The sequence below is a fragment of the Thamnophis sirtalis genome, unplaced genomic scaffold (genome assembly GCF_051295495.1).
Source record: "Thamnophis sirtalis isolate CommonGarterSnake01/CBP01778 unplaced genomic scaffold, rThaSir2_p1.2 scaffold_7, whole genome shotgun sequence".
NCBI classification, from domain to species: domain Eukaryota; kingdom Metazoa; phylum Chordata; class Lepidosauria; order Squamata; family Natricidae; genus Thamnophis; species Thamnophis sirtalis.
In genome coordinates, this window is record NW_028261387.1 from 14,219,063 (window position 1) to 14,291,151 (window position 72,089).

Sequence of the window (72,089 nt, forward strand, 5' to 3'; positions counted from 1 at the left end):
CCCCGTGGAGATTCGTACCCTCACCACCGTCCAGACCTTCCGCATAGCCCTCAAGACCTGGCTAGCCCGCCAGGCCTGGGGATAAAGATAACCTGTCCCCACCCGAATGATGAATGAATGTTGCTTACTATTTTATCTTTATGTACTATTTTGTGTCTATTGTTTGTATCCCCCCTTCCCAATTTTATGTAAGCCGCCCTGAGTCAGCTCAGGGAAAAGGGCGGCCTATAAATGTTAATAAACATAAACAACATAAACATGTTTGGAATGGCCAGGGTTTTGTCCGCTCCACAGTCCGCTCACTCCGTGCCATGGGAGAAATTGCTGGAAAGATTGAAGGCGCATTATGTGCCGGGGCCCTCCCGTTTCACCAGAAGATATTCCTTCAGGCAGGTAATACAAAAGGAGGGTCAGTCAGTAAACCATTATCTGGCTTCTCTCAGGTCTGCCACTTTGTACTGTGACTTCCCTATTTAGATGACTCCCTCCTGGAACAGTTAGTCTGTGGGGTCCGAGATCTGCGGCTCCAATGCTGTCTACTGGCTCACCTTGATTTCACCCTTCAGTCGGCTATTGGCGAGGCTCAGGCGGCTGAAATGTCAGACCATTCCGCAGCAGAAATTCAGAAATTCCATGCTGCAAGGGCACCTGTCAAGTCAGAGAACGTCTACCATGAGGACATGGAGGGGGACTCCTTGTCTGAGACTGAGGAAGATGACGTATGCCACCTCAGGTCTACTATGCCCTCTTCTAGAAGAGCCAAAAAGAAGTCCTCTTTGAGCCCTCGTGCTGGGTGCGGTGGCAACCACGCTCGTGCATTCTGCTGTTTTAGATCTGCCGTCTGCCGCAAGCGTGGCAAGAAAGGCCATCTGGCCAAGGTTTGCCGGGCTCCTTCTCCCTCAAGAAACCGTCGGGCCAATCATATTCATACCACAGACATTCCGCTAGGGCACCCTGAGCAAGGGAAGATTGTTTCGCAATCAGCTGCGACCAGCCGCAACTTTCCATAGCTGTCAACCAAGCCAATGCGGCGTCAGGGAAACAAGATTTACTTCAGTGTCCACCTTGAAGGCACTCCCTGCAGCATGGAGGTGGACAGCGGCTCTGCCAAATCAATTGGGTCCTGGGCCACAATTAAACACCTGATGCCTACTATCTCCAAGAAGTGCCTGTTACTGTGTTTCATCCAGTTACGGGACTATCAGGGCAATGTCATTCCAATTGTCAGCAGTGACAAGTTCCGAGTGGCCACTCCTAATTTTAACGGCCGCCTTCCTCTAATTGTAGTTCAGGGAAACCTTTTACTGGGTTTAGACTGGTTCGACACTTTAGGCCTCGGTGTTTCCTGCATCAATTCCACCATTGCTGATGACCTGGGCAGCTGGCTGAAGAATTCGCCACCGTTTTTGATGGGCAGCTAGGTAAATATACGGGGGCTCCTATTAGTTTTAATTTGGATCCCAAGGTCCCTCCAATACGCCTTAAATCTAGATGGGTGCCTCTGGCTCTTCGTTCAAAGTTAGACGCCGAGCTGGACAAATTGATTGCTCAGGGCATCCTAGAGCCAATAGATTACTCTGTGGGAGACACCCATCGTAATTCCTTTGAAGTCAGATGGATCTATCAGATTGTGTGCTGACTTTAAGGTCATGATAAATAGAGGGTTGCAGACTAATCCGTACTCTGGCCTCGTGGTGCAACATCTGCTCCACACTTTGGGACAAGGGTCCATTTTCGCCAAATTGGACCTCGTGCAAGCATACCAACAGCTCCCAGTGGACGATGCCACTGCGGAAGCGCAGACCATTGTTACACACCGGGGAGCCTTTTGCTGCCACCAACTTCAATTTGGCGTAAGTGTAGCCCTGGCGATTTTCCAGCGTCTTATGGAGCGACTGGTCTATGGGATCTCTGGAGTTGTTCCTTCAACTTGAGATTAAACCGTCAAGGTACACCATGTCATAAGCTGGAATCAAGTCAATAAAAGCCATGGAGGTTTTTAGTCCCTTTTGGAAACCAGGTTCAATAAATGAAATAAGAGCCAGAACTTGCTTGCAGCGCCTTCTCTTGGTGCAGAACCCAGCCTGGAAAGAAGGGACAACCCAGACAATATGTTAGTATATTCTGTTATAAAGTAATTATCCCAGAACTTTATAGCAAGTGCTCAGGGGAGCTATAGAATGGTAGCTTGCTGGTTCATTGTGTGGTTTTCCGGGTTTTAGGATGGCAAATCTTTGGGATATCTTGAACTGATTGGAGATCTTTCCAGTGTTCAAAGCATCTGTATAAAATTGTTGTAGCCATCTTCTAGCATATGATGCTAAATCTATAAATATATAAAAGCCAAATACCACTCTCATCACAAAATCTCCAGAACCGTAAAGCCTACAAATTTGAAATTTGTCACATTTGTCCTCTTGGCTTCTAAGTGTTCGCTAAGAAATGATTTTTTGAAATGACCATCAGATCATTAGTATTTCTTATACAATAATTAACATGCTCTGATGCTGAGGCATTCTACTCCCCCTTCCCACCTGAAAAAAACTCTGTTCCAACTGCCAGTTGCCTCACATTCCATTATCTCTGTTCAAACTGGCAGACATTCCACTCCTTCACTCAGGAGCGATCTGGTGCTCCTTACAGTACTAAATATTGGTACCTCACCAAAATGTCTATGCCTTCCACCTATGAAACTGTTTCCGGACTCAAGGCAGTGAAAGCGATATTCCCTTATGTGTTTCAATCACCAACCACCACTGAGCCAATGGATTGAACTGGAGTGAAGCAGATTTCTCCTGCATTGCCCGATCACATAGTTTCATCACGAAACACGGTTTTCCAGCTAGTGTTTAATAAATATTTAAACTAACTGGTCCATGGTTCATATTTAGTTCATTTAGCTTCCTAAGAATTTTAAGACTATGGTTAAGCTACAGAAGGAGGTAGAAAGGGAAATATTGCATGTACCAAACCGTCTGGCACAGCCAAGTATTATCAAAGCTTCCCCACAAATAATATTTCTGTTTTGCTTCAGTCTAGGTAGCTTAATTTATGATCACTGTACTAAATTCAATCGGCTATGATTGAAAAGTACAATCTGGCGAAGCATTAGAGCATACTGAGAATACCTAAATGTGATTTGGGACTGATGCCTTTTAATAAAAGTTTAAAAATTAAGAGAACCTTCTTTTCTCCTTAACAGCGCTGGCTGAGAATGGCAGTTGCAGATCACAACACTGAGGAAGGCTAACCTAACAAATTGTGCAAATTGGAAGAAGAGTTTCCAACTCCATCTCCTTGAGTACAGGTTCCCCACAGGGATGTGTCTTGAGTCTGCTACTGTTCACTTTGATGACCTATGACTGCTGTGCCAAATCTGCCACGAATCATATTGCAAAGTATGCGGATGACATGGCAGTGGTAGATCTTATACGGGACGACAATGAAGATGCTTATAATTGGAATTGGAATTTATTGCATTTATATGCCGCCCTTTTCCCCGAAGGGGATTCAGGGCGGCTCACAATCCAAGTCAGGGAAGGGGGTACAGACAAGGGATTAAAAAAACCGAACATAACAATACACAATTTAAAAGCACACGACAACCATACCATTCGAGGGGGGGGGGCAAAAGCTCTTTAGCCCCAGGCCTGTCGGAACAGCCAGGTTTTAAGGGCTTTGCGGAAGGCCTGGAGGGTGGTGAGGGTTTGAATCTCCATGGGGAGCTCGTTCCAGAGGGTCGGAGCAGCCACAGAGAAGGCTCTCCTCCGGATAGTCGCCAGTCGGCATTGGCCGGCGGATGGAATTTGGAGGAGGCCTAATCTGTGGGATCTGATCGGTCTATTGGAGGTAATTGGCAGCAGGCGGTCTCTCAAGTGAAGGGAAGAGATGAAGGCTCTGTGGACTGGTGCAACAAAAATAACCTAGTTCTGCATGTTAATAAAAACAAAAGTTACCGATTGGTCTCCGGATACGCTTCAAGGTGCTAGTCGTCACTTATAAAGCCCTTCATGGTATTGGACCTGGGTACTTGAGAGACCGCCTGCTGCCAATTACCTCCCAAAGACCCATTAGATCACACAGATTAGGCCTCCTCCGGGTTCCGTCTACTAGCCAATGTCATCTGGCTATTACCCGGGGGAGGGCCTTCTCTGTGGCAGCTCTGGCCCTTTGGAACGAGCTCCCCGCAGAGATTCGGACCCTCACCTCTCTCCAGGCCTTCCGAAAAGCTGTTAAAACCTGGCTGTGTCGGCAGGCCTGGGGTCGATGAGTTCCCTTCCCCTCTCGAATCGTGTGGCTGTTGGTTGTTTTAAATTCCCTGTACTTTTTGTTGTAGTTCTTATGTTTCCCTTCCCCTCCTTTGGATTTGTGCGCCGCCCTGAGTCCTGCCGGGAATAGGGTGGCATATAAATAAAATGAACCTTGAACCTTGAACCTTGAAAAGAGATAATTGTAGATTTTAGAAAGAGACGGCATAGTCATACTACTCAGTATCAAGGATGCAGCTATAGAGGTGATCAACAGTATTAACTATCTGTGGGTGCAGATAACTAACAATCTGAATTGGTCTCTCCAGATGTCATTCTTAGTGAAGTATGCAAACCAGCATCTGCACTTCCTGTGTTGGATGAAGGCAGGCACATATTTCTCCTTCTGTCCTGGCCGCTTTTTACAGAGCCACGATTGAGAGTATTTTAACAAACTGCAACAAACTGGTTTGATAGTAGCAGTGCAGAGGTGGGTTCGCACCTATTCGGTAGAACCGGTTTTTCAAATCTACCGAACCAGTTAGAAGAGGTTCCACCAGTGGACCCGGAAAGCAGGCCACACCTACAGAAGAGGTTCCAAAAAATTTTGAAACCCCCCACTGTTCCCCCCCCCACACACAAACAGAGAGACAGACAGACTGACACAGAGAGAGAAAGAGAAAGAAAGGAAGAAATAAATAAATAAATAAAAGAAAAAAAGAAAAAGAGTGAGAGATGAAAGAAAAAAAGAAAAAAGGGACAGAGAGACAAAAGGAAGGAAAGAGAGAGGGAGGGAGAGAGAGAGAGAGAGAGAGAGAGAGAGAAAGAAAACACATGGCCGGCAAGCCACTCCCACCAGGTCACATGGCTGGCAAGCCACTCCCACAAAGGAGGCCACACCCACAGAGTAGGTTCCAAAATGTTTTGAAACCCACTACTGTAGCAGTGCTTCCAATAGAAGGTCCATACAGAGAGTGGTATGGACAGCCAAGAAGATAATAGGAAACTCACTTTCCGTTATTCAGGATACTGCGTATAACCGCTATTTACGCTGGGGCTCAAAGCATTGTTAGGGGCCCCACACACCCACTTTAAAGTCTGTTTCTCCCCTCTGGGAGGAGGTTTCAAAGTATTTCTAGCAGGGCTACCAGATTCTGTAACAGTTTTGTTCCCTATGCCATCCGCCTGGTAAACTTGCAAGATTCATTTTTCTCACCATGTACATATATACACCTGAACTAGATTGTTGTTTCTCTGACATATATGTGGGCATATGCATAGGTTTTTATTTTTTTATTTGTCATGTTTAATGTAGTGTATATTGGAAGTAGTGACCCTTTGAGAACTGTATGCAACAAAAATTCATTTTAATGTACACCAATTACTGTACATTTAAAGTAACAATAAAGTTATTCTAAGCTCTAAGTATCACTTTGAAATGAGAAGTAGCATACTTTTACTTGAAAGGTTTTTGCTTCAGTGGAATTTACTCCCAAACTCATTTACTTATAGTCAAGGTCTATGTTCAATCAATCAAGATTTTTTATTTATTTACTTACTTAGAAAATGTATTTATTTAGAAAAATGTATATGGCTCCCCTCTCACTCTTAGAGACTGGGCAGCTTACAAAAAAAGTAAGATATATACAACTTTCTGCTGGAAGTGAAGGGAGAGAAAGATTTTTAATTTTTCTTGTGTGTTTTAAATATGCATAATCTGTTTGGGGCATTAACTTTAGATCATATGTGTACCTGAATTCCATTTAGTTGTGATTAGGGATAACAGGAGTTCTTTTAAAGAGGCTTTAACATGTTAGGATATGAGGATATATTATTGTCATTCAAGTCCAGGGCCCGCAGTCCGTTTTACCAACGCATACGTGTCCCCAGGGGAGTTAAAACAAGCAATGTTCCCCTACCCCCTTTCTCTCCAGCAAGGCACTCACAGTGCCTCCAAATATGGTAATAACTTTATACATCACAGGTTGAACTTGCAAAAAAAAAAAGAAAAATCAGTTCCAGCTTGTCTTTCTTCTTCGTTATGCTTGTGATGAGATCACGGTGCTCCACTGAGAGCTCAAATTCTTTAACTTGACAAAAGACATAGGTGAACATGTCACAGTTTTACAGTTATGCAGAGCTCAGATGCTGTAAAGATAACAAGAACTGTTCTGTGCTTGCCCATGCTCTGAAATGTGTGTTAATCTAAAATGGCTGCTCTGTAATACTTTAATTGCAGTTTCATGGCAACAAATTGCCACTTAACTGTAATAAATTTTCTTACAGCTAAGCCAGACTAACAATGCATGCGTGCACCCGAAAGGAAAGAGGACAATAGAAGTCCGGGGACTTTCTGTTCAATGACATCAAGACACAGAGGAGCAAATAATGATCTAAACCAAGATAGTCACATACTGAAGCCTTTTGCATAAAGAAATCTTATACACACCATAATCTCATTCCTCATCTTTATTAAACGAGTGCTGTTTGAAACACATTTCTCAGGCACTGGAATCTTGCAAACTTTTGAATCATTATGATAAATCTAATTGGCAGTAAATTATAAAGCTTTCTTTGTGAAGAATTTTAGTCTTTTAAACCCAAACAGTAAATGTTTAACAACGATAGCCAATCTTCCATTGCCTTGTTATTAACATTTTAAAGGCGAGGCAGAGAACTTTTTCCTATTAAGAGCCGTTGGCACATAGGAAAAATTGATCTGGCAATGTAAGGGCATAATCATTGATAGATGGAACCAAAACTACAAAGTCGCTACAATTTGAAAAATTACCTACCTTTCTTGCCCAACTTCCTCTTTTTGCCACTTCTTAAGAAGATTAAGACCAAAGTTCCAAAATAGTTTGTAACTGCTCTACCTTACTTTTAAAGGCAATGCTTGTTTCCTTTCTTTTTGGTGTGAACGATTGCTTTTATAATAGAACCTAATTAAAGAATTTTGAAGCACAGGAAAAGGAGCCTTTCATTAGATACAGAATTTAGCTTGGAGAAGTTTAAATGTTTCCATGCCTGTGGAATACCGGTATATGCAGAAATCAACAGAACACTGGCTATGTAAAATTTGCTGGAGAGCAGTCCTTTTGCAAAATTAGTTCATTAAAGAGAGTTAACAATAGCCTCACTATTTCTGCATAAAACTAATATGACAATTGTACCTATTTACAGGAAAGCTTTCACAGTGGTGCAATTTATTCTGAAGTTTTTTTGTGTCAGTGCCAACTATTTTTAATGCAATACATCCTGCTGAATTAACTACATGTTTGTAGGCCTATGGATGAATCCATCCATTATACGTACATAACAGATTCAAGAGAGAGGCTGTGACAAATGCACTTTTCCAAGTTAATGCTCTCCAACTGCGATGGAGACCTATTCTTATACATCCACCCATGGCTATACTACACGATAATGATGAGAGCAGCAGTTCAAGCCTAAGCAACACTAAGTTAGGAAGAAATGATGAATAAAGAACAAGTATGTTAAAATTACCTTTCCCGCTGCAAATCAGAGGACCAAATTTTCAAACTGTCTTGCCTAATACCAAATTGCGCTAGAACCTTCCCTCACCGTGAAGACCTGTTTTTATTGTTTCGTAGGTCTGTGTTTTCTGTCATGCTTTATCCCAATCTAGTTAAAGATGTTCCATCATATATATATTCATAGCCCCAAGAATCCTTCTCCAATTTAGCACATCAAAGCACACTTTATCACTTGCATGTGGATTATGCTAACAGAAGAGACATTTGTAATCGTATAAGGTCTGCAATTTAAGACAGCATTTTAAGCTTTCTATTATATAGGTAGCAGTGCTTTAAGAACCAGGCACATAAAAAGCTTATTTGAAGTCTTTAACGAACTTCAGTCTCTTCCTTGCTTAATGCCACACTAAGGTTTATTGAAAGTTATTAGTCATCCTCTAGTACGTCTAGATTATATCACACAATAGTTTAAAAAAAAAAAAACAATCCTAGCATGTTTTAAATCCAACAGCAGAAATGATAAATGCTTATATACAGAGGGGAAAAAAGTGTTTTAAAAGAAGCATCTTCCCCAGCTGGAATACAGATTATGCTGTCCCAAAATAACTTTTTAACAGTCTTCTACTAATTCCAACATTTTAGGGAAATGTATTTGGGATTTGCTTTGGGATGTAAAATACCTTTGCAAGCTATTACTTGGCCTCAGGATTTCAACCAGAACTATTTTCATATATTAAGAGAGGTGTGTGTGTGTGTGTGTGTGTGTGTGTGTGTATTTGTTTGTTTGTGATAGAAAAGACAGCATGGTAATTTCCAGATAGGACAAAGTTGCTTAGCTTGAAAATACAGTCTGTTTGGCAACATATGTAAGGAGTCAAAGGATCACTTTCCATCTCCACCTCCCACATTCAAATTTCCTTAACTGGCTCATTTGGAAATCAAGGAGAGTGAAGGGGAGAATACCCCAAATTCAGATATGTAGTACAAAATCATGGTTGGCCATTGCAACTGAACTAGGCCACTGTTTCGGTGGACTCTGCAGGAAGTGAAATAAATTTAACTATTGCTCTGATCAAAATTAAAATACATTAAAATCCTTTACTTTTAATGAATTTGAAGTTAGCTTTTTCTATTTTTAGAGTTTCACCCTGGAGTCTCAAGTGCATGTATCTTCTTAGCCAGAAATAAAATGATGCAATACTTCACTCCAGAGAACATTAATATTTACCAGGAATGCATTTGGAATTCAAAATTGATGTCCTTCCTTAGTTTGCATGGATCATGATTACACAAAACCATCTTACAGACAAAACAACATCAAGCACCACCATAAATTTAGACTATAAATTACTCATGGACTACATTGTTATTTTGGGACAACCCATCTTATCCTTGAATTGTTTTGTGGTGGTGGTGATGAAGAAGGTATGCAAAATTTAATGAAAAGCCAGAACTCTGCATGTTAAATCTCCTAGTTAACACTCAAGAGTTATTAGCCATTTATTTATTTAAAAAAAACTCTACCAAACTTATGTAGTGTGGTTATGTTTTAGGTAATAAATTCTCTCTGTATGAAATTAAGATATGTGCCCACGAAATCACTAAAATGAAATTCAACTTGAAGAACACTTTTTATCTATAATTATAAAGAATATTTCAGACCACATTTGGCAACTTTTCAGCTGTGGCAAGAATCTTTCATTCCTATCTATATAAAAATTAGTATGTTGTTGTTCAAAGGAAACATTTACAGGACTACAGACAAAATATGCCCACTTATGCCATCTGAAATGTTATTTCATTATATTTCTTCACACAAAAGACAAATTTCAGGACATTGGATAACCACTATTTCCCAACCACGGCAAATTTCTAGGTATGTGGCAAATTTCTAGGTATGTGGACTTCAGCTCCTAGAATTCCACACTCCTGAAAACTGATTGGGAAATGCCAATTAAAGCCAATTTATTAGCCATTTCATTAACTCTATAAACCAGCAACGTAGTTGAAGTATTATTTCCCTTTTGGGGACTGTAAGGGGAACATACAAGACTTTAATTACAAGCAGCTTTTGTACACTTGCCTTGAATTTGCTATGTTGCTCTATGGTCTTGGGTATATATGGATTACATACAGTGTATCTCTGTATGCTTCAAGGTGATTGTCAGGTTCAAGGAGTATAAAAAAAAATAGTTTTGCATCTTGGAAAAGCAGTGAAAAAAAGTTTGCACTCATGCAGCATCAAAACAGTACTCATAATTGGGGAGAAGGGGGATACTTCAAGGCAGAAAAATAAGGAAGGTATCATTCTTTTCTCAGATGATTTTGCTACAGAATGAGACATTTTAAACAGAATGTTCACAACCAGGACACTTTTGAGTAACATGGCATCTTAGAAAACCACCCCAATTCCTAGATGTGCTTTTGAATTCACATACATATTACTATTAGTAAGTTAATGATGATAGGATAGACCTATGTTTCCTATCATTCATGAAAATTGAATGTCTTAAGTGAAGGGAGCACAAAATTCTTTAGTTAAATCTGCCTGCCATTAAACATTACAGTCACAGAAATAAATCCTTGATACATTAGACATCACTTCTGCATTTGGTAGCACTGCTAAAAGTATCTCTTTGTATAGATTTCAATGCATTCCTTTTTTTTTGCCATGGAGCTACTGGGAAGCAGGAAAACCAGGTTTTAAAAATTAACTTCACTGTGACAAGACTTCATCCCTTGAAATTTGCCCCATTGTACTATAGTCCAAAATCAATTACGGTTCCTTTCATTTTAAGTTTTTTATTATTTAAATACACCATACTAGAGCAAATGTCTCTGAAAATATCACAAATAAAAGATTTTTCTTCTTCATTCAGCGAATTAGGAGTAGATGAAAATTCTACAGTTGCTGCTATGAGCTTGACTTTTTTTTTTTCCTTTTTTCTTTCTGTGTCATGGGAAGTAGCAACATTAGGACAAAACACACTTACATGCATACATACATTTGTATTTTACAGAGATACAATAAAAGTATTCGTGATAGATTATCACAAGAGCCCCATCTTTCCATTAGCTCAGGTTTGAGTTTTGAACATTTCCTACAACACGTAAATTATACAAAGAGCAAAGAGAATGCTGTTAAGGTAAAACACAGGGTACGAATTCTCACCAGTGCCCTGCTAATTGTTAAATGAGGGTAGAAAGCAGACTCGAAAGCTTATCTGGATTAGCTTCATTAGTCGTTTGTCCCCACCCTACCCACCCAAAGTTGTTCTCTCTTCCGGTGGATCTTTTTTTTTTTTTCCCCCTCCATTTTTTTTCTCTACAGTCTCCCATTAGCCCAGATTCATGGAGTTCTTAAATGTTCGTTTTTCAGTCATTTTAATACACCAATAAATGCGAGAAGGGCAATCAAGAGTAAAGAAGGTGCAATGGCATGGAGCTGGCACTGATGCTAGCTACAAAGGTGACTTGTCTACTGGAGACATGGGATCCATCTGTGATGAACAAAGTTTGAGATGAAGGCACGCATTCTGCAGTACTCTGATCTTTTAGCAGACCTGCAAGAAATAAAAAAAAGGGGCATCTTAGCTAAAATGCTTGATTTGAGCCGAACGTGACTGCTTTCGTCTTCTCGCGATTCGCTTATTCTATTAAATTAGATTCCAACTGTGACTCGATTAAAGGTTTTCTGTAATACGCATCCAAGTCCCTAAAGAGTTCAAATGGAGAAACAGACCGCAAAAAATATTTTCTGCAGTTTGACAGCAAGATATACTTTCACCAAAGGGGGGAGGAAAATGCTTCGAGTGAGAAATCCTACAGTCTCTTTTTATTTCTTTTACAAAAGATGCATTTCCCTTGGACTGGGATTAAATGACATGCCTTTCCTTTGAAGAACCAAGTAAAGTGATCTTCTAAATTAGGAAAAAAATTCTGTCAAAGCATATAAGATACCCTCCCCTAGGCAACAGTAGTTAGCATGCTGCATAGCACAAAAACTAAATATAGACATTTTGGAATATTTTCCTTCCATTTAAGATTCCTCATCTGCTACGTTAGTTAATGTTACATAAACTCTGTAATATTCAAAGTCAAACATGTGCCTCCACTGTGATGTGTTAATGAATTGTGATAATTAAAAATGCCTAGCTCGACAGAAATCTAGCTTCCACAGATAAAGTAGAAACGATCGACAGTTTTCAAATGCAATCTGTTTGTAATTATGAAAATGAAATAATATATTAGATTTTTATGGTTTTTAAATGACATTTTGAATTTCCTAAGAAGTTTTTTTTTTACCCTTCCTTGAAGTTACTAAAAGCCTGAGGTCTATTAGTAACTGCAACCCCCCACTTTCAAGCTAATTAAACTGGTGGAAGCTTGGAGGTTTAATTCCCCAGAGTTGATACTCAGTGTGAGAAAGGTAATTTGTCTGTCCAGAACAAAGATTAGGGAGCAGCCAGCAAGCATATTTAATAAATGAGCATCAAGTGTCCTCTACTATGGACACAGACAATACCAATTATGTAAGTACAAGGGAATTGTTGAATGATATGTAAACTAGAAGCTTCTCTGCAAGAGAAAGAATAGCAAAACGTAATCTAACTCATGCTTTATTTAAAACTATAGGAGTTGGATCAAAGGGAATGCTTTGGTCACCACCAATGAAAGGAAAACTTATACCCTGTAAAAAACAGGCTGCGGAGTTGGGAAAGAAGAAAAGAGATGGAGTGAAGTATAACACACAACCAAATAACTTGCCCTTAGAGAAAGTGCCTCAGCTGCAAACGTGACCAAAAATCTACAGTGGGTGGCATAATAATCTTTTAAAAGTTAACTTTAAAATAAAAGTATTTTAATACTTAAAAGTTACTAGTGACTCCTCCTTCACCAATATCCTTTGAATAACCAGAAAGGATACATATTCTAGAAAGTTCTACTTTAAGCTGCATGTTATTGCGTAAAACTCAGGCAAACAAGCTATGTTTGTAGTTTAAAATAATAAATCAGGCCACAGGCGTGATTGCTGATCATTCTGTAATATAGATAACTGCAAGACTGGCAAATCTTAAATGCATGGCTTAAGAGTCAGTAACTGATTCAAGAAAATTCTATATGTTCAATAGAGATGAACATTTTTGCTTCATTTCCTAAGACAGAATTTTTGTTTGGAAATAGAAACATTGAGGGTATTTGACTCAGTGGGCCAATATGAACACCTGACCACGGTGTAGAAGTTATACTAACTAGGGGCAGAATAAGCTGATTGGGCTAAATTCTATTACACTAATTTTAAAAATGGCTTGGCTGGCTTTAGGCGATTAACTTATTTAAAAAACATATTCCGCTCTACCCTTCGTTAAACAGATCTATGTTAGTGATTGTTGGTATTTATTAAAGTAATATACTGAGTTAGGCAGTATTCACAGCGCAGTAGAGAAGCAGTTAGATTCAGCTGTTCGTTTTAGATTACTAGAAGGTCCAATGAAGATTCCACTACAGAAGAATGAGGAAAGGAGGCAGATACTAATCATATACACAGAGTAAATCAGTCTAGGCTCCTCAAACATTAGTTGATTGTACCTACTAGGTAACTGACTACAATTGAAGCATCCAATTCTTCCCTCTGTGTAATGTACAGAGTATTATCCCCAAAATATGTAGCACAGATGGGGGAACAAACTACTTGCTTCCAAAACGTTACATCCTTGATGCTCCTCACCCGATGCTATTTGATAAAATTGTATTAGTTAAATCATTTATTAGTCTAGGATTACCTACTAAGGATGATATGTTCTTGCCCCTATGCACTGCCTCCCACTCTCCCAATCTTTTAATGTACTACATCAACACAATTAATATCCTTCTTTTATTTTACTGTTCCAGATGAGAGATGGGTTCATCTTTGCAATCCTAGTACTGTATGACAATTTGTATCTTCTAATCATAACTACTGAAGCACATAGGGAACATAGGGAAAATGTATAAAGGAATGACCAAACATGTTCAAACATGCTCACAGTAACCAGAAACAAATATAAAAGACCTTGGTTACTTTTAAAAATGGAATTATTTACTATAATCTAGATTATAAACCTCTCGGATACCCAAACAGTACAAAGAGAAATAGTAATCTTAAACCATCTTATTCTGAAACAATTCCTATCAAACTCAAAGATTTCTTTCCAAATAATGTGTATAGGGGTCCTTAACTGCGTCTAGCCTATTTAAGAACAAGACAGGCAGGGTAACTACTAAATAAATGACAATTATTAATTGTCCTACCTATTCAGGGAAGAGCTGATAATTTTTCTGAATTATTTACCCTCTAAAGACACAGAGCATTTATATTCTCTTGGTTGCTGCGGAATTCACAAACTGCCCCAGGAGATGGGTTTAAATTTTTATCTTCAAAACTCTTACTAACAGATAAATGTTATTTTTTTTTGTTATCCTTAGAATAGACATTAATGAAGTTCCTATTGTAAATCCATAAAAAATTACCAAGTGAAGTGTGCACTTTGTTTCAATGTAATAACTCAGTACTGTGCGATTGCCTGGGTTAATGATGAAAAAGTCAAATATACTATCAGAGCTGATGGAAAAATCCATCACCAATTTGAAATTAAAATTCATCTGTGGTCAATAAGATTTAATATCCATGCAAGAGGCGCTGTAAAGAGTAAATGAATCAATGTCATCAATACATAATCAGTATGAAATATGATGCGAATAAAATTATGTGCAAGACTTGTGCATTCAGAGTTTTCTGGACCAGCGAATGAACAGTCCCTTAACTGAAGGTTGACAGTAATTATTATAAATTAGGCATTGCAGTTATCAAAATGCACTCACTTGTATAGCTATGGGACTTATTAGGGAGATTAAAATAGATCTAAAATCTGTACAGTTCCAGAAAAGGTATAATCGAACTGTTGATCATCACAGTTTCTGATTCCACTTACTTGAGAAAAAAAACATGTTAAATTTCAGCACCAGATGTTAAGGAACACATAACCAACATGATCAAAAGGAGCTAAATGAAAGACTGTCTTCTCCCCCATCATCTGCCCAAGATTTGGTTAGGTCAGACTGGTAAACCAAACACAGATCAACTAGATTTCAAATGCTACTACAATGTTTTCATAGACCACTTTAGTAGAATTAGCTTAATAATCCAAGAAGCACTTAAGAAGTTTACATCTAAGGTTTAAAAATCCACATACGAATTGGACCCAGATTCACTGTACTACTTAAAACACCTTCATGTTTAGACATGCATCCCATTAACTGCTTTCAATCATGGGACACTGTTCGAAATGATATATACACAATATTGTTTGAAAAGACATTACTTGTGATTTAGCTGAAATGAGGCCTATTAGCAATTGTTGAAAAGTTACCTTCTGGTCTGGCAGTAGTGGATTGCTCTGAAGTGAATTCAAATGGCCATTGATGAGAGCTGTGGGTCTATCATGTTCACAGAATAAACTGCCATTGATGTAGTGAAACCTGTCTCCAGGGACCAGGCGGTTTCGGCAGGTTGAACAGGTAAAGCACTGGGGTGAACACAAAAGCAAAGGTAAACTTTGGTGTTAGAATTCCAAACAGACTCTGCATGGTGTTGCAGCAAAAGGGATATATGTATATATAGAGAGAGATTTGTCCAAATAAAAGAATATATGACACTTGTTAGGATTCAGCAGCGTTTTCAAATGTAGTGTTGCTCCACAAATCATTGGGGCAACTTGTACATCTAAGAAATCTTTTTCGGTTTACGACCAACCCTTGCTGATGAACTCAGAGGAGAGGCTGATCATCTTCTGAAACAAATCTAAGGGCAGAAATGGCACTTTCCATGGGTAGCATTGGGAAGAAACATTTTCTTACCTTAAGATGATAGACATTTCCTTGTGCCCTCATAACCAGCTCGCTAGCAGGAATTGACTGCCCACAAGCACTGCAAGCGCCACTATTTCCAAATAACCTGAAAACAGAAAGAGGATGCTTGATGTGTTTCTCTGTGAATAAAAGAAGTCAAAACTGAAAGAGCAATTTTCAACTGATAAAAATCCTCTCTTTTTTTTTTACATACTTTGGGATGCAATAAATTTAAAGGACAGAACACAGACCAAACTGATGGAGAATTATCCCTTACTGCTCAAGACTTGGAGGCACAGGATCTAATAAAATGTTGAATTGCATCTAGCAACACAAAGCAATCCTCTACACTTTTTATCAGATTACTGGGTTTGTCATAAAAAAAAAAAAAACCCAGGACAGAATTCATGACTAGAGTTTAAATGTATTGTGTCCTTGAAATTATATGAAGAACTTTTTTGTACTTTAATCATATCTTGAGAGATGAGTCATCAAAAGGGTTAAGAGGATTTGATTGTATATCTAAGGCGACATCATGCTCAGTGTATTGAAACTCCAGTAAACCTCCATCAGGGCAGAGTTTCCATTAGAAACTCTCGGCTATCCAGGTTGATATATAATGTGTATGGGTTAACCTTTTCAATCATGGTGTCAACACTTTAGATTTGCCTCTGCTCATCTCTTTCATCCTAACCTTCTCTCTCTCTCTCTCTCTGTCTCTCTCTCACACTCTCTCTCGATAATGAAATGCTTGCTCCAACTTCCCTCTATCTGCTCCTGAGTCCACAATTTAGATTACTTCATCTCTGCTAGCAACAAACTGAATGAAATTTCGATTTGAGCAGAAAGTAATTTACCGGGATCTGGACCCATTTGTCATCATATCTCTCTGGGTGTTTGCTGTATCACTGCAGTTTTCCTATGCAATCAAATGAGACCACAACATCTGCCATTGGAGTGGGGGGGAGGAGAGGGGGGGGGAGAGAGAGAAGAGAGAGAAAGAGAAGGAGAGAGAGAGAAAGGAAGCAGAATAGAAAAAGCAGAAGGGGGGGAGGAAGACTGTAGAAAAACATACACAATTTTTCTACTGCATTGTGATATCGTTTAATAAATATTGACGATTCCTTCTTTTTGTACATATTTTAACACACATTCCACACAAGCTTTTTCATTTTTTTTCCCTTTTCCCTGCTGCATCAACAACAACCTATAATGATGAATCCTCAACCATCTCACAGCAGAAGAGAAATCCAAACTAGCTGGCAAGCTCACAGCAATTCCCGTTTTTTTTACCACCACCCCACAGCATATGGGGGGGGAGGAAGCATTAAAACTTGCCAAATTAATGCACTGCTGTTGCAAATAAAGACCACTTATTTGCATTGCCTTCCTCCCCCCCTCCCCCATCCCAACAATAAAATTATGAAATTGTATACGAGCATCATTTTGGAGGATGTGTTTTGTTATTATTTTTTTTTTCCAGAAAACACTTTAATCTGAATGTTTGCTGCATACTTCTGTACCAAGGAGAAAGAGAGAGGCAAAAATAATTGCTTTGAGTTTTCCAGAATCAGTGCTTGCAGAGGGAGGCTTGTCATGTTCAAACTACTAATTTGCTGTCGCCACTTTATTGAAAATAGCCTGTAAGTTGTTATTAAATGTATCGACTGAACGACAGGGAGAGTAGTAAAACTGCCCCTTAAGATGGCTTTTAATAGGAAGCCCGAGAAACAAATTTTGCAGCAGCATCGATTTGAAGAGTTCAATCAAAACTCCATTTCAAAACTAATTAGTCTGAGATCCGCAACACACTGACACTTTCTTCCCGAGTTAGAATGGGTACAAAGAAAAGACTGAACTAATACAGTGCCAAGACCTTGAGCCTACGCGCTCTAGAAAACTGAAGGGGTGCTGCTATTCCGCTATCTGCTCAATCAGTAGGACCTGCTTCAAAGTATTTACAAGAACCTCCATCCAAAGCTCCACTACGCGCATGAATATTAGTTTTCACCTTTCCTTGTCCTAGGATCATCAGTTGTAAAGAAGTCATTTAGAAAAGCAAAAGGCGATGCTGCTTTAGGTATATCTGTAGAACTAGGATCCAAGTAGCAATGTTATATTCTAATTATTAGTCCTATGAAAGGTAAACTGAACAATGGCGTGAGGGCTCTTCGCCTTAAAAAACAAAACCACGCACATACCCACACTCTTCCACTTGTGCTAAAGACTGTAAAAACTTTTCACAACGCCTTGTGGAATAAGAGGGGAGCTGGGTACGTGGGCCTGCGGGAATCAAATATAACCCTTCCAATTTCACTGGGCCTCAGCTCTTCCTCAGGACTGTGCTGTATAAATTTTCCCAACTAAAGGCAGCTGTGTGTTTGAAATCTAAACTAAGCAGTTTTTTAATCACCACCAAAGTCAAATTATAATCCTAAAAAAATACCTGCTCATTTACACTCCACGCATAAAGCCTCATCCTAGAACAATTTGTCATTTTTGCAAAAGAACATCTGCAACTGAAAATTATAATTAAAGATGCTCTGCAGATATTTAATATGTAGATTTGGGCTACTAAAAATAAAGTGTTCAGGCTACCTACAACTTTAAAAAAAAAACCTGCAATATGAGGTTGTGTGTGTTTTTTTTAAGAGAATTGCTTTTATAAGATAGAGGCTTACTGGATAGTTTTGGAGGAATTTTATTTCTTTCCCCAGTAGAAAGACAATGACTGTTTTACCTTCTTGGCTGAAAAGTTATTTTTACATGGTTTCTATGAGAAAGGAAAGTTAATTAGCTAATCAGGGAGACTGTCCAGGACAGTATTTAATTTAAAAGGCTGGAGGCTTTAGATACTAAATTAGGAAGCTATCAGTCTCAGAATGGACTTTAATGGCCTCTTTCCCCCCCTTTAACTCCAGCAATGGGGGAGAGATACCCCAGGTCAGGCTAATTAAAGCCAGGGGACTTTTTAATTGCAATGGCAGAAGTGGTTTTGGTTTCCTCTCTTTGGGTCCCGGAGTCTAAGGAGGTTGTTAATATTTCAACGTTTGGACAACAAAATCAATCACCAACATTGCAAAGTTGCGTATATGGATGAAAGAATTCTACAAAAGAATAAGCTACCTCAGCATTAACTCCCCTCTCTTCCCAACCACCATACACAGGGGTGCTGGGACCTTTGAAGCAGGGTAGGTAGGTAGGAATGGATGAGTGGATGAGATCAAGGAGCTTCTTCTAGCTCAGGTGCCCAAACAGGGAGCCGCGTACTTTTCCAAATACATTAACAAAAACTAACACAAAAAAATGGATTTGGGGAAATGTAGAATTCAAGCATCTCTGCACTGATAGTTCATGACCACTTTTGTCCCATGCCCGGAATGGATCAGCAGCACAACTACTCTCAAAAGTTCTCCTCGAAAGACAGAGCCAAAGCTATGGATCCAAGGCATCGGTTTTCCAACTGCATCCAAATTCTGCCTGCCATGTATTGTATGGAACAAAGGTTACCTAGAAAATGATGCCTGGAGCCAAACTGATTAAAGATACTACGGCATAACTATAGTCCCAGCACTTTAAAAGCACCAAAGGCTACAGATACCGAAAAGGGGGAGGAAGGAGGATGTGCAAGTACTGCATTAGTGGGGAGGGGGGGGGGAGAGAAGAAAAAAAAATCAGCCAAATTACGCTTGGTTAATTCAGAGTAACAGATCTGCCCCCAAGTGAATTGGAGGCCTTGAATTAATTCTGTTATGACAAATCAAGATAAACGTTCCCCCTAAATTGCATGCGATTTAATTAATTTTTGAGATCCTGGATTTTTTTTTTTTCCAAGCTAATAGTTCACATGCTCCTGTGCTGTCATTGTGCTTGAGTGGGCAGACTTCAAAGTGATATTAAATAACCAACTATTAGATTTACCTAGCACGTCCTATTGGAAAAATGCCATTTAATTACCTAGCCTGTTCAATTAAAGGGACAGCATTCCCTGAATATAGCAGCTTGCTGTTGATTACCAGAAAAATGAACTCGCTGCCTGGCGGCTCCCTTGCTTTTTTCCCTCCCCTCCTCAAATAGCTCATACTGCGGACAACCACGTGAATGGCAATGAGCAGCGAGGAGAAAATAGGAGTATCTTTTGCCTGTTGAAATAGGGATCGAGTGCATGTCAAATACTCCATGGGCCTTAGCAGGGTTAGGTAGGTGGGAGAAGCTGAATAGTCCATTCCATCCAAGGACAAGTCCATTTGATCTGAACCTTCATTAAAGCAAAATAAAAATAGAGGGGAGGACCAGGCATCTTTTTCCCACTTCAGCCCCCCCCCTTCCCCTCCCCCCCCCCCCAGCAACAGATTCCAAACAGGACGTATTAAACTGTAATAAGGAACAGTGGATGTAGAGATGGCTGCTTAAAGCACTAGCCCTTTAAGAAAAGTCTATTTCGCTTCCCCACCATCACACTTTTCAAATCCACCCTAGCCAATTCTCTTCTCTTGCGCTCTCCAAGGCCAATTTTGTTAATTAAATGTTTTGTTTGCGACACCACTCTCATTCATTTCGGACACGTCATTCCAGGCAGATCTAAGCCAGGGATGAAATCTCATTAGATAAAACCTATCAGAACTAAAAGAAAATGGAGGAGACACTAATTAAAGCTCTTAATTGTGCAGATTCACTGCCACACTGCTGCTGCTGCTTTATCTAAAATCTCATGACTGGGAGGGCTGCCCATTACCGCCTCCTTTCCAGTCCCCCCCCCCACACACCCCATTTACTTAGAGTACTATGGTTGTAAGTTAAGGAGCCAGGAAGAAAAAAAGTCAAGGGACTTCCATCCCTTTGCACATGCACACAAGCATCCTTAAGCTGTTTTGAGCCCAGTTTTGAAAAACTACAGTTCAAAGTCACTGTAAAAGCCCCTTGATTAAAAAAAAAGGAGGGGGGGAGGCAAATCTACTCCTATCACAGTCTTAAAAGCAGTCACAGGCTTTCATTTCAGAACTGAATAATCAATTCTCCTCTCAGCTTTATAATGAAAGCATCCTACTGTAACTCTAATTAAAATCATAGTTGGAATTTCTGGACATAGCCCATAGGACAAAAGAGGACTTTGGAGAACTGTTCTTCTTGCACCTCTTGTTATCCCTTCCGCTATACCCGCCAGATCGAATGCCGATGAAATAGTTGCATCCTATTTCTTGACAGAGTAGGATTTCCACTTACTTGTTTTGGATACCAATGGAAAATCTGGTCTCTTTATATATCTAGATTAGTAGTCTTTGTCTATGGAACAGATTTCCAGACGCCCAGCACATACTTGATGCATTAAAATGTCTTGATCTTCATTTTACCTGGCAAACTATCTAGTTCTATAGAAAAGTCAGGTTGATGGAATAAAACCAGTTCAAATTTACCATCTGATAAAGAGCACTGTTTTAACAACCCAAAACCATACCTGCAATATCTTTTGGCCAGATTAAAAACAAAACAAAACCCTGAAGGACAGATTCCAATAAGCTGGTCTGAACTTGCCTTGGGGATACAGTAGGGAACTTCTCTTTTTAATTAGTAGTGATCATAAGAGGTTTGTTTGACGGTTTTAGTAGAAAGAGACGAAATCTGTACTGTTCATTGAATTTGAACAGTAGTGTCAATTTTTCCACTTCAAACAAACCTCTTTCTCTAACCGTTCTGCTCTATTTAATTAGAATTATGTCTCGCTTATGTAGTTGCTTCAGACAGGGATCAAGAATACATCTGTGCAAGCTTGCATAAACTTGCGCTCTACCATTTATTCTAAAAAAACCTAGATGCTTAGCAAAATTAATATTGGAAGCTGCCTAAAATCTTTTAATGACTTTTTTTCTGCATTCTATTTAACTGGCTGAAAGTGCCTGCAGAAAAAAAAAGGATAAACAATAAATTATAAGCAAGCAAAAATCTCTCAGGTGCATTATTCTCAGATATCACTTAGAGGAGAGCCAAAATTCAGCAGAGTACTACACCTTGTAGTACTACACAGTACTACAGTCCAATAGAAATTCCACCAGTAAAGCATTTAAAATATTAATAGCCAAACACTAACATCTGAGGCAGGAGTATAAGGGAAATATTCAACCATGAAACGGGTTCTTTCACCCTTAAGACACTTTTGTAAATACAATCTAAAAATAAAGACTACTGAGACAACACCCCATATGCTTTCTTTCTTTCTTTTTTTACATTCTTTCCATGCCAAAATGAGGGGGGGATGTTAGTGAGAGAGAGAGAGAGAGAAAAGGAGGCTGTTTAATTACTGGCTGCTGAACTAGATCACCTTCTCAAAGCATTCATGTGCATCAAGTCTATCAAGCCATTTACTCAAATTAAATGTGTAATCCTTCAAAATGCCTCCTTTACAAATTAGTTTGAAAGAGCTTCAAGTTCACCTGAAAAGATCCAAATAGGTATCTGACCTCTTAAAATTCTTTGTTAATTGCATCAAAAAGTAGTTTGCATTAGGAAAAACAAAACTGGTATTGAAAAAGGGAGACGAGTGCTTTTTGTAACAAGAGATATTTAACTGTTTATTCATCTACATCCAGTATTCCTGAGCTACTGAAAAATAAGCCCTCCAGCTATATGAACATAAACATTACTAATGGGCTACAATTTTGGGTGTGTGTCACCACATCAACAGCTGATCAACACTTTTACAACACATATACAAAAAAAACCCTCATCATTTTAAACACCTTTTACTGAAAATACCACAACGAACCATTACTTTATACATTCACAGTCCCAACTAGCTCTTATCCTTTTTTTAAAAAAGTATTTCAGTATTTTTTCAGTATTTTATTAAGATTTATAGGCCGCCCTTTTCCCTGAGGGGACTCAGGGCGGCTTACAAACATTAGGGAGGGGGTGCAATACAAAATAAACAATATATAAACAAAATAAAGTAGTAAAAACACAACATGCATTCATGCACGCATTTAAGGCGCCAAGGAAACCCAATTCTACTTGCGCAAGATAGGTTTTAGCAGCTAACTGTGAGCTGGAATTCTTAAAAGTTCAGGAGCACCTAAAAAGTTCATTTATTCACGTCTCTCCCAACTTTTCTATTGTTATCCGAGAAAAGACAGGCCCTTACAAAATCAGGCTTCTAAGTTCTGAACTGCTACCTACATACAAATGGGGTTATTTCTAGTTCAAACTTTATTTTTGTATCTGCGCGTGTTCTTCTTTCCCTCTCTGCCCAGCTCACCTGATATAGTCATTTCTGCACAGGATCATGCCACTCTTCGTATAACAAGATGTACCGATTTCTCCCAGCTGGGCTTGGCAGCAGGAGCACTTCAGGCACCGACTGTGCCAATAGCTATCCATGGCATAGAGCAAGAAGCGATCAGCAATCTTTCCCCCGCAGCCTGCACATCTTTTCCATGAGAGGGAGCCACTGGTGACAGGGGGCGGTTGCGAGCTGCTGCCTGGGTTCACCATGGTCTGGATAGGGAAAAAAAGGAAGGAAGGGAGGGAGGGAGGGAGAGAGAGAGAGAAGAGCGGGTTAATTTTCAGGCAAACAGTTCAGGAAAACACCCATGCAATTTGCCTGCTTAATGCAGCACTTCCTAGAGGGGGAGAAGGGAGAGAGAGAAAGATGGGGAACAGCCACTTGTTTACTTTTCCAAGTCTTTGTTCTGGGTTAATTAGCCACGTCCCTTCCAAGTTGGCTAGTGGTGCCCAGTGACAGTTTTAGCTCGCAATGCTCCTGTCAAACTTAGAGTGACCTCTGCTTTGTTTGTTGCCAAGAAAGTACACACACCTGGAGTCATACAGTCTACTTGGCCCTCCCAGATATAAATGGTTGGGGCCCACCCCCACTAAAACTAGAAGGGCAGAAAAACCAGCTAGAAGAACACCAATTACAATTCTTGCTAAGAAGAAGCACGGCTGTAACTACTTCTCATATTGGGAAGAGTTCAGGAAATTGTTTAGTTCTAGGTAGGAAAGTAATCTTTTGAAAAAATCTAGAAAGTTGTGAAACTGGTTTTTCAAGGTCTCCTTTTTCTTGCCATTGTTATCTGCAGGGGCTCCCAACCTAATGTATTTGTTCTAAAAAAGATCAAATACAGCGGAGTCCCACCTCCTGAAAAAAATAATAATGGATCACTAAACTTTAAGAAGCCTGTTAACTTCTTATACAAACACAATCTACCTTTGTTTTGCTAATCTGCCCTTGATCAGCAATTTAAATGCTAAACGCTTTGTTGCCCTAAAAAAAGGGGAAAAAACTTTTTGTGGTAACAGCAGAGGTATAGATTGTGTACACATGCTAACACAGAGATGTGTTTGTTGCTTTCTAATAAACACTTCTAAAAGCAGGGCACTGGAGAGATTAATAATAGAACCAATTCATAAAGCTTATTCCAAACAGATTAATTTGCTCCAGTAGCCAAAATAGGAGTGCCCCTTCTGTCATTTCTGTAATAAAATATCAAGTTATTTACTGCCAATTTAACATCCCATTTTGCCTTTGTCCTTTCTAAGCTGTGCTTGCTCAACCTAAGGCATCTATTTATTTAATAAGACCCCCCCCCCTCCGCAAGGGAAAAAGAGTGCAAACTTTCTTGCCACTTGCCTAACTTCACTACAACAGCAGCTTCAGGTTCCTTAAAATAGGCCATTAAAAAAAGAATAAAACAAACAGGATTTCCTTCAAAATAACTCCTGATCATATGTTTCAGATGACCACACAATAAACCAGACTGAGAACTGCACCAATTAAGACTGTAACTAAAAACCCCAAGACTTGGGAAAGAGAACCACTCTAAAAGCCATTAGCATTGCATTTCTCTGAATGCACCATATACCTTTATGTAAATTGATTTCTGATGCATTTAACTCACGGAATGGCCTTTTGTTACTACTTCCAGCAATATGAATCTGCATTTCTTACTTTTATTTAAAACAAACAGATTTCAAATTATAATAAACCCCATGGAGATCATCTGTAGGCAGACAAACACAAACCCCACCAGTTTTCTCTCTCTCTCCCTCTCTCACACACACACTCTCACACACACACAGCCAATCTGCTTTGAAAGGTAAATATTATATATAAAGGAAATGTAACAGGGACAGAAGCGTCCAGTAACCCCATTAAGCTTAAAGCTCTTAAGGACAGGCAATACCTTAATGCCGATTAAATCTAAAAAGAGGCCAAATCAGGAGGGCTGACCAGAAAGTGACTCCTTGATAACTAGGGACAGGTCCTCCTCAAGTTTCATTTGGAATTGGAGGGGTGACAGAGAAAGAGAAGAAAAGCTTTTAAGTTAAATAGGCTTACTCTGGTAATTACACAGCTAAGCAATTTAGGTCCCGGAACAGAGGCAATGAAACAAAACCAAAAAAAAAAGAGAGAGGGGGGGGGAGAGAGAGAGAAAGCTGGCAGCTAGAGGCAAAACACACCCTCCCTCTTTTTAACAACGTCTCTGGTGATTTTAATGGGAGACCGAGGGAGGAACAAACGTAGAAGCTTTGCAATTTGTTGTGCAAAAAAAAAAACCCAACCAAAAAACGGAGATGCTTAATTCACGGCTTTGGTTTTAATTAGGTTGATTCATCAAGATTTCTCGCGAACAAAAAAGAGGAGGGAGAGGAAGAAATAGAGGGAGAACACACAAACACACACACACACACGGCTCACTTCAGAGTCTCCCCCAACCTCTCCCCCCCCCTCCCAGGTCAGACCTGCCACTGTTTCAAAATAACACGGACTACAAAAGAAAGTGGGGGACGATCCCCCTCCCAGCTTCTCGGGACTCGCAGGCGGATTCCAGCAAAGGGGGGAAAGCGTTGCGCGCTCGGGGCAAGGCGATGCTTCCCCCCCACCCTCTTTTTTTTTCTTCCCCTCTCCTGCTACGCCGCCGCGGGGCAGCTCCGGCCACTGCTCCGCTGGCCAGGCAAGCAGCCCTCGGCGGGTCCCGAGCAGAAAAGGGCTGGCGCGATGACTTCCAGTTCCGGATCGGGATGGGGAAGGGAGGAGACGAAGCGGGAGGGGAAAGGGGCCCGATTGGGAAGCGGTCCAAATTAACAGACCGGCTCCAAAAAAAAGGAGGGGGGAGAAGAGGCGCCCCCCCCCCAACCGCCTCCCACGTCTTACCTGTTTTCCCTCTATGGTGCAAGAGGCCGTGGATAACGTGGCGGAGGCGTCGGGAGAGCGCTCGGGAGACGGGAAGACTTTCTCGCCCGAGGAAGGAGGGGTGGAGGGGGGGGATCTGTCGCCGCTTCTTCGGAAAAGCCACCCCAGGAAAGCTTGCGCTGGGCGGAATTCTCAAGCCCGGGAGAATCCCCCGGCCCCGCGGTTAGGAGCAGCAGCAGGGAGAGCGGGGTTGGAAGGGGTGGGGGAAAGGGGGGGCAAATGTCCGGGGAAAGGCTTTGCTTCAGCCCTGCCTTCCCCTCCTTTTTCTCTTCCTTCCTTTGGCTTCGGAGGGAGCTGCAACCAAGAGCTTATTCGCGGCTGCCGAAAGCGAGCGCGGGCACCTTCGCCTGCCGCCGCCGCCGCTGCTGCAATCGCCGGGTTAAGTTTTGGCAGAGGGTTGGCCGCCACTTCGGAGCGCGCGCGCGGCCGCTCTCTCTCTCTCTTTCCCCCACGGCCCCTTTTCCGCCGCCGACACCTCTTCCTCCTCCTCCAGCCCTGCGGGAGGGAGCTCCGGCGGCTTTGCCCCCAAAAAAGCGGCTCTTCGATGCCCACCAACTACGGTCCGGGGGGGGGGGCGGAGGGAAGGAGTCGGAGCCCGGAGTGCAGAGAGAGCGGGGACAACGGCCGGCTGCTGCTGCTGCTGCTTCTTCTTCTATTCCTCCTCCTGCTGCTGCTGCTGCTCCTCCGTCGAGCAGGAGAGCCGCGGAGGTGGCGGCGGCAGGACGTGCAAAGGAGGCCCCTCTCGCTAGCGCCCTCGCAGCTTCTCTGCGCCGCTCTTGCCCATGTGTTACTGACAGAGCAAAATCCCAACTGCTCGGCGGCTCGGCCCCTCGCGTCACGGACGCCTCGCCCAATCCGCCCGCAGCTTGTTCAGGCGGAATAATAAAACCTGCCAATCGCGAAGGAGACAAAGGAATGAAGGGGAAGGGAGAGGGAGGGGGGAGGAGGAGGAGGACGAGGCGCGCGGATGAGGAGCGGCGGGGGGGAGAGGCGGAGGGGAGACGGGGCTTCGTCAAGTCAGCTCCGAAGCAAGCCGAGCCGCGGCAGAAGCCTGGTGGAGGAGAAGGAAGAGGAGGGTGGCGGCGCGTTTGCCCTGCCTTGCCCGTTCCGTCCCATTCCGCTCTTCGTTGGGACCGGAGACCTTTTCCGCCCCACTGGTTAACGCCCCGGAGGGCGAGGGCTGCGCGGTCCTTCCGTCGGAGTCTCCAATCCTCCTAGATTTACTGGGGGTGCCGTCCCGTCCCTCACTCAGTATATTTGCATAGGCCATAAGGGCCACCAAAACTCCCCGATTGGTTTGTTTCTTCCTAGGATCCCAGAGCGGGACATAGCTAGGAGCGCCTCACTTTCTTTGGGGGGGGGGGGGAACACAACTTGAGACTCGCAGCAGACGTAGACTTCGCAATGCCCCCCCCCCCCCAGTGTTGCTCACTGCAACACAAACCGCCTTAAAAGTTGGCTCGGAAAGGGGGGGGGAGAGAAGGAAGCGGCGCGATGTTGCCATTGCAGCCCCTGGTGTGTGTGTGTGTGATGTTCACCCGTTTTCCGCAGCTCGACGTGGGGAAACGGTCCCCGCCTTTTGGACTTCTTCTGAACGGGCCAATACACGGAGAATAAGAGCGCGAAGCCTTCTTTGGCGTCCAACGCCGGACTTGTTGAAACGCGCGGCTCGCGAAAAGGGGTTTTTTATCCCTCGAAGAATGCGCGTGGCGCTGTTGCGGTGTCGTGGGAAGGGTTTTTTGTTTTGTTTTGTTTTGTTTTTACAGGTGAGGTGCGAGGAAGCTCTCGGCATGGCAACAGGGCAGGAAAGCGCCCGTGCGCCGAATCAAAGAAGCGCTGAGCGCGTTCCCGGCCCCCTTTTTTCCTTCGTGCCTCTGCCGCGAAGCGGAATATGGGAGTGTCATTTGCACACGGGGGTGCGAGGAGCCCTTCTTTTTAGTCCTCGCTTCTCTGTAAGTCTCCGTGTTGAGGATTCAGAAAATCCTCCACTTACGACCGGGAGGCCAGCAACAGTCTAGGCCAGTGTTTTTCAACCTTTTTTGTGCAAAGGCACACTTTTTTCATGAAAAAAATCACGAGGCACACCACCATTAGAAAATGTTAAAAAAAATTCAACTCTGTGCCTATATTGACTATATATAAAGTAATTTTCCCACGGCACACCTTACACTATGTCACGGCACACTAGTGTGGTTGAAAAACACTGGTCTAGGCTGCGCCTGATCCTCCACTCTCCGATTTCACAGAGAGGTCGCTCCCTGGGAACAAGGGACTGGCCCCAAAGAAACCTCTTTAGAGATTTATGGAGATTCTCAGTCACCCACATCTTGGTCGTCCCAAAGGTACTTTTTCAGGAGGCAACAGAAGAAGCTTCTTGGATGAGAAGGGAAACGTCTTCAAAGAAAAAACAACAACAACAACGAAGTCCAGTCACCTCCTGAAAAAGGGCCTTTGGGACTCTTTAGAGATTGTTCTTCCCCCTGTTTTCTCTGAGCCGCACCAAAGGAGGAAGGGAAAATCTCTTTTTTTCTCAAGTGGGACCCTTCCCCATCGTTTTCCCTGATAGAGTGGCGGGGGCGTTGAAAGCATCCCTTGGAGGGGTTGGACAACTGCACCACAGCTACCCAGGATGCCCTTGACACTTGCCAGCAAGTCTTCTGGGGAAGCTTCTGGACAACCGTATAAATTGGTCACCCTGGGGTTTAGAGGCTGCAGCTTGTAAACCGGAGAGGATGAGCACATTCTGCTTAAAGAGCTTCTTCCTCCAATTCCCTTCTGAGGGAGTGGAAATGGAGAAAGGACCTGTTGTCTCCCAGTCCATGAAAAAAAAGTTTTTTTGATCAATGGAAAGACAATGAGAGTGGGAAGAGAAGTGAGAGAGAACAATTTCCTTGCTACCAGTTCTAATCTCCATGGGATTACAGAAATGACAGTGGAATACACAGCTTCTCCCACTCCTATGGGAAGAACTGAGTCTTGGGTACTGCCTCCTCCTACCCATAATTTGGCAGGAGAGTAAGAGAAAGAAAGTCAACTGATCTTGAAAATCATTGGCCTGGAGTGGAGGTGTGCCCATGGCAGCCTCAAGTGATCAGTTGGAACTCTTGCCTCTAATCTTACCTTGGCACAACATGCCTCAGACAAAAATCAGTGGACACACCTTGGTTGGAAGGCAATGGAAGATAGTCCTTTTCGATTCAGATCAATAACATACAGGTAGAAAAACTATTCACAAGTGGTTGAGCATCATGTCCTTGACATATACATTGGTCGTTTTCACAGCATTGCTGGCATAAAAGCACTTCAAGTGAATCATCTCCACTCCATTTCTTCCTTGTGAATAGTACAACATAATTCCCGTCATCCAGTTTATGGCAATTAATGTATTTAGACCTTTTTATCCGATAGTTTTTAATGTAAGAATTGTGAATAAACCCTTACAAAGCACTAGCCATGCCAATCCACATATAGTTTTCTGAGACTCAAAAGAGTAATCTGTAAAACCTAGCTGCCTGATCACCTGATATATTTTTATTCATTACATATTGTTAGGAAAATGAATATTTGCAAACCTTTATAAAATATAAGCCTTGTATGCAAAGAGAGTGCTTTATTATTGCACAACGATATGAAGAAACATCTCTCATAAGCTCTTCTTTATATCTCTACCCTTGCTGTAACAATTCCATTAATTTGGACTAAGTATTTAGACCACATCAATAATAAGTAGAGAGTCAATTTGGGGTAGTGTTTAAGGCACAAGGCTAGAAACCAGGAGAATGAGTTCTAGAATTCCCCTGGGCACAAAGCCAACTGGGTGACCTTGGGCCACTCATTTTCTCTCAGTCCTAGGAAAGAGGCGATGGCAAACCACTTGCCTGAAGGGACCTGTCCAGGCACTCTCTGACAATGATTGAATGGAAGGAGAGAAAAAATCAATAAAAGTATAACTTGTTCCATTAACATAGAAGGCGGTCCTCATCAAGCATCAGTCCTCAAATTGCCTCCAATTGAAAATAAATTGATTAGGACTAAATATTCACACTGATCCTAAAGATAATAAAATAATGGAGTAAAGCCAGTTCCCCTTTTTTAGCAGAAATTTCAGAATTTCGGACTTGTTTGTATGTTCAGAAAGTTAACTTCATGCAATGGATTTAGGGTTAGGACAAAATTTGATCTTTTGATCTGTGGACTTGAGAGGGTGGTGGTGGAGAGAGAACAACATTTCTATCATCAAAACAGTAGTTATTGATTTTAAATACTCCTTGTTGAAATCAATGGGGAATTCAGCTTAAAAATTAATGCTACTGTAACTCAGTGTTATTAATACCCCATAAAATTTTAAAAGAGGAATATGTTTTACATTTGTCTGGCAGTTAACAATGCATCGTGCCATTTAAAAAGGCAATGCCATCATTCTTTAAAACAAACAATGAAGCAAACTTCAGCAGAGCACAGACTAGTTAAAGGAATTAAAGATCCCACAGCATAAAATTCTAATGAAAAAATGAAATATTAATTCCATGAATAGGACAGTTGTTGCATCCCATACATAACAAAAGTTATATGCAAACATCCTCAAAGAGGAAATATTAATAAAGGAAGCCTTAAGTACATAGAATTCTGCACTTTCATGGAACTTTTAATAGGTATTTTATAGTCTGCTTTGTTGAGTCAAAGCATTTAAAAAGAAACATTTGGATGGTAGATGGAAGGTTATAGAAATCAATCTTTAATTCTCAATCTTATTTAAAGATAGTCTACTGTAGTCAATCATGACTTAATGTGATCACTTGGGATCAATCCTGGTAATCACATTGACATCTCCATATAGTACCTTGGCAATAGTATGGAAACAGCTTGCATTATCTTTTTGAGGAATGTATTTTGAGCTTCTTGCTCGGCCTCAAAGCATTAGTTGTTTTAAGGCTGTACTGTACCCAAATATAACTATGATTAGGCAAACCACAGTGACCTGTGTCACATGTAATGTTAAGCCTTAAATAATAGCTTATATTCCACAGTGGCTGAGATTTATGCTAGGCAAGGTTACATTGATAGATGAATTGAGCCACTGCACCTTACTCAAAATTATTTCTAAATTGGAGACAATCCATGTTTTTTAACTAAGAGAGCAGGCAGTTTTATGAGCTGTTTATGCTTTTTAAAAATTTGTCACTTGGAAGGCATGCTCTTCCTCTTCCCAGTGACCAATTTTCCCCTTCAAAATGACACACTCTTCCTCACTTACGTGTAACCAATCAGATTTAGGCTGCATAGATCTGGATGCCCACTAGATAGCAGCAGAGATCTGCATACAATTGTAACACATTGCTATCATCTTATGGTCACTGCAATATCATAGCTCTGCTTACAAGGCTTTTGTCAGAATATAATACGATAATGTTTATTTTGGTCAGTGACCAGATAAAATAAATATATGCAAACAAAACAGAGCAGGAACTCATCTACACAAACACGGATAAGGATACTGTAGAAGGAACTCTGCATCCTGCCCCATGCACATGGATAAAAGGAAGATTACACACTATAATGACATGGATCCAAGACAGGTAATAGCTAGTGAACATGGTACCATTGTTTTAGTTAAATGCGGACTGAGGTCTGAGAATCATTAAGTAAGCTTTTAACGCTAAGTACACATCACATGGGAAAACAACTATGAGAAAGTTGGGCTCTTTCTAAATATGACATATTAATAAAAATCAATCAATCATCCAAAAAGTGAAGACCACCATTGAAAAATATCTTTTTCTTCTACCGATCAAGCTGAAAAATCCTCAGGTCAATAATAAGACCCAAACAGACTCATAGAGCTGTTAAAAGTGGTTCTTCAAATAACCTTTTCCCAAACTAGTTTAGACTTTAAAAGTAGTCATCAAAAGGAATGACAATATATAATGTGTGGAATGAAAATGTGTTTATGGGTATGTACTAATGAGAAAATACATAAGAAAGTCTTAATATTTTCCTGATCTGCATTTTTCCTCTCCCCTTCTCTCTTTCTTTCTTTCTTTCTCTCTCTCTCTCTCTCTCTCTTTGCATAAGGGGTATATTTTATTTATGACTTTAAACAAAATATCAGCCACCATTCCAAAAGCTCTGCTCAGGGCAACATAAAATAAAAGCAAAACAAAACAATAAATCAGAGAACTTTTCTAGACAATTCAGCACATAGCCTGCAGACCCAACAGCATGGCATGGTGGCAGACCTGTGCTTTTAAACATGATTCTTCCCCAATCATATATAAAGAACAAGAGAAGCCTAAAACAGAAGAAGGACACAATACTTTCCTCCTCCCCAATGCCTTTTGACTGGACTCTTACTTTATATAGCAACTTTTTCCTCTTAAAATCATTTAGAGGTCACAAAAACCATCAGTAGCTGATTTTTATATACGTATAAGAGACTTGTGTTAAAGGGACAGAGAAAGACGTTTGTTTTATTTGTGTCTGATTAGCTAACAACTATGCCCTCTTCTGCTTGACATGTGTCAAATACTAGAAATTAACTTGCCGGTTCAGAGCAGAATTCAATACAGGCGAATGTTTCATCATTTGTTGCCAAAGCCTCTGCTTGGATAGTTTAAATAAAACTTTATTTTGTACAAAATAGAGCAGGATCGTTACTTCATATCATACACAATGAGTAAAATAAATCTGCACAACAAAGGAGGAGGGACACAGAGATGTGTCTTAAAAAATGCACATTGTTATAGGTATAGATGCAAATTTAGGTAAAAGCATACAATCTAAATGGAAATACACTTATAAATTATTGAAGTGATTTGGGCAGTCCTTCAAAATAGAGGATGTCTTTATTTAAAAGCCTATAAATAGGGTCACATCATGTCTACTCCCCACAATTGGAGCCAACTTTTGCAAATCCACCACCATAGCCTCAATTGGATCCTGTCTCTGACAGGAAAATTCCCTAGCTCCTTCCTGAAAAAATACCATTCAGGCCAGAGGTGGGTTCCCACCAGTTCGCACCTATTCGGTAGAACCGGTTCGTCAAATCTACAGAACTGGTTAGAAGAGGTTCCACCAGTGGACCCGGAAAGCAGGCCACACCTACAGAAGAGGTTTTGAAACCCACCACACACACACAGACACACACACACAGACACAGACTGACACAGAGAGAGAGAGAAAGAGAAAAAAAGGAAGAAATAAAGAAAGAAAAAAGAAAGAAAAAGAGTGAGAGAGAGATGAAAGAAAAAAGGGACAGAGAGACAAAAGGAAGGAAAGAGAGAGAGAGAGAGAGAGAGAGAGAAAGAAGAAAGAAAGAAAGAAAGAAAGAAAGAAAGAAAGAAAGAAAGAAAGAAAGAAAGAAAACACATGGCCGGCAAGCCACTTCCACCAGTCACATGGCCGGCAAGCCACTCCCACAAAGGAGGCCACACCCACAGAGTAGGTTCCAAAATTTTTTGAAACCCACCACTGATTCAGGCCCATTTTGTGATGAAATGCTGGGGTTTCAGCTCTTCCTGCTGCATTTCCCCCCATTTGAGCGGAGGCTTCTTTTCACTTCGTCCCTCCTATTAGGAATGTCCCTGAAGGATCCTCTCCTGAAATGCTCTTCAGGGGAGTCTCTGATTTCTTTGCAGAGAAGGCAGGGAAGTGTAGGGATAACTAGTTGAGGCACATTTTGATGCACCCTCAGGGCCAGGCTTTTCAAATCTAGATTACAAAACTCCAGACAGACACCAGACAGAAGCAAAAGTTAGTTTTTCTATATTTCTTTGCCGTCACCTAGTAGTCGTCAAGGTTATTCCAATTGTATGGAAACTGTAAACTACAAGTCAGACTGCATTCCAGTGGAATATATGTAATTGGCATAGAAAAAGGCTTAAAGTAAACCATGTGAAGGATATTTTGTCTTGTGATACTTGCATGTTCCTCCTGCTTTTTTTATTTACAGAGCACCTTTTTACTTTTTGCCCCTTTTTTGTCATCTGAAGATTATTTCATGTTTCTGGACCTTTTAGAATTGGGATAGTTGGTTTTATCCAGCTTTTTAAAAACTGCTTCCTTTTCCTTATGTTTATTATTGAGATATTGGAGAACTTAAGAAATTTTGTATGAAAGGACAACCTATAAATATCCACTGCGATGACTCTCTTAACATCTCAGTTAAAGAATTTCACTCTCTGTAAAACTATAGAAGAACAATTCTTTTGAATCTTTCCCTTCTCCATGAAAACGTTGCGGAGATTTGAGGGCCAGCTGACATAGAATGCCTAGTTTAACTGTCCAAGTCACTATTTTTACAACCATAGGAAATCAAGAGCCCTTTTGTTTGCACAATCTGCCTTGAAACAAACAAACTTAATTTTATAATGAAAAGTGTCTTTGAAACCGGATTTTTGTTAAGAACATTTTGGAAACTCCAGTGTCTGTCCTAAGCTCCTTGATCACAAATGATCCATCTTAGTATAAGAGAAACAAGACTTTGCTTCGGTTTGCAAGAGGACTTTTCAGTGGCATATATAAATCAAAACCGTATCATGTTTCTTTAAACCAATTATATAGCAATTGAATATTTATTTATTTATTTTATTTATTTATTTGTCTTGTATGCCGCCCACTCCCAAAGGACTCCGGGCGGCTCACAATAGACAAGGGAAAGGGGGATAAATAGACAAAGACAACACTTTAAAAAAGAACGCAACATTCACAGTTTCCGTGGGGCTGGATGTTTCACAAGCCCCCCGGCCTGCTGGAGCAGCCAGGACTTGGTGGCTTTGCGGAAGGCCAGGAGGGTAGTAAAGGTCTGGATCTCCACGGGGAGGTCATTCCAGAGGGCTGGAGCTGCAACAGAGAAGGCTCTCCCCCCCAGGGAGTCGCCAGCCGACATTGGCTGGCGGATGGAATCCGGAGGAGACCTAACCTGTGAGATCTGATCCGTCTAAGGGAGGTAATCAGCAGGAGGCGGTCTCTCAGGTACCCAGGTCCGATGCCATGTAGGGCTTTATAGGTAACAACCAGCACCTTGAAGCGGGTCCGGAGACTAATGGGTAGCCAGTACAGCTCGCGGAGGATAGGTGTAATGTGGGTGTACCTGGGTGCACCCACAATCGCTCGCGCGGCTGCATTCTGGACTAACTGAAGTCTTCGAACACTCTTCAAGGGCAGCCCCACGTAGAGCACGTTACAGTAATCGAGTCTTGAATACCATTACTTTGCATTCTAAACAAAGAAATCAGATTGTTACTGTTTTTGTCATAGTTATTTCTCTTACTGATGATGGAGGAGTTTGAAAAAAGCCATGAAAGCAAGCCTGTTTCTATCTGCCATAGCATTTAGCCAAACAGCCTTGGTGATAAATCAAAACAACTGGAGAAATCATTCTGTGGCATAGGTCTTACATAGCAATAAGGTCAGACGAGGGTGCAAAATGAGAGCCTATTTGTTGTGGTCTTTATAGCATTGGTTAGAAACTGGAAGTCCATGAGTTCTAGTCCCATTTTGGACATAAAGCCAGCTGGGTGAAGTTGAGCCAGTCCTTCTCTCAGCAGTCAGGAGGCAGTAAGTAACAAGCTACTTCTAAATCTTGCAGAGAAAACTGCAAGCACTCTTCTTGGCAATTGCAAAGTTCTCTGACACCACGGCTATAAGAATAACTGGCAAAGTAATAAGATGAAATATGGTAGCAGGGTCGTTATATCAGAATAATACTTTTGGTGATTTGAAGTTTAATATCGCTCCTTTTTAAAATGTGGGAAAACACAGCTATAATTCCCACTATCAGTAACCAAAAAAAACCCTAGATGTACTTGAACCACAGCGCCACCTGTTGTTGTCTTTTATTGCTGCAGTTTTAGCGTGGTCTTAAAGTATTATTTTTAAGGAAAATTTGATAACATTCATGGGAAGTAAAAACATTTCCGGGCAACATATTATTTTTCTACATTTTTTTTATAGTAAACCATTGCATTAAACTTGTGGGTTTAAAGCTATGATGTTCATATTTATATACCTTTCACCTGTGTCTATCAAGATATGGTGCCAGGGCAAAATTATACAACTTCGTGCTTTGGGTAAGCTTTGGCTTTCATCCAGGAAGGCCAATGGCAAGAGATATATGTTTACTACATTTTCTAAAAAGTCCTGGAAAAGTAAAGTTTCCTTTGAGACAAGCCTGAATCCTAGAGATCATTTGGGCCCTCTGGAAGAATGCAGTGGTGGAATTCACTGTAAGAGCCGAGGTGGCGCAGTGGTTAAATGCAGCACTGCAGACTACTTTAGCTGACTGCAGTTCTGCAGTTCGGCTGTTCAAATCTCACCGGCTCAGGGTTGACTCAGCCTTCCATCCTTCCGAGGTGGGTAAAATGAGGACCCAGATTGTTGGGGGCAATATGCTGACTCTGTAAACCACTTAGAGAGGGCTGAAAGCCCTATGAAGCGGTATATAAGTCTAACTGCTATTGCTATTGCTATTCAATTTTTTTTACTACCAGTTCTGTGGGCGTGGCTTGGTGGGCATGGCAGGAGAAGGATACTGTAAAATCTCCATTCCCACCCTACTCCAAGGGAAGGTTACTGCAAAATCCCCATTCTCTCCCGATCAGCTGGGACTCGGGAGGCAGAGAATAGATGGGGGCGGGGCCATTCAGAGGTGGTATTTACCGGTTCTCCGAACTACTCATAATTTCCACTACTGGTTCTCCAGAACTGGTAAGAACCCGCTGAGTACCACCTCCGGAAGAATGAAATCACACTTCATTTTAGATGTTTAATGTCCTTTTCAGTCTTTATCAGCAATAGTATAGTTGAATAGAAAGATCTTGCAGATAAATTTAGATAACTGCCATCAAGGTCTTGTCCCAATGGCTAGAATCCATTGGGAGAGTGGATGTGGAAGGAGAGACTCAGGCTCAATCCTAGCAAGATGGAGTGGCTATGGGTGTTGACACTACTTAGGTCTGGGGATTTTCCACCTTTAATTATAGATGAGGCTGCATTGCCCCTTTTGGAACAGTGCACAATCAACGTGTTTTCCAGGACTCTCAGCTCCTGCTCAAAGAATAGGTGAAAGTTGTAACCAAGAAGACCTTGGCATAGATCTATCTTGTGTGTGGTTGTTACCATTCCTGGACCAGAAGGAACTCCTCATGGTGATTCATGCCTTAGTTACCTCTTGCTCTGGTGCCATTTTGTGATAGACCCAGTGGTCGGTTTCTACCATTTGGGACTGTTTCGGCAACATGTAATCATGTAATCCACATGTGGTGGATGTCCGGCCTTGTTGCACCGTAACAGTTGCAACAGGATCCGGAACCCACCACTGGTGTGTGTGTGTGTGCCTGTGCCTGTGTGTGTGTGTGTGTGTGTGTGTGTGTACATACATACATACTAGACAGGGACGTGCAGTCAGGGGAGGCAAGGCCTCACCACTGTCATCCTGAAAAGAAAAGAAAAATTAAAAGGAAAAAGGCTGAGGTAGTTGCTGTCAGAGTCACAGTGGATGACTCTGCTTAGTGCTTAACTGCAGGAGGAGGCGAGAGAACCATGTGCCTCCTTTAGACTATCTTGATGATCACTTGAGCAGAGTTAAGCAAGGGTTAAAAGGTGAAAAATTCCTTATGCAAAGGAGGTGCGTGGTTCTCTCGCCTCCTCCTGCAGAGGGCACTTTTTTAAGAGGCTTTTTTTAAACAGTTAAGCAAAGTCATCCATGGGGGACCCTGGCAGCAGAAGCTTTTGCCTTTTTCTTTTTACATTTTTTACATTTTCATCTTGGCAGACAAGAGAAAAGTTGGAATCCTCTGTGACACAGCTGGAAACAGTATGTGGGTCCTGGGTTGGAGGGAGGGGGGAGGAATTCAAGATTATTGTAATTTGTAAGTAATTTTTTATTGTAAGTAATTTGTGTGTGTGTGTGTGTTTGTGTGTGTGTGTGTTTGTTTCTTCACTTCACTCAAACAAACTCTCAATTTGAGAGAGTTTGTTTGAGAAGAGAGGGAAGGGGGAGAGGCAGGGATGGCAGCTTGTTTGAGAAGAGAGGGGCAGCCTTGTTTGAGAAGAGAGGGGCAGCCTTGTTTGAGAAGAGAGGGGCAGCCTTGTTTGAGAAGAGAGGGGCAGCCCGCCAGCAGAGGCGGGTCTTTTACCCACCTCTGCTGGCGGGCTGGCACTTTCTTTCTTTTGCCTGCTGTGCCCCCCTTCCCTTTCTCCTCTCCCCCCTACTGGGAGCCCTGTCCTGCTCCCCTCTCCCTTTCCTCCTCCTCCTCTCCTCTTTCTTCTTCGGCTGCTGTCTCGGCCCCTGCCTCCTCTGTCCCCGCAGCTGTGTCCGACAGAGGTGTCTCACGTCTATGGCGGACATAAACACGAGATGCCTCTGTCGGGGACAGTGGTAGGGACACTGCTTCTAGCCACCGCTGCGCTCTGCTGCCTCGCCCCGCCTCCTCTGTCTCCGCCGCTGTGTCCAACAGAGGCATCTCGCGTCTATGGCGGACATAAACGTGAGACGCCTCTGTTGGGGACAGCGATGGGGACCCTGCTTCTAGCCACCGCCACGCTCTTGCCTCACCAACCGTAAACCTCACCGCACGTCACTGATACTAGACAACCCATGTCCCATTGGGTCATCATTTCAGAGATATTTCCTTAGAGATATTTCCTCACCTAAGCAGAAAAACAGAATGACCAAAGGAGGAAAAAAATCAATGGGAACAGGAGCAGCTTCCAACTTCATTCCAGCTTCTCCTTAAGTTTCTTTGCAGGAATCTGGCAGGGAACATTGAAAATCTTCCCTTTTCCCCTTTACCTTACCTCACCTCACCTCACTTTACTTTCCAGCAGGCATTACGCAAACTAGATAACATGTTACCTAGTTTGAATAACAAAACTTCTGCAAGAAAACAATCAAACTCGCAGAACCTCTCATGTCACGGAAATTGAAAACGAGATCGTGTAACTGCAGCAGCAGCAGCACAACAGCCTAGCCTAGCCTAGCTTCCCAGCCAGTAGTACTGAAGCAGCCACAACTTTCCCAAATTTTATTTCCTCAGGAATCGTGGATCCCAGATTTTGGATGAATTCTGTAAATTTGTCCATTTGAAGTACATTACTTCTACAACGTTTGCCCTGTCATGCATTATTTCATTCAATTAAAGTTTATGACAAGGATTTTAGAGGTGTGTGTGTGTGTGTGTGTGTGTGTGTGTGAGAGAGAGAGAGAGAGAGAGAGAGAGAGTGTGTGTGTGTGAGAGAGAGAGAGAGAGAGAGTATCATATAGCATCAGGGTCTACCCAAACTGGTAGTAAAAAAAATTGTTGGTAATTCTGACAATCAGCTTTGTGACAATCAGCTGTGCTGCATGATTAGAAATTGCATGGCGCAGCTGATTGTCGCACAGCTGATTGTCATGTAGCATTTTTTTTACTACCGGTTCGGGTGAACCAGTAGCTCCGATGATCAGCTGCGCAACAAGCCGTTGTGTTGCACAATTTATATTCGCTAGAAATCAGGAAATGCTGCTTACTAGCAAATCTAAATCACGCAGCAGAGCTGTCCCCCCCTCCTGTTCTATTTACCTTTGCAGACTCAGGAAAGGCTTCTTAATCCTCCTTTTTCAGCACTGCGTGGTAGCATGTGTTTGGCGTGCTTCACACGTATGTGCACATGAAGCAAACCGGTGGCAGACTTCAGAGCATTTCACCCCTATATGCATGCATTCATGCATGCATGTATGGAGAGAGAGAGAGAGAGAGAGAGAGAGAGAGAGAGAGAGAGATGATAGAGAGAGAGAGAGAGAGATGATAGAGAGAGAGAGAGAGAGAGAGGATGGATGGATGGATGGATGGATGGATAGAGATAGAGATAGAGATAGAGATAGATAGATAGATAGATAGATAGATAGATAGATAGATAGATAGATAGATAGATGATAGATAGATGATAGATAGATGATAGATAGATAGATAGATAGATAGATAGATAGATAGATAGATAGATAGATAGATAGATAGAGATAGATAGATATAGAGATAGAGATAGATAGATAGATGATGATGATGATGATAGATAGATAGATAGATAGAGATAGAGATAGAGATAGATAGATAGATAGATAGATAGATAGATAGATAGATAGATAGATAGATAGATAGATGGATGATAGGTGAGAGATAGATAGATAGATAGATAGATAGATAGATAGATGATAGACAGATAGATAGAGATAGAGACAGAGAAATAGAGATAGATAGATAGATAGATAGATAGATAGATAGATAGATAGATAGATAGATAGATAGATAGAGATAGATAGATATAGAGATAGAGATAGAGATAGATAGATAGATAGATGATGATGATGATGATAGATAGATAGATGATAGATAGATAGATAGATAGATAGATAGAGATAGAGATATAGAGATAGATACATCGATCGATCGATCGATCGATAGATAGATAGAGATAGAGATAGAGATAGAGATAGAGATAGAGATAGAGATAGATAGATAGATAGATAGATAGATAGATAGATAGATAGATAGATAGATGGATGATAGATAGGTGATAGATAGATAGATAGATAGATAGATAGATAGATAGATAGATAGATGATAGACAGATAGATAGAGATAGAGACAGAGAAATAGAGATAGATAGATAGATAGATAGATGATAGATAGATAGATAGATAGATGATAGATAGATAGATAGATAGATAGATAGATAGATAGATAGATAGATAGATAGATAGATAGATAGATAGATAGATAGATGACAGACAGACAGACAAACAGATAGATACTAGATAGATGGGGGGACATATATACACATACATGCTTATAGACACAGTGAGAAAAAGTATCATCCATCAACCTTACGTTTATAATGTGAATTAATGTAAAATGTGTCTAATTCACTGCAATCAATATGATTTAAACAGGGCTTTCACGTCTGACTAGATCAATCATGTCCCTTTTTTTTTAATTTCTCACACGCAGCACAATCCCATGCATGTCTATTCAGAAGTCAGATCCATTAAATCAAATAGATTTTACCCATTGGAAAATATACTAAATTGTGGCTTTCATTATTCTTGCACAATTTAATCCTGTAGAGACCTTTCAGGTTGCAATTCTACACATAATTATATAGGAGAACACCCATGAAAGTCAATAAGACTGACTTTTAAGTTGGCTGTGTCAGATAATTTGCTAGTATGAATCGCTTATCCAGAGGCTGGACAGGAAGCGAGTCCACTCCTTGTTATGTTGTATGTGCTAGAATGTAGCATTGGCACTGCATATTTTACTATTCTGTATACCGCATTTTTTGGAGTATAAGACACACTTTTTCCCTCAAAAAAGAGGCTGGAAATCTGGGTGCACTTTATACACTGAATACAGCATATTTTGCCTCCTGAAACCCCGCCCCTTCACCAAAATGGCCATGCATAGCCTTTAGGAGGCTTTCAGCGTACTCCTGGGGGCTGGGGTGGGCAGAAATGAGCAAAAAAATAGGCCATTTTTTGCTCAATTTTGTCTTCCCCCAGTCCCCAGAAGCATTCTATAAGCCTCCTAAAGGCTATGCATGCACTTTTTTTGACAAAAACAAGGCCATTTTTTGTGAAAAACTGGCTGTTTTTTGCTCGTTTTTGGCCTCCGCCCCCCAGGAGCACACTACAAGCCTCCTAAAGGCTATGAATGCCCTTTAAAAAAACAGGGCCCATTTTTGGGAGGTGTGCAGAGTGTAAAAACTTTTTTAAAAAAAATTACTTCTTCAAAATCTTGGTGTGTCTTATACTCTGGTGCGTCTTATAGTCCGAAAAATACAGTAGTTAACAATTATTTTTCTTAAAAGTAGAGTAGGTATGATTCAAACATTGTTCCATCTCACTCTCCTGCTTTACAGTGTGTGAAAGTGAGAAGGACTGCTGTTAATACCTTGAGCTGAGGGTTCCACCACAAACCGCATTCGACTAAAGCGCGCTCGACAAAACCGCGTAGCTGACGTCATCAACAGGGCAACAACAGCACGGAGACAGAAGCACGCTGTAAACGCTAAACCTAAAATTAACCCCTAAACCTAAACCTAACCCCCCTAAACCTAATCCTAAACCTAACCCTAAACCTAACCCTTAACCTAACCCTAAACCTAACCCTAACCCTAAACCTAACCCTAAACCTAACCCTAAACCTAACCCTAAACCTAACCCTAAACCTAATCCTTACCTTAAGTTGAATCGGCTTGCTTTCAAAGCGCTATTTAAAGCGCCCTTCTTTCTCCGCGCTCGCTGTTGTCGCCCTGTTGATGACGTCAGCGACGCGGTTTAGTCGGGCCATGGAGCTGGAGCACATATTCATTACTATTTGCAGTTCTCCTCCTTGATGGTGGGAATTAACACACGCCTCCCCAACCTTGGGAAACCCTGTGAAATGATGCAGCAATTGCTACGAGGAAAGTTTATGGAGAACATAGTAGCTGGCCAAGAAGCATCTTAGATAGGTAAAGGTAAAAGTTCCCCTCACACATATCTGCTAGTCGTTTCCGACGCTAGCGGGTTGTGCTCATCTCCGTTTCAAAGCCAAAGAGCCAGCGCTGTCCGAAGACATCTCCGTGGTCATGTGGCTGACATGATTAAACACCAAAGGTGCATGGAATGCTGTTACCTTCCCACCAAAGATGGTTCCTATTTTTCGAGTTGCATTTTTCACGTGCTTTCGAACTGCTGGGTTGGCAGAAGCTGGGACAAGTAACAGGAGCTCACTCTGTTACGCAGCGCTAGGGATTTGAACTGCCGAACTGCCGACCTTTCTGATCAACAAGATCAGCATCTTAGCCACTGAGCCACCACATCCTTCAGATAGGTTGTGCTTTGCCAAAACCATAGCGCTCCATTTCCTGAATTTACCCAAAGGATTTGGAATTCAGCCTTCTTCTCTTCACAACTCTCAAACTCAGAGGTTCTTGTGGGAATTTTAACAGTTCACCTGTGAGATGTTGTCTTGTGATAGATTAGCATCCATATGAGTGTAGCTTTAAACTTCAGGATATCTCACAACTATTCTCCAATCACTTACAATGCTGCTTTCTTTTTTTTGTTACTGAACCTTAATAGGATATTCTTGCTCTCTATATAAGGCAAAATATTCAAAATTAAGCTTTCGCCAACCTGTTGCCCTTCAGATATGGCACGACAACATAACACAAGCCTGGCTAACATTTCTTCACTGCTGCCTGGAACCTCTGGAATTAGTTGTTCCAGCACACTTTGCGGGCTCCGGATTGAGGAAAGCTGTTTTAAATTATCAGACCATGAGAATAAACAGGTATAGATTTTTTTAAATAAATAAACCTGGTTAATTTAGTTAACCAAGAATTTGTGTTTTAAGTAAGCGATCCATTTTAAGTGACACAATTGTGCTTCTCGACATCAAATTTTGTAACCCAATTATTTCTGATAAACTACCATGCTTTTGAGGCTTGACCTTGCTTCAGTAAAAACCTAATGTTTCAAGGTTTTCTTTTTAAACAATCAATCAAATAATACCAAAACTGTTTTGAAGATTTTCCAATTACAAAATGATTACATCTTTCTATGGTTATTTTTAATATAGCATTAGTCCAAAGTATTCTACGTTTACAATGCAAACCTCTCTCTGTTTACTCCAAAAATGTAAGTATTGGATTGCATTCTATATTGTTACTTGCGGCCTCAGCTTTCTTTGATGCTATAAGAAAAGATAACTAGAGAATGAAGACTATAATGTAGAACAATATGTAGGAATAATTTGCTCCAAAGGAAGAATAAGGATTTTAGCTTTCCCAGTATTTCTGCCAAGCAAGTTAAAACATTCAGAGGAAATTACCATAGCACTCAAAATGTGCACATACGCATTTATTGTTTCATTTTTATTATTTGCTTTCTTTCTGCCCAGATAAATATTTAGGGCAACATTAAAATTCCTGCTTAACATTTGTGTCCCATTGTAAACTCCATGGCATCATTATAATTTCCACATGTTATCATCCCAGCAAAATAATGTATTATTTACTATAACGTTGCCAGGAAGAGCACGTGAAGTTTTGATAATTTTGAAGTGTTATTATCTGCAGATGGGATCTACGATTAATATTTCATATTTACTATTTTGCACCTAGTAAGCAAGATACATACTGATTATCTACTTCAGCTACATATGAAGTAGTGCTTGCTATTTCAATCATTTTTAAGAGGAGTCATATATAACCATTCTATCTGCTTTTTGCAAGTGATATTTTTTCCAATTCAACAGAAGAGTTTCTAACTTGAGTACACACAAAAGTGGTGTAGCTTATGGAATTTTCCCTAAATCAATAAAGTTGTAGCAAACAGCTTCTTTATTCTGACTGCAGACATGTACATTATAAAGCTTCTTGGTTTTCTTTTTTTGAATAATACATACGTTGCCATTCCACAAACATAAAACATCTTATTAAAATCCTGTTCTGAAATGTGCAAGAGAACCAGTTTGTTGTAATGATTAAGGCAATAAGAAAAGCATGAGTTCTAATCTTATATTAAATATTGCTTCTCTCTCAACCCTAGAAAGAATGCAAGAGCAAACCAATTCTGAAAAATCTTGCTAAGAAAACTGCAAAGATTAGTCCAGGTATTCACCAGGCATCAATAGAAGAGCCGAGGTGGCGCAGTGGGTAGAGTGCAGTACTGCAGGCCACTTCAGCTGACTGTGATCTGCAGTTCAGCGGTTCAAATCTCACCGGCTCAAGGTTGACTCAGCCTTCCATCCTTCCGAGGTGGGTGAAATGAGGACCCAGACTGTGGGGGCGATATGCTGACTCTGTAAACCGCTTAGAGAGGGTTGAAAGCCCTATGAAGCGGTATATAAGTCTAACTGCTATCGCTAACTGCTAATACTGACTTGAAAGAACACACACACACACAAAGAAAGAATAACAAAGATAGCAGCAACAACAGAGTTGGAAGGGACCTTGGAGGCAGGAAACCCTATACAAGTGATGGCTAACCTTTTTCTCCTCATATGTAGAAATCATGCGTGTGCACGCTATCACACACCTGCGTGCCAACCCACAATGCAATGCGCCCCTGCACATGCACGCGTGACACTTCCCCCTCCCCTTTATGGCCTACTTGGCCTCCTGCACCATGGCAGGGAGGCACATTTTCACCTTCCCCAGGCTCCGGAGGCTTTTCTCGAGCCTCTGGGAGGGCGAAAACAGCCTCCCCTGGGCTCTGGATGCCCTCCCTGAATCCTCTTGGCATGCACAGCAGAGACCCGAAAATCAGTTGGCCGGCAGGAGGAGTGCACACATGCGCAGTGGAGCTGAGCTGGGCAACAGCTCCAGTGGTGGATTGCTAACCAGTTTACTACAGGTTTGCTCATGCTCACATGTGCAACACTTCTGCGCATGTGGGTGGGTGGGTGGGTGGAGCCTCCTGCTGCCAACCACTACCAAACCGGGAGCAACCCACCCTGGACAGCTCGTATGTCCGCAGAGAGGGCGGACTGGTAATGGAGATTGTACAACAGCCTTCCTCTGCCAAGCCCGCCAAGCCATGCCCACCACGCTACGCTATGCTTCGCCCACCAAGCCACACGCACAGAACCAGTAATAAAAGCTTTTGAATCCCACCACTGATCTAGAGCAAATGTTAGGTGGACCTTAAGAGCCAAGGTGGCGCAGTGGTTAAATGCAGCATTGCAGGCTACTTCAGCTGACTGCAGTTCAGCAGTTCGGCTGTTCAAATCCCACCAGGCTCAAGGTTGACTGAGCCTTCCATCCTTCCGAGGTGGGTAAAATGAGGACCCGGATTGTTGTTGGGGGCAATATGCTGACTCTGTAAACCGCTTAGAGAGGGCTGAAAGCCCTATGAAGCGGTATATAAGTCTAACTATTGCTATTGTTACTGTTACCTTGAAGCTCTATGTCATTCTGCATGAAAACTGATTTAAGGCAATCTGTAAACTACAAATCACAGTGTCTCTTCACCATATCTAACCAAATTTCAAAAGTAAAAGGAAGAAAATACTTCTATACCAGCAAAGAGAAAGAGAGAAATAAAGTGAAATGAAAGAAAAATTAAGTGTCAATAGTAAAGCGATATCAGAGCTGCCATCTTTCGTTCACATGTATATTTCACTAGAATGCCAGTCTGCCATAAGTCATCAGGAGGAAGCTGTGGGAAGATGAAAGTGATCTTTGTGCCATCCCAAAACATCCCAAGGCCAGGACCCTGGGAATAAAATGCAATGCCTGTCCATCTACCCAATAATTACCAAAACATCTTTGAATGCAGTGGTGGGTTTCAAAAAATGTTTGAACCTATTTTGTAGGTGTGGCCTGTTTTGTGGGAGTGACTTTAATTATATGACTTGTATGCAGATAAATTTGTGAGAAATGTTGGACTAGAAGAAACAGGAATTGGAATTAAAATTGCTGGCAGAAATATCAATAACCAGAGTGATTTTATATGCTGATATTATTTTCCTGGGAGCAAGGAAGTATCAAGGAACTTGTTGAAAGAAAAGACTGCAAATGCCAATTTTCTGCTCAATATTATAAACAAAAAACTCACCCAAAAGATTATGTTAGTAGGCAATACAACCCAATGCCCGTAGGCATTACAAAAATGATCAGGGATAGTGACTGTAGCCATGAAATAAAGAACTATCTACTGTTTGGGAGGAAGGCTGTGACAAATTTAAACAAAATATTAATATTCAAAGACATTGTACCAACAAAGCAGTGGTGGGTTTCAAAAATTGTTCGAACCTACTCTGTGGGTATAGCCTCCTTTGTGGGAGTGGCTTGCCACCCATGTGACTAGATGGGAGCGGCTTGCCGCCCATGTGACCGGATATGAAGATGCCGACAACACTTGTCAGAACCACCTTAAATTACCACACACACAGCACTGGCATGCATAAGAATATGATGTAAACTTGTTTTTTAAAAGGCACCTTTGGTTTGCGTTAAAACAACTTCAACACACGCAATGTTCTGATAGCACCACAAACGCAGTAGTCATCCTTACCTTTCACAGAGGCACTGAGTTTTATAAATATGAGCATGATAGTGTAGAATAATCATATCCAAGGACCAGTGGTGGGTTTCAAAAAAATTTGGAACCTCTTCTGTAGGTGTGGCCTGCTTTCCGGGTCCACTGGTGGAACCTCTTCTAACCGGTTCTGTAGATTTGACGAACCAGTTCTACCAAATAGGTGCGAACTGGTAGGAACCCACCTTTGCAACAAAGGTACATATACTATGGTCAGGTAATAACATGGCTATGAAATTTTGGATCATTAAAAAGAAAGAATAAAAAAAATGGATGCCACTTAATTGTGATGCTTGAAATCATTGTTCAAAATTCCTTAGACCACAAGAACCAATTATTCTGCGCTAGAAGAAATAACACCGAATTGCTCACTGGAAGCACTAATAATGAAACTGAAGCTTAAATGTTTTTGACACAAAATTATTGTAATTATTGAGTTATTGTGAAAGACTCTGAAGCTTGGGAAAAGTAGAAAACAATTAAAAAAGATGTTTTGAGTCTTTGTGAAACTCAAGCTGGTAGACCAGGTGAAATAATGCCCATGAGTCATGAAAATTCAGAAACACCTGAACAATTGACCAAGGCAGCAGAGCTGAGTTCACATGCAGTTGAGGAAAAGCAGATTCTTAGTTGTGTATATGAGACGCCATGATGTGAAAATATTACTTTCTAGAAATGAGTAGTAAACAAACAGGAGAAACTTGACTGAATGCTCTTTCTTCTCGACATACCATTTCAGATTGTATCTTCTTTATCCATGATTATAGAGGGAATATTTTTGCTAGCCAAAAGGGACATGGTGACTCAGTGGCTAAGACACTGAGCTTGTCGATCAGAAGGTTGGTAGTTCAGCGGTTCAAATCCCTAACACCGTGTAACGGCGTGAGCTCCCATTATTTGTCCCAGCTTCTGCCAACCTAGCAGTTTGAAAGCATGTAAAAATGCAAGTAGAAAAATAGGGACCACTTTTGGTGGGAAAGTAACAGCATTCCATACACCTTCAGCATTTAATCCAGGGGTGGGTTTCAAAAAGTTTTACTACCTAGTCTGTGGGCATGGCCTATTTTGTGGGCATGGCTTGGCAGTCATGTGACTGGGTGAGTATGACCAACTTGTAAAATGTGGTGAAGCTCACTTAACAATGTTCTTGCTTAACAACCAAAATTTTGGGCTCAATTGTAGTCATAAATCAAGGACTAGCCTTCCACTGCATGGCAGCCTTGTCCTAGTAAACACCTTCTCCTTTCTGGCAATTTTCCTCTCTGTTAGAGGCACCAAAATAATCCAGAGAATGTAAGGTTTCCTACTGCAGCAGGGAGTTGGACTAGATGAACTCTGAGTAGCCTTCTAGTCCTAAATTTATGTGCTATTTTTCTTTCTTTCTCTTTCTTTCTCCTTTCCCTTCCCTTCCCACCCTCCACCCTCCCTTCATCTCTCTCTTTCTCTTTCTCTCTTTTTACTTTTTAAAGCCTTTTTTCCCTTGCCTGAACTGGCAAGCTTCTGATGGGAGAACTGCCATTATTACTGGTCCAGTCCGATCCACCAAATTTTCACTACCTCTTCTAGCATACTATACCGTACTGGGAGGAACCCACCTCTGGTTTAGTCATGCTGGCCACATGACAACGGAAACGTCTTTGGACAGCGCTGGCTCTTCGGCTTTGAAACGGAGATGAGCACCACCCCCTGGAGTCAGGAACGACTAGCACATATGTGCAAGGGGAACCTTTACCTTTACAACTAACCAGAAATGTTCATTGCCATACAAATGAAATGTCTTTAGAACTTATCTGAAATCCTCACCTGAGGAATTTTTATTTCTGAGATGTGGGGAGAAACAGGTCCCAATCAATTCATCAGCTCACTGAGCTTTTGCTTCCTCCCTGCCTTGGATTGCCAAAAATGAAGGCACAGCACTCCAGCATTTGGCAAGATGATGGACTATGTTTGAGTTGAAGAGGTTGCATTTGAACATTCTTCCTTATTCCTTTAATGCAAAGTCTGGGGGACAATTTCACAGTGATGAGTCAACATTAATTTGAAAATAGTTTTGTCAAAAGACATTGGTTTCCCACTGTTAAGTAGACATCACGGTGAAGTTGTGGTATACTGTTTAGACAAGAAATAAGTCAAGAGATTTATTTTCAATATGGTTATTGTGGATTCTGTGAATCTCTCGAAAAAGCTTTGCATATTTCTGTTTTATTGCATGGCTGATGAAAATGATATTATTGTGTCTTGATGCATAATACTAAAGCAAAGTGACAGTTGCTCATCTTGCTGTTCCTGAATATTTTTCTTAGCTTAAGAAAAGAAATTTATGTTGTGGCTCTTCCACTCAGAAAGCAGATAATCTGTTTAAGCACAACCTATATATTATACAATGCAATAATAATTTTTATAAGAAAGGGAGGCTTGACGTTTCTGGTAGCTAGGCAGCCTCAGATTATAAAATAATTCTTTATGTCTTCCATGTCTCCTTTCTTACCATTAAAGAACCATTTGGCTTTTGGCTTTAAAAATATAACATGGAAGTTTTTGTTTATATGGGGGGGAATGTAAATTGTATTCAGTGGAGCAGAATTCAAAGCTCAATGTCCAAGAGAGGAATGGATTCATTAAATAATTAGGAGTATTCAAAAACAATACTTTGGGAGCAGGGGTGGGTTTCTCGCCCCGTTCCAACCGGTTCGGTTGGAACGGGGCCGGCGGCATCCTTGTGCACGCGCGCGGTGCACGCATGCGTACTAGCCTCTGCACGACACTCCAGCTGCTCCTGGACAATCGCGCAGGCACTGTATGCGTCCTGCGCATGCGTGGAAGCGCAGAACTCGTCAAAACCGGGTAAGGACCACGGGCGGGCGGGCGCGCCCTTAGCCGTTCCCAGAAGTTACTTACTTCCGGGTTCGGCGACCAACCGGTTCGCAGGGACCGCCGCGAACCGGTTGAAACCCACCCCTGTTTGGGAGGTAAAGCTGGGCTATAATGAGAAGAAAAATCAGAAGGAGAATCAATGATGAAATCTCTTATATTTTGCAAGACGAACTGCTGCTAAATGAACAAGAAGCATAGATCCAGCGTCCCAAAGCACAGGCCAGTGCATATTTACCACTCTGATATGTGACTTAAAATAACATGTGAAGCAATGGTGGATTGCAGATAGTATGCCCCAGTATGGGCTGCCCGGAGCACCGGATACCGTTCTGGTACGGCGCTCCAGAGGGCCCAGCCACCTGCCAGAGATCCTTATTTGTCTTTTAAGGCTTCCGTGCACTCGCCATGGAGCAGCTGGAGCATCGCGGAGGCTCATGGAGGCGCTAAGATGCAGGTGTGTGCTGCGCACGTCCATGTGGACGCCGCCGGGCCTGTTCCAACCGTACTGGTTGGAACAGGATCTGGAACCCACCACTGATGTGAAACCTAGATCCTGTTTAGTTCATCTATTTTGCTGAATTTAGGGATGGGGGGGGCGGATTGAGATGGACAGACTAAACCATAAGAATCATCCCGTTGAATTTTATGATTTGGGGAGAGGAGTTTAGGACCACATAATAGCAAGAGCCGAGGTGGCACAGTGGTTAAATGCAGCACTGCAGGCTACTTCAGCTGACTGCAGTTCTGCAGTTCGGCTGTTCAAATCTCACCGGCTCAGGGTTGACTCAGCCTTCCATCCTTCCGAGGTGGGTAAAATGACGACCCGGATTGTTGTTGGGGGCAATATGCTGACTCTGTAAACCGCTTAGAGAGGGCTGAAAGCCCTATGAAGCGGTTTATAAGTCTAACTGCTATTGCTATTGCTATTGCTAACTGGGCATGAAAGGATGACCTTCCCTGATGTAATGGTATATTTTAGTGACATTTATGATGCATCATACTCCATGTTTCCTTTTTAATAATTATTCATTTCTTTATTCCTTTCAATATGCTTCAAAATGTATAGATTGATGTATAGACCACATATATCCTGAGTAGTAGGCAGAGATGGTATTCAGCTGGTTCGGACTAGTTCACCCGCTCACTTGCCCCAGCTCTATGCCGTCGTATTTAGGCACATTTTCAAGCCACGTGTATGCGTGCAATCCGCGTGCGCGATCCAAGTGCATGCATGGAAGGCTGAGCACATGCATGGAGGGGGGGCACGCATGCTCACATTTGCGACCTGGTAGGGAAATTAAGTGCATACCACCGTGGTAGTAGGACTGCTGAATGGGATGGCTTTCTTACATGATTGCTACCATTATATAACATTATAGTAATCCCTGAATTATCTGTCTGCTAACCTGGAATAGTGAATTTCCATAATGGTTCATCAGCTATCCCACACAGATTTAGATGCAGAAAGAATATAGCAATAGCAATAGCAGTTAGACTTATATACCGCTTCATAGGGCTTTCAGCCCTCTCTAAGCGGTTTACAGATTCAGCATATCGCCCCCACAGTCTGGGTCCTCATTTCACCCACCTCAGAAGGATGGAAGGCTGAGTCAACCTTGAGCCGGTGAGACTTGAACCGCTGAACTGCAGATAACTGAAGTGGCCTGCAGTACTGCACCCTAACCACTGCGCCACCTTGGCTCATATCCATCAATATTCCATTTATATGTTGGTGCCAACTCCTACAAACAGGTTCCAGAGTTCAAACCTGCTACTTCCCTTTAAACTCTGGTTCAGAGCCCACAGAAAGAAGAGGTACCATTGCCCTACAACACAATAGGGACAATTTAACCGATTAACTGAACTTCATTCTAGAATTCACAGGTGTCAAACTCGCAGCGTCACATTGCCATCATGTGATGTATTGCAATGTTTTTCCCTTCACGGAGCTGGGGTGGGCCTGACCTGCGCATGATGCCTCTGGTCCACAGATCGCCAGTTTGACACCCCTGTTCTAGATCATGGGTTTTCAAACTTCTCCATGGACCACTGATGGTCTTTGGATGATGATCATCTGCTTAGACTTTCAGAAGACAAACTGTAGAATATTTTGGGAGTATTTGTAGTAAAGCTGTACTTGATTTGTTTTTTTCTAAAGATGGGGACGTGATGTGGTGCTGAGCATTATTACTGTACTCCAGACCAGGGGTGGATTCTGGTAGTCACTACTGCTTGTGGTTGCACCACCCATCTGGGCTTTGCGCATTTGATGCACGCTGTGTGTGCATGTGCAGTAGTATAAAAAATGTTCTGCGCATGCAAAAACAGCAAAAGCAAGATGGTAGTGCCCATGGCGCCAGGCCTGGGTTGCTACTGGTTCCAGCAACCCAGGTTGCCAAATCACTACCGGTTCGGCCAAACCAGTCCGAACCGGTAGGAACCAATGGTGGGTTTCAAAAATTGTTCGAACCTACTCTGTGGGTGTGGCCTCCTTTGTGGGAGTGGCTTGCCGCCCATGTGACCGGATGGGAGTGACTTGCCGCCCATGTGACTGGATATGAAGATGCCGACGACACTTGTCAGAACCACCTTAAATTACCTCACACACAGCACTGGCATGCATAAGAATATGATGTAAACTTGTTTTTTAAAAGGCATCTTTGGTTTGCGTTAAAACAACGTCAACACACGCAATGTTCTGATTGCACCACAAACGCAGTAGTCATCCTTACCTTTCACAGAGGCACTGAGTTTTATAAATATGAGCATGATAGTGTAGAATAATCATATCCAAGGACCAGTGGTGGGTTTCAAAAAATTTTGGAACCTCTTCTGTAGGTGTGGCCTGCTTTCCGGGTTCACTGGTGGAACCTCTTCTAACCGGTTCGGTAGATTTGACGAACGGGTTCTACCGAATAGGTGCGAACTGGTAGGAACCCACCTCTGGTAGGAACCCACCACTGTTCCAGACCTACCAGCCTGGGTAACCTCTTGCAGATTTGGCCATACAGGCTGCAGCATGTCGAGGGCTAGAGTAGAGAAAGTTAGCAAACGTTGGCGTAGCTGTTTGGGAAGGGAAATCACATTCTGCTAAACTAAGGGTGTCAAACTGTTTGAGTTTGTGTTCATCATTAGGCAAAGTGAAGCAGCTGATTAGAGGTGTCACAAAAGGGCAACGATTTGTTTAGTAGTTTGATTATTGTTGTAATTATACTCCGAGAGCAGATGGTAGGGGTGGGGGAGAGAAGACATTTCTCACTTCCTACTAGTATGCTAGCAGGAAGAAATGGGATCATGCAGCGGAAATTAGGCTTAGCTGTGTCACTTAGAGTGTTAGTGGTGATTTTCTCAAATACACGGTCAGTCTGGGTTAGTAGGATGAAGCAGAAAACTTGCAAACATTAAAGTCTCCATCTGTACCTATTTTCCTGTTTGTCCTCCCTTGGTTGTTGTTTCTTTTTTGGTCCTGGAACATGACAATTGCTAAATATTAAAATATTATATAGATCTGCTGCAGATTGAAGTACCAAAAGTACTGAATACCAAAGCTACATGGAGCAAATTTAGAGTAAAGGACCATCTGAAAGGAGATCCCATCTCTTGCAAACTAAACAAATGCACGAGCTATAATTTCCTTTTCTTACAGCAAGAGGAATTTTATTTCTTCTAAAAGTGATATTTAAAAAATCATACCTGTATACAGAAATTAGCACATGTATACGCTATGCAAGTTAGTTCCCCCTGTTACAGTGATGCTACTGCTATTTTTCCTTTCTTTTGGGGCAATATGGATATGACAGTCATAATTATTTCCAAGATAATTTGATTTTAATATATTTTCAAAAAAATTTGGAACCTCTTCTGTAGGTGTGGCCTGTTTTCCGGGTCCACTGGTGGAACCTCTTCTAACCGGTTCGGTAGATTTGATGAACCGGTTCTACCGAATAGGTGCGAACTGGTAGGAACCCATCTCTGATCTGCTTTAAAATCTGTTATCTCCTGAAACTCTGTGAGTTTTTTAAAATGATATTCCGAGTTTGTTACATGCTTGTCAGATGGGCATTAATTCATAAGAGCAAAAATAAGTTACTGTTCTGTTGTTAAGAAGCTGCATGTGATTGCTTTAAAAAGGCTTGTGTCATGTGCTCTAGCTAATCATAAAGCAGCTTACTAGGAAGCATTTAAAAATTTTAAAAAAAGTCTCCTGTGCTTTTGAAAGCAAACTAATTTCTGATTGGCTCAAGTTCTGCTTTAACTTTAATCAGTAATTAAGGGTCAGCCATCCAGTAAACTCATTAGTTTACACCAATTACATTGGGTATAGTAACTAATGATTCTTAAGATCATGCCATTTATTTCTAAGCTTTCAAAGTATAATTATGGTGTAAATCAGATAGAGCGTTAATCTTTTCCATACGTTTTGGTTGGTAATTGAGAAATAAAATGGTTTCCAAATGTTCTTTCTTTTCTCTTCTCTTCTTTTCTCTCCCCCCCCCTTTCTCTCTCTCTTTCTTTCTTTCTTTTCCCTGAGATTCTTTAAAGCATATGAAAAAGGTGATGTCAACAGCACTCTATGCTGGTCAAATGGAGACAGAACTAATTAATTGAGATGCAAAAGAAAATCTTCTGCCTTTTAAGTTGTTTGTAAATTAAATATAGACCTCATATGGCACTTCAGTCTTGACCTGAAGAAAAATGTTCAGAGAATGCTCAGTATTTGAAAAGGTAGATACATTTAAAAGCCTATATGTATGGCACTGCTGGTGCTCCTGCTTTTAAGATGATTTAGTTGCTGGAGCATTTTCCTTTGAAGTTTAATATGTAGTTTCATGTCTGCACAACATTTTCAGTGCATTAAACAAATTAGTCTCTGGTTACAAAAGTTTTTCGACATTTGCAAGTTGCCATTTAACTAAACCCATTATGTGGCAGGGAAGCTGATCATTTAAAAGAATGAACTTTTGGAATGATTAATAAATAAAACAGATTTACTCAGCCCCAGTGTTTACTTGAAAGCAATCTTCTTTAGAACGACATTAATATCCCTCAAATTATTATTCCTTTTAGAACACACATTTTCCCCTTCATTTCCCTGGCTGCATAGACAGCTTTTCACTCAGAGAAACTTCCTATTATTAGTCTCCAGCCCAGCCCTCCAATGAAATAAAGAATAGGAATTATGCACTTTTCACTAAGGAATAATTAATATGTCTCAAGTATTAGAACAGAGAATTGCAGTGTGAGGCTGAATGGTAGCCTCTGAGGAGAAGCAGTGTTTGTTCTCTTTGGTCATTAATGAGCTTTAGTAAATGGCCAGGAAAAATTACCTTCTTTCTGTAATATGAGAAAAGTGGAGAATGAAGGAAGCTACAGAATCCCTAAGAGAAAAGAATAGCTAGTATCCTCCTCGCCCCATATGCAATTAAGAGATATAGAATTAGTTAATGTGTCCAGATCAACAAATGAGGCAAAAAATATATCCCCCCCTTCTCTACACCTCACCCATGCCGTCCTCAACAAGCTGACAATGTCTGGTTTATGTTGGGGAACAGTTACATTAGGCTGAGTATCTGGGAATTGTCTCCCCAGCTATTTTCTTTCATAAAATTTATATTTTAGCTTTCATTTCTACCTTCAGGATGATAAACTCCATGTTTCTCGAACAGAAGAACGTTTTGTTCTTAGTTTTGGAATTTTTTTTCCCTCAGCAAAGGGGCATGTGTGAGAATGTGACACTGCAAACGTGGTTTGACCCTTATTTATGTCAGAGGATACAGTGCTCTATTTATTACTGAGAAGTAATCCCACTGAACGTCAAAGGACTTATTCTTGAATAAAAGATACACTTATGATATCCTTGAAATACCACTTTAGGATTGCCCCCCACCCCGCTGCTCTTTAGGAAGAGTTTTTAGAGGCTTAGAAGATGAGGAGAGGATGAAAAATTATGGAATATGGTGGTTGGAGCATCAGACTAACATTCAGTCTGTTATGAATCTAACAGGGTGACCTTTGACTAAAGTATTCATTTTCCCCCAATTCTAGCATATTTGGGCTAGAAAACAGCATTAGGCGGTTCCAAATGTATACAGAAAATTATTTGCTGCTTTTGCAGCTCAGATATTAGCCCTAAATTTTCTAGGGTTATTATAACAAAATGAATGAAGGAATCAGTATGTCTTTTTGTCCCTCTTGCTGTCTAATTTATATCATCTGTCTAATTTACATGTGCTGTACGTGCATTCATATTGCCCTGAAATGTTGAAAGTGAAATACCCTAGCAAAACATCTAAATATTAAGGAGTGTGATTTGAGACTATTCTGGATTCAGGAATAGATGCTTGATGATAAGTTAGGTGGCGTAATTATGGTCCCCAGCCTTTTAAAATGTTGTCCAATCTCAAATTATACCATCTTGGCCTCTTTGGACAAAGAATTGCATGTAAAAAAAAAACACTTTTAAGCCTGTTATAAGCCTTAAATCATTGGATCTTGGGAGTCTCTGCTTCTGCGTTGTAAGGTTGCTTTGGCACCAGTATATCTATACTGTATAGCATATTGCTTAGAATTTAAAAAAATATATGTAGAATGTATAACTCATTTCACTATAAAGGCCCATAGCAATGAGAAATAGACAATGTCATTACAGAACAGCAGAGTTAATTAAAAAATCCTATTAAAAGCTTCTAAACTCTCTGCCAGAAAGCTACTCCAAATAGAGAAGTGTTGATAGTGTTTGGTTTTTTCCAAGCTTCTTTGGGTGGCTGGGAGCACATAAATGTACATAGATGATGCATAGAAGGAAGCTCTCTTGAGAAAGCACTCTTAGGCCCTTTCATGATGTTTCACCCAGCTGTAATTCAGGATATATAAAACACGTCCTTGTTACTGTCATATGGCCACAACGATAATTGGAAGGCTCTAGAAGATGCTGTACGTCACAAACAAATGGCAGTCAATCATTTTGCGAACAATGAATCAAAACAGCTGCTAGCCAGATAAGGTCCATCTGCTTTCCCCGACCCAGTCATCTTTCTTTAGATCACAATTCACATCAACCATGACTGTTAGTCCCTTTGGCTACCTCTGGTGTAAATTGTAGCGACAAATATCTGGAGTATGCTAGGTTGATACCAATCAGCTAGAGTGCACCATGGTTATACCAAATATGGTAAAAATAACTGATCAAAAAAAAAAGTGCTGGCATAGCACTTATGACACACATAAGCACACAAGCTTGCTTACAGCATAATTCAGAAGAATTACTCATATAAAAATACAACAAAGGCAAAAGGAGTGGAAACTTGCCAAATACAGTAAAAAAACAAATACTTCCAAAGAGATTATCAACGTTTTGGCCCAATGTTCCTGAACTAAGTTTACAGTGTGGATTTTATGTCATGACAGCATAACCTGGCCATCTTAGACAGGCATGCTAGTAACCATGCGTAGAACAAGCATTTGTGGCACCTTGAGAGACCGCCTGCTGCCAATTACCTCCCAAAGACCCATTAGATCACACAGATTAGGCCTCCTCTGGGTTCCGTCTACTAGCCAATGTCATTTGGCCACTACCCGGGGGATGGCCTTCTCTGTGGCGGCTCCGGCCCTTTGGAACAAGTTCCCCACAGAGATTCGGACCCTCACCTCTCTCCAGGCCTTCCGAAAAGCCGTTAAAACCTGGCTGTGTCAGCAGGCCTGGGGTCGATGAGTTCCCTTCCCCTCTCGAATCATGTGGCTGTTGGTTGTTTTAAATGCCCTGTATTTTTTGTTATAGTTTTTGTGTTTCCCTTCCCCTCCTTGGGTTTGTGCGCCGCCCTGAGTCCCGCTGGGAATAGGGTGGCATATAAATAAAATGAACCTCGAACCTCGAACCTGTTAGCGAAAGGAAGGAAGAGCTAGCATTAGCCCCAGCTTGCAAGTTGACAATACTGTTTGTTGTTGGGCACGATCAAGTAAGTAAATCCACACATTGCAGTAAATAAATCCACAAACATGGGGGGCAGTTCTTCAGAGGTGGAAAACCTATTTTCCATGGGATCCATGTTCCTATTGGTAGGCCCAAAACTCCACTTCTAAACTTCAGTAGCAAAATGGCCAAATTTTGAGAGCACCATTTGGGCCATTTTCCAGGTTTGGAGGTGATTTTAAGTTGTGCACAGCAGAGATGTTTGCCTTTGGAGAGGATTCTTAGTGTCCTTACCACCCTTAAAACCCAATTTAAAAATCACAAAGTGACCTGAAAATTGTCCACTGTCCAATTTGGATGCAGTTTCAAGGGCGAGAATAGGAGTGGTTTCTGCTAACATACAAGTTGGATTTGGTTTCTTATTAATTAATTCAAGCCTTGAGTCATTTACTTTGGAAATGTCTTAGATGACAAATAAGGATGCTATTTAGTTCTCTTCCCAGCAGTTGTCCAGTTCTTACTTACATGTCCTTGAATTAGTTGAACTATATGTGTGTGCTCTGGTTCTTAATCATCTACTTACTCTTCCACACATACCCCATTCCTTTAATTTTTCAGCTAGCACTGATATTTAGAAACCATCTCTGCCATATGAGGGAAAACAACATACTCAGCCAGAAAACCTGCAGAAAAGAGTCTGGTTAGATGGATCCTGGCAAGCTGAAGCCAAGCACCATTAGATTCACTTTGTTGAACCCTGCCAGATCTCAGCTCCAATCTTGCAATGGAGCAGTTAAGTACAGGACGTATTAAACTGCCGTTTAATGAGACCTCCAAAAACTGACAATGGCTGAAATTCCTGGCCAGTGTAAGAATACACTCTCTCTGGCCCTGTAAAATAGAACTTCTACTGATGTAACAACATTGTATGGGTCGTATTTTCTTCTCTTCACTGTTATCGCCTCGCTGCTTACCAGCCCAGTGCAGCTACTGGATGTCTTATTATCCTCTTAGTGATGTAGAGATGGAATCCTGCTTTTGTAACTTGGATCGTCTGAAGCAAATATCCAGAAGAGGTTAAAATTAGTATAAAGGAAGACAAGGATCCTGTGTCTATAATAACACTGCTAGCCACACAAAGATTTAACTGCTAAGGAGAGACATTCAGTGTCCATCACTTCCAATCCTCTCCTCTCTTTTTTTTTGACTGGTCAAACACAGACTTCATTGATCAATTACAATAGATAGATAGTCAACCAAGATGTTTAAGCAGGGGTTAAATGCTTTGAAGTCTGCTACCGGTTCGCTTCGCACGCACATTTTTTTACTACCTATTTGCACCAGTTCGGGTGAATAGGTAGTAAAAAAAATGCTAAAAAAAATTTTTTTAAGTTCCAACAATCAGTTGTACCACGCGATCGACGGAACTTTTTTTTTTACTTTTTAAAGTATTTTTTTACTACCGGTTCAAGTGAACCAGCCCGAACTGGTAGTATTACACTCCAGTGTTTAAGTGTTATAGTATGGGTACTTGAGAGACCACCTGCTGCCAATTACCTCCAACAGACCGATTAGATCCCACAGACTAGGCCTCCTCCGAATTCCATCCACTGGCCGATGCCGACTGGCGACCACCCGGAGGGGGGCCTTCTCTGTGGCTGCTCCGGCCCTCTGGAACGACCTCCCCATGGAGATTCGGACCCTCACCACCCTCCAGGCTTTCCGCAAAGCCCTTAAAACCTGGCTGTTCCGACAGGCCTGGGGCTGATGAGTTCTTGTCCCCACTCGAATGGTGTGGCTGTTGATTGTTTTTAAATTGTGGTATTGTTTTGTCCATGTCTTTTTTTTCCTATTTGTATCCCCTCCCTGCCCTGACTTGGTTTGTGAGCTGCCCTGAGTCCCTTCTGGGAATAGGGCGGCATAGAAATATAATAAATTCAATTCAATTCAATTCAATAAGAGTAGTGCAATGTTTTCTTCAAATACTCATTTATTCTATTTTTATTTTAAAAATAAAAAGCAGCCAAAGGAAGATCATTAGGACCACGAATGTATGCACTGTAGACTATTAGCTATCACAAAATGCAAAAACAGCTTGGTAGGGTTGTATGCAAGACCATCCCTTTCCTATGTGTGATTGATGTCGTGGAACATTCACCAAATGGGGGTGTTTGCGTTACAATGGCACAGTACTACTTTACTCATAGCAATAGCAATAGCAATAGCAGTAGACTTATATACCGCTTCATAGGGCTTTCAGCCCTCTCTAAGCGGTTTACAGAGAGTCAGCATATTGCCCCCAACAATCTGGGTCCTCATTTTACCCACCTCGGAAGGATGGAAGGCTGAGTCAACCCTGAGCCGGTGAGATTTGAACCGCTGACCTGCTGATCTAGCAGTAGCCTGCAGTGCTGCATTTAACCACTGCGCCACCTTGGCTCTTGACTCATGCACAACACACCCTATTGGTTTGGGGGGAAATTTAAGCCATCATAAAAGACAAACTAACCAGCAGTAAAAAAGAAAATAGCCTCTGTTGAAATATTGCAACAGCAGCCTAAAACCAATCACTCTTGCAGATAGCATGAGAAATGTTAAATGGCGTATCATTTTTCAAATGTCCGATGGAATGGGGTCAGCTTAGGTGCCATCAACACCAAAAAGTTCAGAATGGGACCAGTCTCTACCAGGTGTCTTCCTCAGACAGCAGGCTATGGGTGTCATGACAAGCATCAAGGGAGGATTCAGACAAACAGACAAAGAGAATGAGGATAATCAGAGAACCAGAAACTAAGTCCTTATGAAGATAAAGTTGAAGAACTGGGGATGCAAGGAGAAAATTGATAGTGCTGTAGGATTCTGCACACAAGGCAGCCAAGACCTAGTCTTCACAGATCGTCCTTGACTTATGACTACAATTGAGACTGGTTGTTAAATGAATTGTGCCCAATTCCATAAACTTTGTTGTTAACAGTTGACAGTTGTTAAGCGAATCACCATTGTTGTTAAATGAACCATGTGGTTGTTAGATGAATCCAGTTTGCAGAAAGAACAATTACTGCCAACCTGCCTTCCATTGAGGACCTGTACACTGCACGAGTCAAAAAGAGGGCCGTGAAAATATTTAAAGACCCCTCACATCCTGGACATAAATTGTTTAAACTTCTACCCTCAAAACGATGCTATAGAGCACTGCACACCAAGACAACTAGACACAAGAACAGTTTTTTCCCGAACGCCATCACTCTGCTAAACAAATAATTCCCTCACCACTGTCAAACCATTAACTAAGTCTGCATTACTATTACTATTAGTCTTCTCATCGTTCCTATCACCCATCTCCTCCCACTTATGACTGCAGGACTGTAACTTTGTTGCTTATATCCTTACGATTTATATTTATGTTGATTTTTTTTCCCTGATTGCTTATTTGTACCCTATGACTATCATCAAGTGCTGTACCTTATGATTCTTGACGAATATATCTTGTCTTTTTATGTACAGTGAGAGCATATGCACCAAAGACAAATTCCTTCCGTGTCAAATCACACTTGGCCAATAAAGAAATCTTTTGTATTGTATTGTATTGTATAGTATTGTATTGTATTGTATTCTATTCTATTCTATTCTATTTCCCTTATTGATTTATTTGCTTTTCAGAGGCTGGTTGGGAAGGTGGGAAATGATGGACACATGACCCCGGGATGCTGCACCCATTGTAAATCCATGCTGGTTGCCAAGTGCCCACATTTTAATCACTTATCCGTGGGGGACTCTGTGCCAGTCATAAGTGTGAGGATTGCTTGTAAGTCACTTTTTCCAGCAGTGTTGTAACTTCTAGCAGTTGCTCAAAGAATGGTTGCAAACTGAGGACAAACTGTATCATTCTCCACTGTAGGACACTGTACTGGCTTGCAGTTACAAAAATGTTGGTGCTGATGGAATGTGAGGAAAGATAAGAGCAGCTTAGCCAGAGCATCAATTCCTCAGAGATTTTGTGAGCTCTCTCTCTCTCTCTCTCTCTCTCTCTCTCTCTCTCTCTCTCTCTCCCTCCCTCCCTCCCTCCCTCCCTCCCTCCCTCTCTCTCTCTCCCCCCCCCCGAGGTGGCGCAGTGGTTAAATGCAGCACTGCAGGCTACTTCAGCTGACTGCAGTTCTGCAATTCGGCTGTTCAAATCTCACTGGCTCAGGGTTGACTCAGCCTTCCATCCTTCCGAGGTGGGTAAAATGAGGACCCGGATTGTTGTTGGGGGCAATATGCTGACTCTGTAAACCGCTTAGAGAGGGCTGAAAGCCCTATGAAGCGGTATATAAGTCTAACTGCTATTGCTATTGCTATTCTCTCTCTCTCTCCCTCTCCCTCTCCCTCTCCCTCTCCCTCTCCCTCTCCCTCTCCCTCTCCCTCTCCCTCTCCCTCTCCCTCTCCCTCTCCCTCTCCCTCCCTCCCTCTCTCTCTCTCCCTCTCCATCCCCCTCCATCTCCCTCCCTCCCTCCCTCTCTCTCTCTCTCATGTTTTCCTTTGGAGTCCTGCACAGGGGAGGGTTTGGGAGCAATAATCCAATGGCTCCTTCCAACTTGACGATTTTATGATTCTATGTAACACAACCTTGTTTAGCTTCTCCATCTGCAAACTATCAACCACATTTCAGGACAGAAAAGTCAAATAGCCCACCACTCGGATTATTTCTCCTGAATCACTTGTAAACATCTGGTGCTATCTGGTATCTAGTTATTTTATGATTTTTTTAAAAATGATGTCACCTTTTTACGATACATTTTCTGTTGCTTTGTTTTATTATTGTGAGTCACATAGCATCAATGATGGGGATGGCATATAAACACTGTGAAATAAATGAAAAACACTCTTAGGCTATCATTATTTGAAATTGCTGTGCTATTCACAAGAAGCCTGAGAAGTGAGGAAATAGTAGGCCTGGAATTGGAGGGAGCCTTCGTCCGTATGTGTGCGTGGAAAGCTTAAAGAATATACTTCCATGTGTTGCACATAAAATCTGGACACATTCCTTAAGACTGCTAAGAGAAAAGTCTTTTTAAGTTCTCCCAGACTCTTCTAAGTATTAGTGTTTCCAATGAAGTATAAAGCACATGAGATGTTCCATTCAGAAAATATTTCCAAAACAAGTAAACAAAATAATACAAGGAAATAATAATAAGGTCAACCTCAGGTAAACATAAAGACTAGCTACAGAATGGCCAGCACCAGCTAAAGAACCTGCACTGTGATTTCACATAGTTGTGTATATTCTAATAAGTTTGTGTGGCAACACCAGGAGATGTATGGTTTTCCCAACTGCAATATATGGCTGTGAAAGTTGGACCATAAGAAAGGCTGAGTGCCAAAGAATTGAGGCCTTTGAACTATGGTGCTGGAGAAGACTCCTGCAAGTCCCTTGGACTGCAAGACAATCAAACCAATCAGTCCTAGAGGAGATCAATCCTGACTGCTCTTTAGAAGGCAAGATCCTGAAGATGAAACTCAAATACTTTGGCCACCTAAAGAGAAGGAAGGACTCACTGGAGAAGAGCCTAATGCTGGGAAAGATTGAGGGCAAATGAAGAAGGGGGCAACATAGAATGAGGTGGCTGGATGGAGTCACCAAAGCAGTCGCCAAGAGATTAAATGGACTCTAGGGGATGGTAGAGGACAGGAAGGCCTGAAGGAACATTGTTCATGGGGTTGCGATCGGTCGGACATGACTTTGCAACTAACAACAACAACCAGGAGATAGTAGAGGAGAAGACAAAAATTTGGAGATTACCAGGCATAAGATCTGAAAATCAAAACTGAATTATTATGACATAAACCAGACAAGGTGTTCCTAGTAATTATCAGTGCACAAGTTGCCATACCCCCCAAAAAATCCTGGATGGCACTTAGAAAATCTGCACACTTGGGGTAAAAGCCAAGATGATTAGGAGCATCAAAATCTCAAGCAGGAGACTGTTTTCTTCCATGTTTGGATATTGAATCAAAGGTATTTCTTAAAAGATAACAATAGCAATAGCAGTTAGACTTATATACCGCTTCATAGGGCTTTCAGCCCTCTCTAAGCAGTTTACAGAGTCAGCATATTGCCCCCAATAATCTGGGCCCTAATTTTACCCACCTCAGAAGGATGGAAGGCTGAGTCAACCCTGAGCCGGTGAGATTTGAACCGCCAAACTGCCGAACTAGCAGTCAGCTAAAGTAGCCCGCAGTACTGCACTCTAACCACTGCGCCACCTCGGTTCTCTATAAGATGGGGTGAGCTATTTTATATTACTAACTCTTTTTTACTTTATTATTTTATTTCATTGATTTTATTTTATTTTAAAATATATTTTTCTCTGGGATCCTGGCTACAGCCAATAATGTTCAACCTTTAGCTTCCACAGTTAGATTCTTAGGCATCTTTTCAATTATCTGTTAAAGAGTTACAAGAATTTGCATCCTAATCCCAACCCTGCTTCTCCTTTCTCAAAGCAGAAAAACAGAATGGCGAGTGGTTTCGTTTTTAAGGAAAGGCAGGAGGAGAGCATTTTAAAGAATCGTGGGAATAATAGGAGTATCAGGCTACTTTAAAGGAGCCACTGGATCCTAGGAGTAAAACGAGGTCAGTTTCCTGGGGCATGAAATTAAACTGCAGCTAAATCATTGAATGAGTAGGTCCTCACAGAAATTCTCAGGGTGCTACTTCAATGCTTCTGTACTTAATTCTAATAATTGGAGATTGTGATAATACAGTTTAAGACCTCCACAAGTGTTGACAAAGCCTTGGGGTTTTTTCGCCTGCTCTTTGTGTTGTGCTGTGCAAGTTGGCACTGTAACAGCCTTCTCCCTTCCTGAGGATAAATCGCCAGAACCAAGGTCTGATGGAAAAACTGGGCCAGATTTGAAACTATACTAAGGCATGAAGTTCATGGGGACTTGGGGTAATTGTGGTATTGATTTAACTGACTTTATGGATCTGGGATAAAATGTTTATCTTGAAAACTTTTGAAAGAATGTAGCAGTGGTGGGTTTCAAAAATTGTTCGAACCTACTCTGTGGGTGTGGCCTCCTTTGTGGGAGTGGCTTGCCGCCCATGTGACTGGATGGGGGTGGATCTGGGATAAAATGTTTGCTGCCCATGTGACCGGATATGAAGATGCCGATGACACTTGTCAGAACCACCTTAAATTACCTCACACACAGCATTGGCATGTATAAGAATATGATGTAAACTTGTTTTTTAAAAGGCATCTTTGGTTTGCGTTAAAACAAATTCAACACACGCAATGTTCTGATTGTACCACAGATGCAGTAGTCATCCTTACCTTTCACAGAGGCACTGAGTTTTATAAATATGAGCATGATAGTGTAGAATAATCATATCCAAGGACCAGTGGTGGGTTTCAAAAAACTTTGGGACCTCTTCTGTAGGTGTGGCCTGCTTTCCGGGTCCACTGGTGGAACCTCTTCTAACCGGTTCGGTAGATTTGACGAACCGGTTCTACCGAATAGGTGCGAACTGGTAGGAACCCACCTCTGGAATGTAGAGAAGAGCATAAGATTATTAGGGGGCTGGAAGCTAAAATGTATGAAGAACAGTTGCAGGAATTGGGTATGGCTAGTCTAGGAAAAAGATGGACCAGGGGTAACATGATAGCAGTATTCCAATATTTGAGGGGATTCCACAAAGAAGAAGTCAATCAATTCTCCAACGCACCAGAAGGCAAGAGAACAAGCAAAAGATGGAAATTAATCAAGGAGAAAACAACTTAGAACTATAGAGAAATTTCCTGACAGTGGGAACAATTATTCAGTGGAACAGGTTGCCTTCAAAAGTACTCCATCATTCGAGGTTTTAAGAAAGAGATTGGACAACCATTGGTCCAGAATGTTATAGGGTCCCCTGCTTGTACAGAAGGTTGGATTAGAAGACCACCAAGGTCCCTTCCAACTCTGTTACTCTTTATTGAAAGAAGGGATTGATACAAGTGTAATAAATAAAGAGAAAGCATTGATACAAATGTAATAAATAAAGAGGAAGCATTGATACAAGTGTAATAAATAAAGAGAAAGGCTATGGAGAATACTGAATGAAAGAATTATCAATTCCTGAGCAGAAATATCCCTGTAAATAAAGACTACCAGAGGAAAAGTATTAATTTGGGAAACTTCAATACAGTGAAAATAAAATACATGATAATATGATGCTAAGATAATTTCAACTCTGGACAAATTGCAGATGAGGGTATTCAGGTGATTTACTTCTGTTTGAAGGCAATTTTCCCTTGAAGGTTACCTATAAGAATGGAGAATAGGGACTGTTGAAATTCATCCTGAAGAGCTGATATGAAAATATCACAGGTCAGGTCATTCCTTTCTCCTGCCATGAGATTAATTTATATTTTGTATTTAAAACGTACAGCATCCATTTCTACATTTGCGTCTACGTATACAAAGAAGCACATTCCCCTTTATGTAAACTGCTATCCTCATTCTTAGCAGTGCATTTTCTCCTCTTTCTCTCTTTTTTTGTCAATGAATGAAAGGCTCATTGTTGTGTTCCTTCATCTGATCTCATTATAATCCTCCTTTTCAAACCTGATGGAGAAAGATTCATAAGTCGCTCTACAACAGCAACCTGATGTCTCCAGATGCAAATCCCACCCGTCTAGATATCGCGACTGATGAGCTACTGATCCCAGCACATCCTCAGGAGCATCCCATCTGGGGAAATCTGCCCTGCGCTATGCTGATGAGGAGGGGATAGTATGTTGGGAGGAGTTTGCTTTGTTTCACACTTGCCCGGCAATGAAAGACACAGGATGGCTATGGAGATGAGTAACATTTCTGAGGATAAATGCCCAGCTTAGACACATAGTCTACATAATAAAGCATTCAGAGCAAATGCAATAGAAATAGCAGTTAGACTTATATACCGCTTCATAGGGCTTTCAGCCCTCTCTAAGCCGCGGCAGTTGGGGAGCCCGCCCACGTTCCCGGCACCGGCGGTCGGGCGAGTGGCGCGGCCGCTCCAGTAGCCGCCCCGTTGACACGGAGACCACCAGCAGCCAGGCAGGTGACGGCGAGGGAGCTGAGCCATGCAGCTGAGCACAGCAGGGGAGGCGGCTGGCCTCGCTGCCTTTGCTGCAGAGCAGAGCCGCCCTCCGTCGGGAGGCCAGCTATATATATTGATATATATTGATATATCACAGTAATGATGTATTTTATTGTCTGTCATGTAATTTACAAACTTAAAAATGGGAGGTGAAAGGGCCTCATAAGTGGAATAGCCTAGGGCCTCTTTTCATCTAAATCCAGCCCTGGCTGTAAAGCACTGTGAAGCGGTATATAAGTCTAAAGATAAGTGGCCATTTTTTTCTACCAGCATTGACGGTGCTGTAGTCAACTGGAACAACCGAGCCTTAACTCACAATCAAACCACTCCAGAGAGAAAATCCATTCAGAACTCGTGGCGTTCATTCTGACTTGTATCATCTCAGCAAAAGAAAAGCATGTTGCCCTTTTTTAAAAGAGGAACCAGAACACGGTAGATTACGGTAATCATGGGAGTTCAGAAAAAGAAAGATGTTTCTATAAAGGTTAATAGGATATGACTTTATGACTGATAGAAAAAAACTAAAAGCACTCCTTTCCCACCTTGAACATACTTCTAGTGGAGCATTATGATTTATGTAGCATTTAACCCCCACAATGAGGAGCAGAGAATTGATTTAAGAGAGACCCACCAATGTGCTATGCCGGCAAAAGGCACATTTATGTCCTTTTTTTTTTTTAATCAAAGACTTCCTTTAAAAGTTCATGCAATAGCATTGCCTGATTTTAATCTCCGGAAATGAAGATATTTATCATGAAGAGCTCCATGACTATTTGAAACTTTTCACCCTGCCTCTGTACTCGTCTCACTGACCCCATTGCTGCATACCACTGCTGTGAACACTTGAATATTAATTGTATATTAATATCTGAGAATTAACGTAACTTATGATATAATTATTACAAGAGAAAAATCCTGTGCAAGAGCCAAGAACTCCAACCATTATTTTTTATAATTATCAGTATTACAACAATGACAATTACTCTTATCAGCGTGCTTTATGGTAATTCCGACCATTTACCACATCAAAGATATATTAAGAGAAAGGGGAGATGCATCTCACATAGATAGGAGTAATGCAGGCAGAAGTTCCAGGAAAGTATCTCAAAGATCAAGTTATGAGTTCTCTGTTTTCCCTAAAGAAATGAAAGCATGTAAGAAGGAGAAGAACTGAACATTGGATCATTATCTTGCCCTCCAGTCAAGTGTAAGGTTTTGTGGTGGACTTTTGAGGTTCTGACCAGCTTGGGAATGACCCAGGTGACGGCTTCCTTCCATCTAGGCCTCGTTGATACTATCTGAATACTGTATGATCTAACTCTCGATTCAGGTCACAGAAAACCCTTTATTTATTTTGTGCTATCCCCATTTTGCAAGACCCAATCTAGGTCAGTCACTGGGACCAGAGCAGTGGTGGGTTGTAGGCGGTACGCTCCGGTATGGGCATACCGGATCCTGCCTGGAGCACCAGATACCTTTCCGGTACGGTGCACAGGAGGGCCCACCCGCCCGCCTGAGCTCCTTACCGGTCTTTTAAGTCTTTGGCGCTTCCGCACATGTGCATGGCGTGTACAGCACATGTGCGATGCTCCACTGAGTAGCTGGAACATCGTAGAGGTGCTAAGATGCATGGGCATGCTGCACACATGTGCGCACACACTGTGCGCATCCATGTGGATGCCGCTGGGCACGTTCCAACCGGTACGATCCACAACCCACCACTGGACCAGAGCTTTAGCCTTCCGAACTTTCAGACTTATGCTGGAGCCCATCCTTGGGGAACTTCTCTCTACTGGAATGTGGGCTTTGGGTTATTCTATGCATCATATTTATGTGGCGCCTTCTTATTGGTTGATTGGTTGAAAAGAGCCATGGTGGCGCAGTGGTTAAATGCATTACTGCAGGCTACTTCTGCTGATTGCCAGCTGCCTGCAATTTGGCAGTTTGAATCTCACCAGGCTCAGTGGAGGTTGACTCAGCCTTCCATCCATCCAAGGATGGTAAAATGAGTACCCAGATTGTTGGGGGCAATATGCTGTAAACCATTTAGAGAGGGCTGTAAAGCACTGTGAAGCGGTATATAAGTCTAAGTGCTAGTGCTAGTTCTATTGGTGTTGATATGTTGACGACTGGCAATTGCCTGTTGTTTCCTTATGCTGGGGGTAAATCATTTTTATCCTCATTTGAGTTGCAAGTGACACACTCAAGCATCTAAACTCATTCTGGAAACTCTCAGGTTCTCTAGCTCAGAGTTCTCTATGTTGCCTTGTCAAAAGCTCGCCCAACTTTCAGAGAGAGATTTTGCACATCATGGGCTAAGCTGACTGGAGTTTTTTTGTTTTGTTTTGTTTTGTTTAAACTGAAGATGTAAAAAAATCAATAAACCTAACCTGGGGACCTTTTGCATGCAAAGCTTTGATCCCATCTCCATTCAAAATTATTTTGAGTCTGGATTAGGAAAACGAGTGATATCCCAAGAAGATGCATGTCATTTAATCCTTTTGATTCGAGGAAGCCAACAAAGTCCTACCATTTCACATGTCAGAGCCGGCTACCAGGTAGATAAGAAGATACAAAAGAATCACTCAGCAAACATATAGAGCCATTCCCCTGGGGCCCACAGGTTAATATCCAGCCAGGTAAGTTGTAATTAAACACAGCCATTTTGTAGAAACGTATGGGAAACACATTGTTCACCTCTACGATTTTGCTTTTCCGTGGCTGTCAGCGCAGCTCACAAAGCTTCAGCCTGACCTGGGCAATGACCTTTGTCTGTCAACCTTAGAAATGGCTTCTCCAAATTAGGGCTGATTAACGTGCTGGAGGAAGTTGGTTCTGTAAAGAGACTATTGAATCTCATTGGATTAGGAGACATACTTTCCATCTGGCACGTTAGTCACCCATTAAAGGACTACTGATCTGTTTTTTTTTAAGCAAAAGGGTTCTGAAGGAACCATCGGGAGTAGCGGGTTTTTTTTTTGTTCAGCTGATTATTCAGGTTGTCTAGTTTACCTAATTGCTAAATACTAAAAAGAGTTCTAAAGAGCAAAACTCAGCATGTCCACCACACGACGCTGGGAATCCATACAAATTGAAACAGAAGGAAGGAGATGCAAAAGGTTCTATCAAAAGTTAAAAGTTAACAATTATTACAAGCTGATTCTTGATAATTTCATCAAATAACTGCCAACTGGAAGCAGATCAAGGCAGGTAGATCAAGGCATAAATGCTGATCGTAAATGTTCCAAATTCAACACACAGCTAGCAGTGAATAATAAGTTCATTAAAATCAATGTTTTATTGGGACTGCAGCCAGCCCCTTTCTCCTATTTTTTTAAAAAAATGGGAAATTGTGTAGACCTAATCCTTATGGCTCTGGGAAAGCCTTCCATGCTCCATTAGATATATTGGTTACTTACTTAACCCAGTTCTACTGATCAAATCTTAGAACCCAATTCACTATTCTCATGGAAACTTCCATTATCCCTCCAATGTTCCAAATACCCTCCAGTATCCCTTCAACATTAGAAGAAAAGGAAGGAAGGAAGGAAGGAAGGAAGGAAGGAAGGAAGGAAGGAAGGAAGGAAGGAAGGAAGGAAGGAAGGAAGGAAAAGAATCCCCACCAGGCTTCAAATATGTTGAAGAATTCTGACCCCTTGTTTATTTTACATTTTGATTCTGAAATGCTAATTCAGGTTTTTGTATCACTATGAATATATTACTAGCAGGCATGAGTAGAATAGGGACAGTCATGGTGGAACTTGAAGCATTTGATGTTGGCTTATGAGCTTCTCCGAAAGCAGGATTCTGATCTGAGTAACATCCCAAATGTGCTTTTTTAAGGAGGCAACTGGACTTTCTTATTTTACTTTGAAGACGTTTCACTTCTCATCCAAGAAACTTTTTCAGCTTTGACTGGATGGTGGGGAATGGAAGTCAGAGCTGAAGAAGCTTTGAGAAGCGAGAAGTGTTGCCTCTGGAAAAAGCACCTGTGGGACCACCGTGACCTGGATGAATGAGAATCTCCATAGATCTGAGTAATGATTAGTTAAGCAGGTTTTCTAAGTGTAACAAAAGCTATATTTAGTTACAGATTGCAGAAACACACAATCACACACAAACACAATTATCAAGATAGGCAAAGTTCAGCGTCTACCTACCGTAACAACATCTTGCCAGGAGGAGAGTCCAAAAGCATATGTCCTATTTGTGTCTGGAAAGAAAGGCAGAATGGAGTAACCTTAGAGCAGAGGTGGGTTCCTACCAGTTCGCACCTATTCGGTAGAACCGGTTCGTCAAATCTACCGAACCGGTTAGAAGAGGTTCCACCAGTGGACCCGGAAAGCAGGCCACACCTACAGAAGAGGTTCCAAAAATTTTTGAAACCCACCACTGGTCCTTGGATATGATTATTCTACACTATCATGCTCATATTTATAAAACTCAGTGCCTCTGTGAAAGGTAAGGATGACTACTGCGTTTGTGGTGCAATCAGAACATTGCGTGTGTTGAAGTTGTTTTAACGCAAACCAAAGATGCCTTTTAAAAAACAAGTTTACATCATATTCTTATGCATGCCAGTACTGTGTGTGAGGTAATTTAAGGTGGTTCTGACAAGTGTCGTCGGCATCTTCATATCCGGTCACATGGGCAGCAAGCCACTCCCATCCGGTCACATGGGTGGCAAGCCACTCCCACAAAGGAGGCCACACCCACAGAGTAGGTTCGAACAATTTTTAAAACCCACCACTGCCTTAGAGCAACAATTTCATAGACGAAAGAAGGACAGAGAGTAAATTCTTAACTTTCTAGCCACACCATAGTGGCCCTTGGTGTTCAGTTGGTCATAAGTTGCTGAAAAGTCAGTATGATTGGAGTTATACCTTCAATAGCCGAGGTGGCGCAGTGGTTAGGGTGCAGTACTGCAGGCCAGTTTAGCTGACTGTGATCTGCAGTTCAGCGGTTCAAATCTCACCGGCTCAAGGTCGACTCAGCCTTCCATCCTTCCGAGGTGGGTGAAATGAGGACCCGGACTGTGGGGGCAAGTTGCTGACTCAATTTGCTAAAAAAATTGTAAACCGCTTAGAGAGGGCTGAAAGCCCTATGAAGCGGTATATAAGTCTAATAAATAAATAAATACCTAATTTGGAAGATTGTAATGTACATTCTCCATGTGGAGAAAGTCTCAATATGGTATGACTGCTTTAAGAAGGTAAGCTCTGGTATGTGGTTCATATAAAACTGTACAAGGCCCAAAAAATTAGAGCCGTTCATAAGGTTGCAGCAAAGATGATTAATTCAAGCCTATACGACTAAACT

General features: G+C 41.5%; 1 protein-coding gene across 2 annotated transcripts; it reads right to left on the bottom strand.

Annotated features, from left to right (window-relative positions):
- Window positions 1-10,530: 10,530 nt before the first annotated feature.
- LMO4 (LIM domain only 4) lies at window positions 10,531-26,587 on the bottom strand. 2 transcript variants are annotated; one of them, XM_014062094.2, is made up of 5 exons: window positions 25,779-26,587; window positions 22,881-23,119; window positions 15,641-15,737; window positions 15,154-15,309; window positions 10,531-11,307 (listed from the first exon to the last, which is right to left on the bottom strand). In XM_014062094.2, the coding sequence occupies exons 2-5, from the start codon at window positions 23,114-23,116 to the stop codon at window positions 11,299-11,301; spliced, it is 498 nt and encodes a 165-aa protein (XP_013917569.1). In that variant the 5' UTR covers window positions 23,117-23,119; window positions 25,779-26,587; the 3' UTR covers window positions 10,531-11,298. The 2 variants fall into 2 exon arrangements, with proteins under 2 accessions (XP_013917569.1, XP_013917570.1); XM_014062095.2 differs by lacking the exon at window positions 25,779-26,587 and adding an exon at window positions 25,367-25,515.
- Window positions 26,588-72,089: the final 45,502 nt, after the last annotated feature.

Excerpts from the sequence above, each read along its gene's own strand:
- LMO4 (XM_014062094.2), bottom strand. The coding sequence starts at position 23,116 with ATGGTGAACCCAGGCAGCAGCTCGCAACCGCCCCCTGTCACCAGTGGC. Across the intron at positions 15,738-22,880 it reads TGCAGAAATGACTATATCAG|GTTATTTGGAAATAGTGGCG; the intron begins GTGAGCTGGGCA and ends TTCTGTTTTCAG. Across the intron at positions 15,310-15,640 it reads GAAATGTCTATCATCTTAAG|TGCTTTACCTGTTCAACCTG; the intron begins GTAAGAAAATGT and ends TGTTCACCCCAG.